This window comes from Hyperoodon ampullatus, assembly GCF_949752795.1.
Source record: "Hyperoodon ampullatus genome assembly, chromosome: 2".
Taxonomy (NCBI): domain Eukaryota; kingdom Metazoa; phylum Chordata; class Mammalia; order Artiodactyla; family Ziphiidae; genus Hyperoodon; species Hyperoodon ampullatus.
Window position 1 is genome coordinate 110,464,927 of NC_136915.1, and position 67,409 is coordinate 110,532,335.

Consider the following 67,409-nt stretch of genomic DNA (forward strand, 5'->3'; position numbering starts at 1 on the left):
TATTTATGGCCATCCTGCTACAGCATGTAGGATCTTAGTTCCCCAAACAGGATTCGAACACGTGCCCCCTGCATTGGAAGGGCAGAGTCTTAACCACTGGACCGCTAGGGAAGCCCATCTGCAGTTTTTTGAGAAAAAAACCCTAAACCTATAGCTCATCAGAAACAAAATAAACCTCTCCAACCTACTGCTTTTAGGAAATGTTGCTTTGCAAATTTTGGTAATAAAATCAATAAAATCCTTAGTTCACTTAGTACACTTTTTACGATAGAAGATTGGGATTTAGCTCTTTACTCCACATGCAACACTCATCCCCTCTTCCAGTAGTAGACAATGATTTTTGGATAAATTGGTATTTACTGTTTGTATAATTATGACTATGTAAACTCTGTTCACTATTAAATTTGACTCCTATGCACAGTTTTGTTTTTCCCAGAATTTATAATTGCCTTGGGCTCTTTTGTTTCTTTGTTTCATTTTCATTCCCTCTGTTAGAAGTGTAAACCTCTCAAATTGGTCAAACAAAGTAGGTAGCCTGATGACCTCATGTGATGGCCTTCTGTTCCAATCTGGCTGGTTGCATGAGGCCTGCTGCAAAGTTGTCCTGGCTCTTCCCTACACCGTCATCCAGGGAATCCCTTTGTTTCTCTTCTGTGTGGATCCTCTGTCTCCTAGATAGCATGTTCTGATTTTCCCTGGTTTCATGCTCTGTGTTAGTGGAATTCATCATCCACTAGCTTCCTGAGGAAGGGAGCCCAGAAAGCAAATTTCCTGTCTTTGCATGCCTGAAAACATTTTGGTGGAGTATACAATTTTAGATTAAAAATAATGTTTGTTTAGAATTTTGAGGGCATTGTCCCATTGTTTTCTAGTTTTTAGGAATATTATTAAATCCAATGCCATTCTGAATATGCAACTGAGTATCTTTTGTATACAACCTGATTTTCTCTCTGGAAGACTTTAGAAGTTGATCTTAATATTTACTCTAAAATTCCATGATGAAAAACGCTTGGGTATTTGATTTTTTAAAATTTTTGTTTCTTTGTTTGTTTTTTTTTGCGGTACACGGGCCTCTCACTGTTGTGGCCTCTCTATTGCAGAGCACAGGCTTCGGACGCGCAGGCTCAGTGGCCATGACTCACGGGCCCAGCCGCTCCGTGGCATGTGGGATCTTCCCGGACTGGGGCACGAACCCATGTCCCCTGCATCGGCAGGCGGACTCTCAACCACTGTGCCACCAGGGAAACCCTGTTTCTTTGGTTTTTTAAATTTAATGTGCTAGGCATTTAATGGGCCCTTTCAATCTGGAAACTCATGTCCTTCAGTGCAGGAAATTGTTATTGAATTATTTCTTTAATAATTTTCCCACTGACTATTTCTTCTCTCTTTCTAAAACTCCTTTTACTCAGATATTCTGTCTCCTAGACTGAACCTCTTATTTTCTTACATTTATTTCATATTTTCTATTTCTTTGTATTTTTATTCTACTCTCCAGGATATTTCTTCAACTTTATCTTAGAATCTTTTTTATTAAATTACTAACTTCTACTTCCATTCTTTTTCCTTTTTTTTCCTTCGTTTTTTGCACCCACGCTGCGCAGCTTGTGGGAATCTTACCCGATCAGGGATCGAACTCAGCCCACGGCAGTGAAAGTGCCACATCTTAACCCCTGGACCGCCAGGGAATTCCGTCCACTTCCATATTTTTACTTTTATTTAATTAATTAATTTATTTATTTATTTATTTTTGGCTGGATGGACATATGGGATCTTAGTTCCCTGACCAGGTATCGAACCCATGCCCCCTGCAGTGGAAGGGTGGAGTGTTAACCACTGGACTGCCAGGGAAGTTCCTCACTTCTTATTTTTAATTTCCAAGAAGTCTTTATTATTTTCTTTTTTAAAAAAATTTTATTGGAGTATAGTTGATTTACAGCATTGTGTTAGTTTCAGGTGTACAACAAAGTGAATCAGTTATACAAAAGATATAGAACAGGGACTTCCCTGGTGGTGCAGTGGTTAAGAATCCGCCCGCCAATGAAGGGGACACAGGTTTGATCCCTGGTTCCGGAAGATCCCATATGTCGCGGAGCAACTAAGCCTGTGCACTACAACTACTGAGCCCACGTGCCACAACTACTGAAGCCCCTGTGCCTAGAGCCTGTACTCCACAACAAGAGAAGCCACTGCAGTGAGAAGCCCACGCACCACAACGAAGAGTAGCTCCCGCTCGCCGCAACTAGAGAAAGCCCGTGCACGGCAACGAAGACCAAAAGCAGCCAAAAAAATAAATAAATAAATAAATAAAATAAATAAAATAAAATGCCATCAGCTAGTGAGAAATGGCAACTACTCCATACCATCAGCCAACCCCAGGCCTTGGGTCCGCTTGCCTCAGTTTCTCTTCCTTTAAAAAAAAAAAAATTGGAACACTTCACGAATTTACGTGTCATCCTTGTGCAGGGGCCATGCTAATCTTCTCTGTACCGTTCCAACTTTAGTATATGTGCTGCCAAAGCAAGCACAAGTCTTTATTATTTTCTGAATGTTCCTTTTAAAAATAGCATCCTGGGCTTCCCTGGTGGCGCAGTGGTTGGGAGTCCGCCTGCCGATGCAGGGAACGCGGGTTCGTGCCCCGGTCCGGGAAGATCCCACATGCCGCGGAGTGGCTGGGCCCGTGAGCCATGGCCGCTGAGCCTGTGCGTCCGGAGCCTGTGCTCCGCAACGGGAGAGGCCACAACAGTGAGAGGCCCGCATACCGAAAAAAAAAAAAAAAATAGCATCCTTTCTTTTATCATGGGTGCAATATTTTCTCTTGATTTCTGAAGATATTAATTGCAGTTTTTTGGACATTTTCTTCTGGTCCCTTCATTACCCTCCAGGTTCCTTTTCTTTTGGCTTCTGACTTTTATGTTTGAGGCTGCCTTCAACTCTCTGGCGAGCCTTGGCTGTCTGTTCCAACTTAAGCGTGAGGTCCAAAAGAGCTGACTGGAAGCCCTGTGGAGGTGCCAGGGATGGTCAGCGGGGGGTGACTCACTGTGTGGTGGGTGAAGGAGAGATCAGTCTTCTAGTTCCTGTAAACTTTGTCTCCTGGGCCAATCATTATCCCCAAAAAGGAATTTTCAGTCCCCCTGCCCCTGCTTCCAGAGGACAAAGAACTTTTAATCTTTAAAGTCTTTACAAGTTCTAAGACTCCAATTATTTTATTCCTGTTTGGTTTTCCACTCCCTACCTCATGAGTAGAATGGAAAATATTCAAACTTAAGGATTTAAAACTTTACACATATGACTTTCCATTTTTCAAAATTATATCTCTCATCTTCTCCTTTATGTTTTTAAATTTCCTTACTCTCATTTTGATGTGGTTTCTGGATGAAGCAGAGATAAATGTGTGTGCTCAATCCACCATGTTTAACCAGAAGTTCCTACCTCCTTAAGTCTTAATTACCTTTTTTCTCTAACTCATGACGTGGTTGTAAAAATTAAAGTTGGTTGTGCATGCGTAACATGATGTTCAAAGAGATTTTTCTTGTTGTCTTAGAGTTTGAGCTGAGTCCTCAAGGAGGGAAGAGCATGTAGGTACTCCACATTGTAGAGAAAGACTTTACTGGACAGACAAAAGAGAACAACTCCTCTAACAATGATGGTCCCTTATCATCATCTTCAGCCTCTATAAATGAGAATATTGACAAGGGAATGGAGAGTTACAGAGATAGGGTTTTTGGTCTGTTCTGTAATTCATTGTTATTTCCCCTTCCTCATTCTTAGATAGGTGAACAGAGGCTACAGACCAAGTAAGGAGAGTACCAAGAGATTGCAGGTGTTTGCAGGAAACTCAGTCCTTGGCTGGATGATTCTTGTGTAATGGAATTATTGTCCTAGTGCTGCTACAGAGCTCAAGCAAAGCACTGTGAGAGAGTTTTGGAGAAACTGACATGAGTTTACTGGCATTTGGGAGATGCATATGAACATAGAGATGAGTATATGCGGATAGTTTGGTGAATGGGGCATATTAGAGATTGACTGGAGCCTGGCCCTGGAACATCAGTGCTCAAGAGTAGCCTGTACTTCCAGCACCTGGCATGGGAAGGATGTGGGAGTTTCTCATGGGCCAAGAGGACATCATGGAAAATACCTGGGCTTTAACCATCTAGATGGGACCCTGTCCAAGAGAGAACCCTGCTGCAGGGCAAGAAGACTCTAATGGCAAGGTACTGTGGGCTAGAAGCTCGGGGTAGTGTGCAAGATGTCAGTTGGAGATGCACTGCAGGGAAGTCCCTTGTAGGCTTTTTAATGATGGCCATTCTCTTCCCTGGTGGCGCAGTGGTTGAGAATCCGCCTGCTCATATAGGGGACATGGGTTCGAGCCCTGGTCCGGGAAGATCCCACATGCCATGGAGCAACTAAGCCTGTGTGCCACAACTACTGAGACTGCGCTCTAGAGCCTGCAAGCCACAACTACTGAGCCTAAGTGCCACAATTACTGAAGCCTGCATGCCTAGAGCCTGTGCTCCGCAACAAGAGAAGCCACCACAATGAGAAGCCCATGCACCGCAACAAGAGTAGCCCCCCGCTCGCTGCCCGCGCGCAGCAACAAATACCCAACGCAGCCAAAAATAAATAAATAAATAACGATGGCCATTCTTACCGGTGTGAGGTAGTACCTCATTGTAGCTCTGATTTGCATTTATCTAATAATTAGTGACGTTGAGCATCATTTCATGTGCCTACTGGCCATCTGTATGTCTTCTTTGGAGAAATGTTTATTAAGATCTTCTGCCCATTTTTCGATTGGGTTGTTTGTTTTATTTATTTATTTTATTTTTGGCTGCATTTGGTCTTCGTTGCTTTCTCTAGCTGCCTCGAGCAGGGGCTACTCTTCGTTGTGGTGCGTGGGCTTCTCATTGTGGTGGCTTCTCTTTTTGCAGAGCATGGGCTTCAGGCACTCAGGCCCCAGTAGTTGTGGCACACGGGCCTAGTTGCTCTGGGGCATGTGGGATCCTCCTGGACCAGGGCTTGAACCCATGTCCCCTGTTTTGGCAGGCGGATTCCCAACCACTGTGCCACCAGTGAAGCCCCGGTTATTTGTTTTTTTGTTGTTGAGTTATATAAGCTGTTTGTATATTTTGGAGATTAAGCCCTTGTTCGTCTCATCATTTGCAAATACTCTCTCCCATTCTGTACGTTGTCTTTTTTTTTTTTTTTTTAATGGTTTCCTTTGCTGTGCAAAAGCTTGTAAGTTTGATTAGGTCCCAACAAATAATTGTTATTTTAATCCACTAAATTTTGAGGTGGCAATAAATAACCAGAACAACAGTGTATATCAAATCTGGGGGTCAAGGACCACCTGCCCCAACACAGGAGTAAGTTCCTTGGTTGGTCTATCTGGCTTCCCCTGGTTCTGCCCCCTGGGAAAATCCTCACTGTTTCCCATGATCCCTTGCTCTGTCCTGAGGGAGGTTGTTTCTTGTCCATCATCCCTCATGGCCCATCTGAACAGGCGCCTGTGGGTGACACCCTCTTTAAGGGCTACACAGCTTTGGCAGCACCTCTAGAGGGAGCCACTTCTGTGTAGGAGGTTCAGGATGTTTTAGCTTACAGCCATAGCTGTTGCAGGCCAGATAGGGGTTTTGTGTGTGTGTTTTTTGTTTTGTTTTGTTTTTCTTTTTTTTTTTTTTGCGGTACGTGGGCCTCTGACTGTTGTGGCCTCTCCCGTTGCGGAGCACAGGCTCCGGACGCGCAGGCCCAGTGGCCATGGTTCACGGGCCCAGCTGCTCCGCGGCATGTGGGATCCTCCCAGACCGGGGCACGAACCCGTGTCCCCTGCATCGGCAGGCGGGCTCTCAACCACTGCGCCACCAGGGAAGCCCTGTGTGTGTGTTTTTGTTAACATAGCTTCCTAAAATAACTAGTAAGCTTCCAGTCAATTCTTAAGCATGAATTACTATGGCCAAAGATCTTACACATCATATTAGGCCTAAAAACTCATATTCTGCATGTTGGTTTCTGTGCCCTGACCATCTTCCCTAATTACTCCCCAGGGTTTGAAGGGGAAGATAACATTGTTAATCTGGTCTTTACTGGGAGTCTTGCACTGGGTAGGCACAGACCTCTTAACCAAAGGTGCTTGAGAAAGGGTTGGGTCCACGGTGTTAGATCCTGGCAGGGTGACTTATGGCAGCTACCATTCTGAACTGCTTCCATTTGAACCTGTGTCCCCTGCAATGGCAGGCGGATTCTTAACCACTGTGCCACCAGGGAAGCCCTTCTTAATGGCTTTCTAAGATACAATGAGCAACCATTTGACCAAGTGGTTTGCAAATACTGAGGGTTGCCAGCTTTCCAGGCTGCAAAAGAGTGGATCCTCCCTACACACTGGCCCAACAAACTTCCCCTAAGCTAATGCCACATTCTAGATACTGTTAAGGCACTACCCCACTTCTAGTGCCAACTATGTATCAACTTGGATTGCATTTATGTCTGTTACAGAGACTGGAAATAGAGACTTAAACTAGATGGAAGTTAGTTTTTCCTGACAGGTGATAAAGTCTGGGTGTAGACAGCTCAGGGCTGACGTAGCGTCCCCAGGATTCATCAGGTTCTCAGACTCACTGTAACTGTCTCTCTACAATCCTTAGCCTGTGGCTTCCATCCTCAGTGTGCCTCCAAATCACAAGATCCTTCAATCATCGCTCTAGACAGGAAACAGAAAGAGGGGAGATGAGAAAAAAGGACTAAAGAATTAAAGAGAGTATATGCCAGATGTCTGACCTTCCTTCAAGGAGTTTTCTGAAAGATCCAGCTAGCAAACACTACTCACATCTTTTTTATGTTTACATACATAGTTAGAATGTAGTCACATGGTCACAATTAGCTGCAAGAGGTGGTATATGTAATTTTTTTTTTTTTTTTTTTTTTTTTTTGTGGTACGCAGGCCTCTCACTGTTGTGGCCTCTCCCATTGCGGAGCACAGGCTCCGGACGCACAGGCCCAGCGGCCATGGCTCACGGGCCCAGCCGCTCCGCGTCATGTGGGATCTTGCCGGACCGGGGCACGAATCCATGTCCCCTGCATCGGCAGGCGGACTCTCAACCACTGCGCCACCAGGGAAGCCCGGTATATGTAATATTTAAGCGGGTTATGCTGCCACCCAAGATAACAGGGGCATGAGTAAACTTTTGGGATTGATGGGTATGTTTATTATCTTGATGGTGGTGATGGGTTTATGGATGTATACTAAATCAAAACTTATCATATTGTACATTTTAAATACATGCAGCTTGTAATCAAGACAGTATGGTACTGGCACAGAAACAGAAAGATAGATCAATGGAACAGGATAGAAAGCCCAGAGATAAACCCACGGACATATGGTCACCTTATCTTTGATAAAGGAGGCAGGAATGTACAGTGGAGAAAGGACAGTCTCTTCAATAAGTGGTGTTGGGAAAACTGGACAGGGACATGTAAAAGTATGAGATTCGATCACTCCCTAACACCATACACAAAAATAAGCTCAAAATGGATTAAAGACCTAAATGTAAGGCCAGACACTATCAAACTCTTAGAGGAAAACATAGGCAGAACACTCTATGACATAAATCACAGCAAGATCCTTTTTGACCCACCTCCTAGAGAAATGGAAATAAAGACAAAAATAAACACATGGGACCTAATGAAACTTAAAAGCTTTTGCACAGCAAAGGAAACCATAAACAAGACCAAAAGACAACCCTCAGAATGGGAGAAAATATTTGCAAATGAAGCAACTGACAAAGGATTAATCTCCAAAATTTATAAGCAGCTCATGCAGCTCAATAACAAAAAAACAAACAACCCAATCCAAAAATGGGCAGAAGACCTAAATAGACATTTCTCCACAGAAGATATACAGACTGCCAACAAACACATGAAAGGATGCTCAACATCTTTACTAATTAGAGAAATGCAAATCAAAACTACAATGAGGTATCATCTCACACCAGTCAGAATGGCCATCATCAAAAAATCTAGAAACAATAAATGCTGGAGAGGGTGTGGAAAAAAGGGAACACTCTTGCACTGCTGGTGGGAATGTGAATTGGTACAGCCACTATGGAGAACGGTATGGAGGTTCCTTAAAAAACTACAAATAGAACTACCATATGACCCTGCAATCCCACTACTGGGCATATACCCTGAGAAAACCATAATTCAAAAAGAGACATGTACCAAAATGTTCATAGCAGCCCTATTTACAATAGCCCGGAGATGGAAACAACCTAAGTATCCATCATCGGATGAATGGGTAAAGAAGATGTGGCACATACATACAATGGAATATTACTCAGCCATAAAAAGAAATGAAATTGAACTATTTGTAATGAGGTGGATGGACCTAGAGTCTGTCATACAGAGTGAAGTAAGTCAGAAAGAGAAAGACAAATACTGTATGCTGACACATATATATGGAATTTAAGAAAAAAAAAGGTCATGAAGAACATAGGGGTAAGACAGGAATAAAGACACAGACCTACTAGAGAATGGACTTGAGGATATGGGGAGGGGGAAGGGTAAGCTGTGACAAAGTGAAAGAGCGGCATGGACATATATACACTACCAAACGTAAGGTAGATAGCTAGTGGGAAGCAGCCGCATAGCACAGGGAGATCAGCTCGGTGCTTTGTGACCGCCTGGAGGGGTGCGATAGGGAGGGTGGGAGGGAGACGCAAAAGGGAGGGGATATGGGAACATATGTATACATATAACTGATTAAATTTGTGATAAAGCAAAAAATAAAAATAAAAAAAAAAAAATAAAAAAAAAAAAAATAAATAAATAAATACATGCAGCTTATTGTATATCAGTTATACCTCAATAAATCTGTTAAAAATGTTGTATGTGTACAAGAAAAGAATATGTGCTCCCAGTTATTGGCTCCAGGGTTTTAGATAAGTTCAATATGCCAAACCTTTGACTGTGTTGTTCAAATCTCCTATATCCTTACTGAAAAACACTTTTTTTCTTGATCCATCAATTAACTGAGGGAAATATGTTAAAATTTCCCACAATTGTAGTGGATTTGTCAGTGTCTCCTGGGAGTTCTGACAGTTTTCCTTTATAGAAATATAGGTTTATAATTATGATTTCATGGTGAATTAAAACTTATATCAATGTGGCAGGTCTCTTTATCTCTAGTTCATACTTTTAGTCATAAATTTTATTTTATCTAATATTAATATATCTACACAAGGTTTTTTTTGTTTGTTTAGTATTTGCCTGGCACATATATGTTTTCTGTTCTTTTACTTTTAACCTTTTTTCTTATGTTTTAGTTATATCTCTTGTAATCGACATATAGCTGGATATTAATTTTTATTTAGTCTAAGAAACTATGTATTTTGACTGGAGAATTTACTCCATTTATATTGATTGTGAGTATGTTATCACTGGATTCATTTCTACAAAAAAAATTTGGTGCTTTTAATCTGTCCAGATTTTTCTCTAATTTATTTTTCTCCTTTCTTGTTTTCTTTTGGACTATTTAAGAGTTTTCACCCCTTATTCTTTTTTTTCTTCTTACATGTTTGGAAATTACACACTCTGGTTCCATTAATATTTAAATAAAAAATTTTAACATGAATATTTAACAATCAAAGTTAATTAAGGGAATTCCTTGTCTGTCCAGTGGTTAGGATTCCGTGCTTCCACTGCAGGGTACACAGGTTCAACCTCTGGTCAGGGAACTAAGATCTGCATGCAGCACTGTGTGGAAAAAAAAAAATCAATTAATATATCAAAACAAAAACATTAGAATAACTTTAATCAATTCCTTCCAACCGATATGCCGTTATGCTCAAGATTTTAGTTCTATCTTTTCCTATTTTAGTTTTGTTTTTGTTTTTAGTTATACATGCACATAATTTGGAGTTAAACAGTTATAATACCTGTAGACAACACCTCCTGGCCCACACTCCCCATTTCCTCCTACCTAGAAGCAACCACCTTCAAATCTTGTACCTGCTATTTTATTAATTATCTCTTTTCATGTCTCTATATAACATACAGTGACTACTTGATTTTTTACTTAATAGTATTATGTACTGATTTCTAAAATGGAAGATAAGGACTCAGCTGTTTCAATCCTCCTCCTCCCTCCCCCATTTTTCCCGCATAATTATGTAACAATTTTGGTTAAAGGACTATTCATAATTTACATTATTTTGACTATGCAAATGTTATTCATAGATGAGTCAATATGATACTTTCTCTTCCTTGAAATGCATTTTGTTCTCTAGCTATTACTAATTGACCCCAAACTCTTCTCCAAGTGCCTGGATCTCCTCTGAAAGCATCAGTCAATCTTACTTTCTCCTGTGATCCCCCTTCAGTCTCATTCTGGGGATTCTTTGCTGGAGCCTCTCTGGCCTCTTTGCCCTTTCCCCTGTGACCTCGCCTGTGATCTCATCCTGGGGATTCTCCTGGCTTCTTCTCTGTGTTGCATCCTATTTCCCATATTCCACTGGACTTCCTTCTTGGTTTACTCTTGCTTTGGTGGACCAAAGCCTCCAGTTTTCTTTGAGAGAGTTGTTCTAGCCCAACCAGCCAATGGCCAGGATGGGCTTATTGGCCTGTGGCAGTGAGGGAGATCACAGACCAAGCGAAATGTGAGGATCTCGCGAAACAGTGGAAAAGATATGTGTGCTGCAGGATTGGGGGCAAGGGTGAAGCTTAGGTGAAATTTAAATGAAGCAGAGTTCTTAGAGGTTCAAAGTAAATAGGGATCTGTGTAAAGAGGTTAATATCAGGTCTGGACTATGAAGTAAACATTGATGTAGAATACTGTGTCCAGAAATCCCTTGTCTAAAGCTCTGCACCTGGGCTGTAAATCAAGGCTGCTTCTTTGTCTCAATGTAACTTGGATCCTTCAGGCAAAAGAAGAATGATTCATTCTTACTGATATCCTTTCAAAGAGCAATGTTTCTTATAGTTTATGATTTTAGAGAACAAAGTTTTTCAGTGAGTAAGAAAGCTGTAGTCACAGAAAGGGGTCGTTATGAATTTTACTGCTACATAGCTTGGGGGAAATAGTGTTTCTTGTTAACTTTACTGGCTTTCCTGTGTCTATTATCCCAGCTCGATGAATGGCAGGCCAGAATTGCACTGTCTCAGTCACAGGTACGTTTTACTTTTTCAGGGTGTGTGGGAGACAATATTTTTGAGCCTTTTTGGGGAGCTGTTAGCGGTAAGGTTCTCTGTAGGATGATCTGGCCAGGTTTTTTCCTGGGGGAACCCCCAGTGTAAGTATCATTAGATCAGATTCTCCAAAGCAAACCTATTCCAGTCTCCTACGTGGAGACTATAGTTCTGATTGCTAGTGTTCTGGGTACTGAGCTGGGGGAAAGGGCAGAATATCAGAATATCAGAATCCTCAGAGTATAGGATGTAAATGTTCTTTCAGTCCTCCTGTTTTTAGAATAATATTCCTGCCCTCTCTGGAGCATAAACTTCCAGGTTTCTGCTATGGTGGAGAAGGAGCAGTCAGATTGCTGTGTGGACCAGGGATATACCCTTCCTTAAACAGATTTTCAAATAATTCTCCTGTTTTTCATCCCACATTTACCATCCCCTTCATAGGTATCTGGCGTTGCTGATTCCTGTTAATCATGGGGGTTCTGCATCTGCAGTGTAATCAGCTTGTTTGTCAGCTTTGCCCACTGACTTATAATTCAGTTTTCTTTGATCTGTCTAGTCAGTCACACACATTCATCTGCTTTTTTAGCATCTGATATTACACTGCTGTTGTCTTTTCCATTCTCTTTGTCTTTGGGAGCTTATGTCTTTTAAAAAATCTCTTTATTGTCATTTCAGTAGATTTCAGAAAGGAACAAAAATAAATGAGTGTATACAATGTACCCTCTATACCCCCAAAATCTGTCTTGTTTTTAAACCACGTAAATCAGATATTATCACTATTGTCATATATAAGCAGTGTTGATTTAGCTTTACTCATGAGCTTACTAATTTTTTTTTCTCACAAATTCTTACTTCACAGATCTTCTTTCTGGGATAATTTTTATTCTTCCTGGAGAAAATCCTGTAAATTTCTTATTGTGAAGATATGTTGGTAGTAAACTCTCTGTTTTTGTTGATGTAAAATGTCTGTATTTCACCCTCATACATGCCAAGGAGTTTGGACTTTATCATGCAGGCAATTGAAGAGAGTGAAGCGTTTTAAGCATTTGAATATGATTAGCTTTGTTTGATAGAAAAAAATTTCATTTGGGATGGGGCAAGAATGAGGAATCTGTTGCAAACAACCAGGCTAGATATGATGGTGGCTGGAATAAGGGTTGTGATCGTGGGCTTGGGGGGTGGATATGAGAGATATTAAGGAGGTGGAATGGACAAGCCTTGGTCATCACAGGGGATAAGGAAGAGGGATGCGTAAAAGACAACTCTCAGGTTTCTGTGTGCGGGTTAATGGTGGTAAGTTTCCCTGAGATGCAAGTCCAGGAACAAGAGGATGTTTGGTATAAAGCAGTGAATTTGGTTCTCACTGTGGGGCCTTGGAAGTGTCTGTGGTATTTCCAGTGGCGCTCCGGAACTCAGGTGGAAGATCTAAGTGAGTGATGCAGAGTTGTTAGGCCAAGGTGATAAATGTTTGTGGATGAGGTCACATAGGGAGAGGGTGTGGATTGGAGAGGGAGTGTTAGAGTTGAGGGTGTGAGGACTTCTAGTTTCTGAAGAGTAAGCCTACCTGAATGAGAGTGTTGTCTAGTGGGCTGAAGGGACTTTTGGTTGGACTCTGTACACGCACATATGGTAGTTTCAGTGCCTCGGTTTTCCCTTAGGTAGCAACAATTTAAAATAAACCACAGGAGCTTCCCTGGTGGCGCAGTGGTTAAGAATCCACCTGCCGGGCTTCCCTGGTGGCGCAGTGGTTGAGAGTCCGCCTGCCGATTCAGGGGACACGGGTTCATGCCCCGGTCTGGGAGGATCCCACATGCCGTGGAGCGGCTGGGCCCGTGAGCCATGGCCGCTGAGCCTGCGCGTCCGGAGCCTGTGCTCCACAACGGGAGAAGCCACAACAGTGAGAGGCCCGCGTACTGCAAAAAAAAAAAAAAAAAAAGAATCCACCTGCCAATGCAGGGGACACGGGTTCAAGCCCTGGTCTGGGAAGATCCCACATGCTGCAGAGCAACTAAGCCCGTGTGCCACAACTACTGAGCCTGCGCTCTCGAGCCCATGTGCCACAACTACTGAAGCCTGTGAACCTAGAGCTTGTGCTCTGCAACAAGAGAAGCCACTGCAGTGAGAAGCCCGCACACTGCAACGAAGACTAGCCCCCACTCGCTGCAACTAGAGAAAACTCACATGCAGCAACGAAGACCCAACGCAGCCAAAAATAAATAAATAAAATAAATAAATAAAATAAATAAATAAAATAAACCACAGGAAATCTTTTCCCTTCTTTGTTACCACAGTCCCATCTACCTTTAACAAGGCAGCTGCTGGGGAAATAAATAAGATAAATTTAAGCTCCAGGCAATAATATATGCCACCAACAGCACTGAGGATAAACAACTGTGAGGGCTTGATTGGTCAGGGTTCAGTACCATAAACAACATCCAGTCTAGATATTTTAAGGAGAGAGGAATTTATTGAATTACATGTTTACAAGGTTGTTAGAAGGGCTGTACGAGAGGGGCTCTACTCTGGACTTCCATTAATAATTCTCAGAACATGGTAGAACCAGTCTGCCTGGTAGGCTGATCTTTGCCACAATCAGAAAGCTGGGAGGCTATCAGGAGGTTACTGGAACTATCCAGTTCAAGAACACAATACTGGGAGTTCCTTGGTGGTCCAGTGGTTAGGACTTTGCACTTCCACTGCAGGGGGCACGGGTTCAATCCCTGGTTGGGAAACTAAGATCCCGCAAGCTGCACAGCATGGCCCCACAACCCCCCCCCCCCAAAACACCATTTATTTAAAAAGAAAAAGAACACAATACTGCTCCATTGCAATTCAGTGGGGGAGAGGTTGGTCTTTTCAATAAGTGGTGAATATGCACTTGGGGGAAAAATGAACTTTGATCCTTAACCTCACACCATATACAAACATTAATTCACAATACGTCACGCAGGGAGATCAACTCAATGCTTTGTGATGACCTAGAGGGGTGGGAAAGGGAAGGTAGGAGGGAGGCTTAAGAGGGAGGGGATATGGGGATATATGTATACATATAACTGATTCACTTTGTTGTACACCAGAAACGAATACAACATTGCAAAACAATTATACTCCAATAAAAACCAAAAATGTGATAACAAAAAATAAAACCCAAAAAACCAAAAAAGCAATAATAGGTCATAAACCTAAATGTGAAAAGTAAAACAAATAAGGCTTCTGGGGAAAAAAAAGTTTCTTGACCTTAACCAGGACATGAAAAACACTAACCTTAAGAGAAAGGTTGATAAATTGAGCTTTATTAAAATTAAAAATTTCTGGGAATTCCCTGGCAGTGGTTAGGACTCTGTGCTTTCACTGCAGCGGACGTGGGGTCCATCCCTGGTTGGGAAGCTAAGATCTCCCATGCCTGCCAGGCATGGCCCAAAATGACAACAATAACAAGAACAAAATTAAGAACTTCTTGGATGAACTTGGAAAACATTCTGCTAAGTGAAAGAAGCCAGACATAAAAGGTCATATATTGTAAGATTCCATTTGTATGAAATATCTAGATAGTTAAATCTATAGAAACAGAACAGAGGATGATGCTTGCCAAGGGCTGGGAGGCTGGGTAATGGGAACAACTGCTTAATGGGTATGGCGTGTCCTTCTGGGGTGATGAAAATGTTTTGGAACTAGATAGATGTGGTGGTTACACAACAATACGAATATGCTAAATGTTACTCAGTTGTGCACTTTAAAATGTTAATTTTATATTATGTGAGTTTCACCACACCAAAAAAATTAAGAATTTATGTTCACCAAAAAACACCATTAAGAAAGCAGAAAGGCAAGCCACAGACTGGAAGAAAATATCTGGAATTAACATTCTTAACAAAGGACTTGTGTCAAGAATATATAAAAAACTACAAATCAATAAGCAAAACAAGATAAAACAAAAACAAACAAAAAAATGGACTTCCCTGGCTTTGTCCGGGGAAGTGGTTAAGACTCTGAGCTTCCACTGCAGGGGGGCACAGGGTCAATCTCTGGTTGGGGAACTAAGGTCTCGCATGCCTGCAAGGTGAGGCCAAACAACAACAACAGAACAACAAAAAATCCTGGACAAAGCACTTTATAAAAGAGATGATACAAATGGCCAGTAAGAGTTATGAAAAGGTGCTTAACATCATTTTTCATCAGGGTAATACAAATGAAAACCACAATGAAATACCACAACATACACACCCAAATACCTAAAACTAAAAGGATTGACAATGCCAAGTGTTGGTGAAGATACTGTAGGACAACTGGAACACTCATAAATTGCTGGTGGGAGTATAAACTGGAATACTTAGGAAAGCTGGTACTACTTAGTCAAAGGAGACATAACATATCTAGACTCACTATACTTGAGTATATACTCAGGAAAAATTAGTGCACCTGTCCATCAAAATAGAGATACAAAAATGTTCATAGTAGTTTTTACTTTTTGTTGTTGTTGGTTTTGACCGCGCCACGCGGCTTGTGGGATCTTATTTTCCCGACCAGGGATAGAAGCTGCACCCCCTGCGGTGGAAGCACAGAGCCTTAAGCACTGGACCACCGGGGAAGTCCCCATAGTAGTTTTATAGCCAAAAACTGGATACAATCAACAGTAGAATGGATAAATTGTGGTTTATTCATAAAATGAAATAATACATAGCAATAAAAAGAGAAAAAAACTAATACTCTAACATGACTAGACCTCACAAACAAAATGTTGAAAGAAGCTAGATAGATACACAAAAATTATATATTACAATTTCTTTTATAAGAAGTTCAAGAACAGGCAAAACAAGTCAATGGTGGTAGAAGCAGAATAGTAGTAACTATTGTGTGGGAAAAGCTAAGAAGGAAGCTTTGCGGAGCCAGGAATGCGTGCACACACACGATTATACCACCCCCCCCGCCACTCCTTGTTGCAGCCATCTACTGCCCTCACCCTACTCTGTCACTCTCTCCTACACAACTCCTGTTATAATTCTTGATTTCAATATCCTTGTAAATGAGGCTTCTAACCCCCTGGCTGCTCGGTCTCCCAGTTCATTCCTCTCTCCTGAATGCCTATTTCCTACCTTCTCTCTCCTCAAATCTCTAGTTCCTTCACCATCCTCATGAGCTCTTAGGGGATGATCTTGTTTCTTTAGCTGTGACAATACCAGCTGTGACAATACTGAGAGACCTTCCACAGCTTCCTCACCATGTCCACTTACTCTGCCTTCTGTCCTTTATTAACGGGTGAACTATCCACGTTCCTCTATTTGTGAACTAGACCCCACCCTTCACCTTTTTAAGCACTTGGCTCCAGGAAATTTTCTGTCTCTTTACTGCAATGTCAGTTTTTCCTCTCTACAGGATATTTTCTACCAGTGTACTAACATACTGAGATTTCTTCATCTCAGTATGAAGTAGTCCTTTCCTGTCTTTCTCCTACAGTTACCACCCCATTTCTCACCTTCCCTCCTTTGAAAAAACTGTCTATAGTCATTGTCTCCTTTTTAAAAAAAATTTTTTGCAACCCCGACTCCATTCTTTTGAACCCACTACAGGCAAGTCTTTGTTGCCCTCAATCCACCTCATCTGTTCTTATCATGATCACCCATGACCTCCATTTGGCTTAATTCATTGGTCAGTTCTCAGGCTTCACCTTATTTGATCTTCTAGTGGCATCTGACAGGTCATTATTCTTTCCTCTTCCTTGAAACATTCTTTATTTGACTTCAAGGACACAACCCTCTCCTGGTTCCCTCCTTCCTCTTTGATCTTTCTCAGTCTTCTTTACTGATTCTGTTCACCTCCCTGACCTTTAAACTTTAGAGTTCCCCATGGCTCAGTCCTTGGACTTTTTCTCTACATTCCCTTGGTAATCTCATCCACTCTGACCCAGATTTTATTTTATTTTTTTATTAAAGTATGGTTGATTTACAATGTTGTGTTAGTTTCTGGTGTACAGCAAAGTGCTTCAGTTATATACATATATAGTATTTATATTATATATATATTCTTTTTCATATTCTTTTCCATTATGGTTTACTACAGGATACTGAATAAGTTTCCCTGTGCTATACAGTAAATTCTTGTTGTTTATCTACTTTGTATATAATAGTTTGTATCTTCTAATCCCAAACTCCAGATTTATCCCTCCCCCACTCCCTTTCCCCTTTGGTAACCATAACTTTGTTTTCTATGTCTGTGAGTCTGTTTCTGTTTTGTAAATAAGTTCATTTCTGTCATATTTTAGATTCCATATATAAGTGATATCATATGGTATTTGTCTTTCTCTTTTTGGCACTTCACTTAGTATGATAATCTCTAGGCCCATCCGTGTTGCTGCAAATGGCATTATTTCATTTTATATATATATATATATATATATATATATATGTATACACCACATCTTCGTTTTTTTAATATCACATCTTCTTTATCCATTTATCTCTTGATGGACATTTAGGTTGCTTCCATGTCTTGGCTATTTTAAATAGTGCTGCTATGAACCCTGGAGTGCATGTATCTTTTCAAATTATAGTTTTGTCTGGATATATGTATGGAAGTGAGATTGCTGGATCATATGGCAACTCTATTTTTAGATTTTTGAGGAACCTCCATACTGTTTTCCATAGTGGCTGCACCAATTTACATTCTGACCAACAGTGTAGGAGGGTTCCCTTTTTTTTGCACCCTCTCCATTTGTTATTTGTAAACATTTTTTAAAAATTTATTTATTGATTTAGGTTGTGCCAGGTCTTAGTCGTGAATCGCCAGCTCCTTAGTTGCAGCACATGGGCTCCTTCGTTGTGGCAGGCAGGCTCCTTAGTTGTGGCATGTGGGCTCCTTAGTTGTGGCATGTGAATTCTTAGTTGCGACATGCATGTGGGATCTAGTTCCCTGACCAGGGATCGAACCCGGGCCCGCTGCATTGGGAGCGTGGAATCTTATCCACTGTGCCACCAGGGAAGTCCCTGTAGACTTTTTAATGATAGCTATTCTGACCAGTGTGAGGTGGTACCTCATTATAGCTTTGATTTGCATTTCTGTAATTAGCAATGCATCTTTTCAAGTGCCTGTTGGCCGTCTTTATGTTTTCTTTGGAGAAATGGCTATTTAGGTCTTCCGTCCATTTTTTGGATTGGGTTGTTTGTTTTTTTGTTATTGAGTTGTATGAGCTATTTGTATATTTTAGAAATTAAACCCTTGTCAGTTGCATCATTTGCAAATATTTACTCCCAGTCTGTAGGTTGTCTTTTCATTTTGTTTATGGTTTCGTTTGCTGTGCAAAAGCTTATAAGTTTGATTAGGTCCCATTTGTTTATTTTTGCTTTTATTTCTACTGCCTTAGGAGACTGACCTAAGAAAACATTGGTAAGATTTATGACAGAGAATGTTTTGCCTCTGTTCTCTTCTAGGATTTTTATGGTGTCATGTCTTATATTTAAGTCTTTAAGCCATTTTGAGTTCATTTTTGTGTATGGTGTGAGGGTGTGTTCTAACTTCATTGATTTACATGCAGCTGTCCTGCTTTCCCAACACCACTTGTTGAAGAGAAGTTGTATACTCTTGCCTCCTTTGTGGAAGATTAATCAACCGTAGGTATGTGGGTTTATTGCTGGGCTCTCTATTCGGTTCCATTGATATATATGTCTGTTTTTGTGCCAATACCATGCTGTTTTGACTACTGTAACTTTGTACTATTGTCTGAAATCTGGGAGGGTTATGCCTCCAGCTCTTTTCTTTTTCCTCAGGATTGCTTTGGCAATTCTGGATCTTTTATGTTTCCATATACATTTTAGGGTTGTTTGCTCTAGTTCTGTGAAAAATGTTATGCTTAATTTGATAGGGATTGCATTAAATCTGTAGATTGCTTTGGGTAGTATGGCCATTTTAACAATATTAATTATTCCAATCAAGAGCATGGGATATCTTTCCATTTCTCTGAATCATCTTCAGTTTCCTTTATTAATGTTTTGTGGTTCTCAGCATATAAGTCTTTCACCTCCTTGGTCACGTTTATTCTTAAGTATTTTATTTTTACTTTTTTGATGTGACTTTAAAAGGGATTTTTTTTTTTTTTACTTTCTGATATTTCACTGCTAGTGTAAAGACCCAGATTTTAAATACTTTATAAAAGCTGATGACACTCAAATTTATATCTCTCAAGTATATATATATATACTTGAGATTAAATATAAATATATATATATATATATATATATATATATATATATATATATATATATATATATGTTGAGCTGCTGAACTTACCCCAGAACCTGCTTCTCCTGCAGTCTTCCCAGCTGAGGAAATGGTAACATCATTCTTCTACTTCCTCAGGCCCCAAATTTTTGAGTTTCTTTTTCTTGTACCCCACATCCTACCCTTTTAAAAGGTAAGTGAGGAGACTTCCCTGGTGGCGCAGTGGTTAGGAATCCGCCTGCCAATGAAGGGGACATGGGTTCCATCCCTGGTCCAGGAAGATCCCACATGCCATGGAGCAACTAAGCCCGTGCGACACAACTACTGAGCCTGCGCTCTGGAGCCCGCGAGCCGCAACTACTGAGCCTTCGTGCCACAACTGCTGAGCCCACATGCCTAGAGCCCTTGCTCTGCAACAGGAGAGGCCACTGCAATGAGAAGCCCACGCACCGCACCGCAATGAAGCGTAGCCCGCGCTCGCCACAACTAGAGAGAGCCCGTGCAAAGCAACGAAGACCCAACACAGCCATAAATAAATAAATAAATAAATAAATTTATTTATTTATTTATTTATTTATTAAAAATAAAAGGTCAGTCCACCATGTCATTTGTCACCTTCCCATCTTACTTTGAGAGAAAGCCAAAGTCCTTCCATTAACCCCCAAAGCATCCCATGATCTGATCCACTCCCCTTACCTCTCTGGAAAATGCTCCCACCTCAAAACCTTGTAGTTGTTCCCTCTTCCTGGTATGTTCTTGTTCCAGATACCTGCATGGCTCATTCACAACTTTTCAGCCTTTACTTAAATGCCACCTTCTCAGAAAGGCCTTCACTGTCTACCCTATCTAAAATTGCACCCCTCCTCACATGTCTTGTCCTCCTTCCCTGCTTTGCTTTTTCACATTAAAAAAAAATTAATAGGCTTTATTTCTTAGAGCAGTTTTAGGTTATAGAAAAGTTGAGCAGAAATTACAGAGAGTTTCCATATGCTTCCTTTCCCCTAGTTTCTCCTGTTATTAACATCTTGTATTAGTGGTACATTTGTTACAATTAATGAATCAATATTGGTACATTATTAACTAAAGTCCATATCTTACGCTAGGGCTTTTGACAAATGTATAATGTCATGTAACAACTATTAGTGTCATAAAGAATAGTTTTTTTTAATTAATAATTTATTTTTGGCTGCCTTGGGTTTTTGCTGCTGCGCGCTTTCTCTAGTTATGAGCGGGGGCTACTCTTCATTGCGGTGCGCGGGCTTCTCATTGCAGTGGTTTCTCTTGTTGTGGACCATGGGCTCTAGGTGCACGGGCCCAGTAGTTGTGGCACATGGGCTTAGTTACTCCGTGGCATGTGGGATCTTCCTGGACCAGGGATGGAACCCGTGTACCCTGCATGGGCAGGTGGATTCTTAACCACTGCACCACCAGGGAAGTCCCAAGAATAGTTTTACTACACTAAAAATCCCCTATACTCCATCCATTCATCCCTCCCTCCATCCAAAACCTTAGCAACTACTGATCTGTTTATCGTTTCCATAGTTTTGCATTTTCCAGAATGTCACATAGTTGGAATCATACAGTATATAGCCCTTTCAGATTAGTTTCTTTCACTTAGCAATGTGCATTTAAAGTTCTTCCATGTGTTTTCATGGCTTGATAGCCCAGCTTTATTTTTCTCCTGGGCAATTTCTTACATGGTTCTGTATATTTTTCACTTATCATATTTATTGTCTTGTCCACAGGAATGTATGTATCACAGGGACAGGGATTCTTGTCTGTTCTGTTCACTGCTGTATCCCCAGTGCCCACAACAGTGTCTTATAGACGGTGCTCAAGAAGTATTAGTTGAACTAAAATATTTCTTAAATACAATTAGTGTATCTAATTGAAGAACAAACCTATCCAGAACCCTCCTGGCAAGGGAATATGTGAAAAAGTGTTTAGCTGTCTGCACTCCTAAGAATTTCAACTTCACTGCCTTCGACCTTGGGCAAGAGACCTAACCGAACCTGTCTGTGCCAGTTTCCTGATCAGTAAAATGGAGCTAATAATAGCACTTCCCTCACAGGGTTTTGGTAACGATTAAATGAGTTACTATACATAAATTCTCATAATAGTTCCCACACATAGTGCGTGTATATGAGTAGTAATTATGGCTCCATACAGGAAGACTCAGAGAAGGAGATGAGAATGGAATGCCGGTTGGCTACATCCAGTATGCGATTCTAGTTAGTTGTTCAGAGGTGGACGAGGCGCCGTGAGCTGGGGCAATTGCAGGCAACCTTGAGAAAGACGGCGCCGGAATGGGGGGCACTAATCCCATTTGCCCATCGCTTTACAAAGCGCTTTTACATTCTAAACGCTTGAAATCCTCACAATCATGTCTGGTGGGCATTATGATCCCAATTTTATCCATGAAAAAACTGGTTCGGGGAGGTTGAACGACTTGCCCGATGGAACCATGTGATAAGTGGTGGCCCCAATATTCCCATCCAGAGGTTCTGATTCACACCTCAATACAGTCGCTATTACCCACGCAAACTCTCGGGGCGCGCCAGAGTGTCTGGGGTCCAGGGGTCCTGGACAGGGTAACAGAACCACCTTAATAACAACATCCAGGTTGTCAGCGGCTGTGGGCAAGGCAGGATGTGCAGGCTCACCGGCCGGCTAGGGTGTGCGAGAGCTGGCACGCTGGACTTGCAGACGAATTCTGCAAGCGCTTGCGGATTAGAGAGTATCAAGGTAACTCAATTTCCTAGCATCTCCTCCCCTTCCCCGCCTCCAGGGGGCGGGGCAACAAAGCGCGGGAAAACCGGCCTCGACTCCACCCTCTACCCCCGTGCTGGGGGCGGGGAAAGGAGAACTCTTAAATGGGTAATGGACACGGGGCGGGTTTCCCCCTCCCCCATCCCCGTGCTTAGGAAGCATTCCACAATGCCGCTTTAAGACCCCGTTGGAAATGGCCCAGGCCACGCCAGCACGCTAACGTCACCTCTCCCCTACTTCCGGTCTGCAAGCCCGTCCCAGGCTTCAGGTGCCGGTGCCTTCCACACTCCAAATCCCGCCCCCGCTACAAGCCCTCCTGCAGAGGGAGGAGCAGTAGGTGACGCCATCGCCCAGGAGCTAGCCCGTGCGAGGACCCCATCCATTCAGATTATATGACGATTTAGACAGTGGGAAAACCGCAAGGAAATGGTCAACCAGATGACGTGATGCTTTCGGTGACGTCCCATTCTATGACTTCTGCACGGCATGACTGACATTGGGGTTTAGCTTGAGAAAACACCGCAAACGGATCACACATCCGGGCTCCACTCGGGGCCAACGCGGTTCTCCTTAACCTGCCTTGCAACAAATAGAAGCGGAGAGTTCTCTAAATTTGCATAAGTGAACTGCAGGCTTCAGGGATCGCGGCCAATAGAGAGTGAGGGGGCGGAGACACACCTGGGATAGTCACCTCCTCCTGTAGGAAAGCAGGGAATCAGACTGGCTTCTTTTTAAACGACAGTGGCGGAGGCCAATCATTTTTGAGATGCACAGATGGGGCAGTGGGCCCCGGCGCAACCAATGGGAAGAAGCATCTCCAGAAGGACTAGGCTTCTTGCCCAATGAGGCTGGGAAGCCTGTGCGGAGCTGTTTCCGAGCGGCGGTACTTAAGACCAACCCAGTACGGAGCTGGGCGGGGCGCAGTACTGAACGACGGGGGTCTTGACCAATGGCGAGTGCGAAAGCGGGCAGCCCAGACCTGGAACGCGAAGGGAGCTGAGGGAGGGGGAGGCTGAACGGGAGAGAAGCAGGAAGTAGCGGCGGTCGTGGGGAGGGCGGCGGCGGCGGCGGCAGCGACCGGAGCAGGGAAGAGACCACCGGGTCTCGGCCCGCACTGGGAGCGGAACAAGTAAGCGTGCCTGGGGTAAATACCCGCCTTTGGCCCCGCCCCCTGGGGGGGCGGGTAAATACCCCCGCCCCTCCCCCACTTAGTCAACTACCCCCTCTCCGTGCCGCCCCCCGGGATGGCTTCTACTGGGGCCCCGACGTCGCCTCCATTCCTTGGGGCCCGTGGGCGAAACTCCTAGCCTGTTGAAAGCACAGCCCCTAGCAGGGTAAACGTGGAGGGGGGGTCGGGGTCTCCAACTCCTGGCGCCCCCAGCCCGAGAGGCGTCCGAAGCGCGGCCCGGGGACTGGAAGCTGCGGGATGTCGCGACCTAAAATGGTGTCCGTGTCCGGGGGTGGGGGCGGGGGAACTGGGCCAGGCCGGAGCGGAGCGTGCACCCCGACTGGGCACGGGTCAACGTCCGGGCCCGGACGGGACCCAGGCTTGTGCCCCAGGCCGCGGCGTGCCTTCCGATTCCTCCCCAGTCTCGAGAGAGCCTCGGGAGCCCTCGTGGGGAGGAGGCTGCGCTGCGCAGGGAGGGAGGGGAGGAGGTCGGAGTTGGGACGGACCCCGGCTGGAGAGCTGCGAGTCTGGCAAAAACTGTCCCCTCCCCACTACTCTCTTTCCACGCCTCCCCTGCTCCGGTGTAGTCTTGGGCCGGGAGGTGCTGCGCGGCAGCTCCCCGAGGGCCTGGCCTGGCCAAGGCCCGTCCTTCCCTTAGCACGCTGGTGAGAGCTAGAAAAGCGCGGCGCGCCTCAGTTTCCCCTCTGGCTTCTCCCATGTACACCCCGCCCCCTTTTCGTAACCCTGGACATGCTCCCCGCGCCGGTCCTCGGCAGATGGCAGGGGCTTAATTCCGGCCGCTGCCCAGCTTGGCGGCAGTCTAATCGCCCCCGGCCGCCGGCCCCTTGCCCTGCTCTGCACAGCAGGCCCCGGGCCAGGGAAGGGGACGCGGAGCCCCCACCCGACCCAGGCCAGTTCACCCTCTTCCTGTTCAGCCCTTTCCTTTGGCTTTTGGGGAAGAACAGAGGGAAGGAGGGGGGCTGGAGCCCAAGAGACAGGGCGCAGCAGCCGCAGAAAGGCCTGAGCCGTGGGGCGGGGAAGCCTCTTCGGCCTTGAGCTCCGCTGCTTGATCTACTGTCTGCTCCTGGCTCTCCGATGACCTCTAAGTCACTTGGACGCCAAAGGGGGAGTTGCTTGTGGGAGGCAAGTTTGCAGATGTTTTCTCATAGTCCCCACTGATCTGTGCTCCACCAGCCCACTTTTCTGAGGGCCTGAGCGGAAGGTAGCTCTGGTCTCTTGGGGTCGGGAGGGAGCCGGCCAGGGGAGGGCCCTAGCGATCCAGCTGGGCAGAGGCAAGGGGCGGAGGGCTTTGTTTAAACCCAGATCCTGTAAATTAAGTAGACGGGGATGAGAGGAGCACTCCCCTTTCGTTCTTCCTCTAGTTGGTACCCTCTCCCTCCACCCCCATCTTGGTCCCAGCAATGCCAGCTGCCACCTGCTGGGACTATCTCCAGTTACAGTCTAAAGGCTGGAAAGAGGTGAGAGAATTGGCCCTGGGAAATGGCTTGCCTTGTGGGCAGGGAATGTGGAGGGAAAGAGACTTTTTCAGTTGCTTCTTCCTAGGTATAGAAACACTTGTGGGGAGAAATGGGTAGGGAACACACCTGGGTCCCCCACAAGCTCTAGGCTGGCCTTCTTGTTGGTTTAGTGCCACATAAGTCTTGTGGGACCTTTTTTTTTTTTTTTTTTTTTTTGTACTGGGACAGATGGGGGTTGGGTGAGACTTCCTGGGCCACTGTTGCCAAGGGAAAATGAAAAGGGTGAGGAGTGTGAGTTGGGGATAAACTGGGGTGAGGAGCTCAGAGCAGAAATGACAGGGGTGAGGGGCCTGGCTTTTCCCCGTTGAGGCAGCTGTGCTGGATAAGCTCATACCCTGGAGTTTTAGCCCTGAGAGCAAGATGGGGAAGGAGGGAAGGAGGAGGGGTTGGCTAGGAGAGGGCCAGGCACTCTTGGGAAGGTAGGTGAGCGAGCAGCAGGTGTTTGTGACAGGAGAGGCCTAGGCTGGGGCCCTTGTGACCAGACTGCTGTTATGGTTTTCCCGTTTCTTCTCTTTGTCTCTTTCTGTTCCTGTGTCTTATTCTTTCCATCTTGGTCTCTTGGGTAACTTCCCTGAGCCCACTTCTCCTTGTTAACCAAGCTAGATCTCCAGGTGCCAGTAATGATCCCAAGTGGCCCAGACTTGAGCTTACATGACCCCTGACTCTTGTCTCTGACCCCAGCCCTAGATTTCCGGTGCTTATTCCCTCCCAGCTCCTTTTCGGCCTGGCATATCCTTGTTGCCCTAGCTGTGATAATAAATCATATTCTGGGTTCTGGCTCTCATGTTTATGATTCATATCATGCTCAGAACAACCCTATGATATATAGATTACTTGTCCCCTCTTTCAGACAGCAAAAGTAAGGCGGTGGAGTAACTTGCTTATACAGCAGGCCATTGATAAGGCTGGAACTAGAATCAATTCTTACATCTTGTCTTAAGTCACATGCCCCTTTGTACACATGGCCTTTCAGATCTCTGTGGACCCCCAGAAGATCCATGAAGAATATGAATGGATCCCATGCTGCCATGAATGAGCCCTTAAACCTAGAGCATCATGTACATCCTCCTCCTTAATAGTAGTATTGATTAATTGATTCTGTGCTGGGCACAGGAGGGGTTGAAGTGGTTTCAACTAAGATGCTCACTGAACTCCCTCCGTGTCTACTCCCTTATCTCTTATCTGTATTTTTTTTTTAAGATTTACTTATTATTTATTTTATTTATTTTTGGCTGCGTCAGGTCTTAGTTGCGGCATGCGGAATCTTCGTTGAGGCATGTAGTATCTTTCGTTGCGGTGTGTGGGCTTCTCTCTAGTTGTGTCACGCAGGCTCCAGGGTGCGTGGGCTCTGTAGTTGTGGTGCGCGGGTTCCAGAAAACGTGGGCTCTGCAGTTTGCGGCCTGCAGGCTCTCTAGTTGAGGTGTACAAGCTCAGTATTTGTGGCGCGCGGGCTTAGTTGCCCCCACAGCATGTGAGATCTTAGTTCCCTGATCAGGGATCAAACCTGCGTCCCCTGCGTTGGAAGGTGGATTCTTTACCACTGGACCACCAGGGAAGTCCCTTTTATCTGTATTTCTGAGAAGTCTCTTTTCCTTTGCTTTCTCTGGATTTTGGTGTCCTCCCTGGAATGTGCATACTACATTCCTTTCAATTTTAGGGTTTGGCAAAACAGGTGCCTCCACCAGCTCTCTAGGATTTGCACTATGGTGGAGGTGTACCCAAGTCAGAGTGTGCGTGGGTTCTGAGAGCGGATGAATTTGGAGATCTTGAGGGAGGAGGTCCAGCGTTCCTGCTTCCAGAGGTCTCAGTTTCTCTCTCTTCTTCCTGTTTTCCTCAGGTCTGGGACCTGTTGCCATGGGGGACATGAAGACCCCTGATTTTGATGACCTCCTTGCTGCCTTTGACATCCCCGACATTGATGCAAATGAAGCCATACACTCTGGGCCAGAAGAAAATGAGGGGCCAGGAGGCCCAGGGAAGCCAGAACCCAGTGTAGGAGGTGAATCTGGAGAAGCAACAGCAGCTGCTGCCGGGGATGGCCCTGGCTTGCCCGCCCAGGCCTCTGACCATGGCCTGCCACCGCCAGACGTCTCAGCAGTCAGCGTCATTGTCAAGAACACTGTGTGTCCTGAGCAGTCAGAGTCCCTGGGTGGGAGTTCAGGAGGGGAAGGGGCCCGGGCTGGGGGAGTGACTAAGGAAGGGTCTATGGGACCTCGTCTGATGCAAAATGGTTTTGGGGGCCCTGAGCCATCCCTTCCAGGAACCCCACACTCTCCAGCTCCTCCCAGTGGGGGTACCTGGAAAGAAAAATCCATGGAAGGGAAAGCTCCCCTGGACCTCTTTGCTCATTTTGGGCCTGAGCCAGGGGAGCATCCCGATCCCCTTCCTCCCTCTGCGCCCTCCCCACCTCGGGAAGGGGCCATGACCCCACCTCCTTTCTCCTCTCCCTTTGAGCTGGCCCGGGAGAATGGCCCAGCCCTGCTGCCCCCTGGTTCTCCCCCACTGCTGGGGGCCTTGAAGCAGGAAAGCTGCAGCCCTCTTCATCCCCAGAGCCTACCAGGCTCAGGCTCAGGCTCTAGCCCTGAGGCCACGGGCGTCCCTGCCAGTGTCTCCCCTTCCCGGGTTGCAGGGGTGTCCTTCTTCAAGAAGTCTCCAGGGCACCAGAGCCCTCTTGCCTCCCCTAAAGTGCCCAGCTGTCAGCCCCTAAAGGAAGAAGAGGATGAGGGACCAGTGGACAAGACTCCCCCAGGAAGTCCCCAGAGTCCCTCTAGTGGAGCCGAGGCTGCAGATGAGGACAGCAATGACTCCCCTGCCTCCTCCACCTCCTCTAGGCCCCTCAAGGTACGGATTAAGACCATTAAAACATCCTGCGGGAATATCACAAGGACTGTAACCCGGGTCCCCTCAGACCCTGATCCCCCTGCCCCCTTGCCTGAAGGGGGCTTCCTGGCAGAGGCTAGCCTCCTGAAGCTGTCCCCTGCAACCCCGACCCCTGAGGGTCCAAAGGTGGTGAGTGTCCAGCTGGGTGATGGCACGAGGCTAAAGGGCACCGTGCTGCCCGTGGCCACCATCCAGAACGCAAGCACTGCCATGCTGATGGCAGCCAGTGTGGCCCGCAAAGCCGTGGTTCTGCCTGGAGGCACTGCCCCCAGCCCTAAGACGATGGCTAAGAATGTGCTGGGTCTGGTGCCCCAAGCGCTGCCCAAGGCTGAGGGGAGGGCAGGGCTGGGGGCCGGGGGGCAGAAGGTGAACGGTGCCTCGGTGGTGATGGTGCAGCCCTCTAAGCCGGCCACCGGGCCGGGGGCAGGGGGTGGCACGGTGATCTCACGGACCCAGTCCAGCCTGGTGGAGGCCTTCAACAAGATCCTCAACAGCAAGAACCTGCTGCCTGCCTACCGGCCAAACCTGAGTCCACCGGCTGAGGCCGGGCTGGCCCTGCCTCCCACGGGCTACCGCTGCCTCGAGTGTGGGGACGCCTTCTCGTTGGAGAAGAGCCTGGCACGACACTATGACCGCCGGAGCATGCGCATCGAGGTCACCTGCAACCACTGCGCCCGCCGCCTAGTCTTCTTCAACAAGTGCAGCCTGCTGCTGCATGCCCGTGAGCACAAGGACAAGGGGCTCGTCATGCAGTGCTCGCACCTGGTCATGAGGCCGGTGGCCCTGGACCAGATGGTGGGGCAGCCGGACATCACTCCCCTGCTGGCTGTCCCACCTGCCCTCGGACCTCCAGCCTTGCCTGCCTTGGGCAAGGGTGACGGGGCCGTCACCTCCTCCGCCGTTACCGCAGTTGCCGCTGAGGCCCCTGTGCTGCCACTCTCAGCGGAGCCGCCTGCCGCCCCTGCCACCTCTGCTTACACCTGCTTCCGCTGCCTGGAGTGCAAGGAGCAGTGCCGGGACAAGGCCGGCATGGCTGCCCACTTCCAGCAGCTCGGGCCCCCCGCTCCTGGCGCCACCAGCAACGTGAGTTACTTTTCCCAGCCCCTCCCTGGGACAGGGACAGCCAGATGCCACGGGGACAGGATCTAGGAAGGTGTGGGGACTCGGTTAGGAGAAGGAATGGGGGACAGGCCACTCCTCACAGACTCACCTGGTTTCAACCCCCTTGACAGGTGTGCCCAACCTGCCCCATGATGCTCCCCAATCGCTGCAGCTTCAGCGCCCACCAGCGCATGCATAAGAACCGACCTCCCCACGTCTGCCCTGAGTGTGGGGGCAACTTTCTGCAAGCCAATTTTCAGACCCACCTCCGGGAGGCCTGTCTGCATTTCTCTCGCCGCGTAGGATACAGGTGCCTCCCACCTCTCCTCCCCATAGTCCCTCAGCACTTTTCCTCCTGTACTTGGTGGTCTCGTGGCTCCTGGGACCAGCCTTTCAGATGGCCTCTCACGGAGGCGAGCCCCGTCTCTCCTGTTGAATCACTCGGCCCCGGTGTGTTAGCAAATGCAGCCAGAGCGCTCTCTGCCTTCCCCTCGTTCCCCACGGAGAGGCAGCGGGCGGGGCCCCCTCCGGAGCATCAGCTCTGCCTCTCTGCCCCTCGGGCTTCCCTTGGGGAGCCGGGTGCTGCAGCTCCCTCCGTCCTCCACGTGCCCGTGTTCCCCCGCTGATGAACTCCTTAGAGTCCACCCAGTCCCCGAGAATGAGTGTGGGGTTGGAGGTGGCTGTGGAGATGCCCGCAGCTCACCACGGCGCCTCCTACTTACTCCCCAAGGTGCCCCAGCTGTGCAGTGGTGTTTGGGGGTGTGAACTCCATCAAGTCCCACATCCAGACGTCACACTGCGAGGTTTTCCACAAGTGCCCCATCTGCCCCATGGCCTTCAAGTCTGCACCCAGCGCCCACGCCCACCTCTACACCCAGCATCCTAGCTTCCACACGCAGCAGGCCAAGTGAGACCCGGGGAGGGAGCGTGAGGAGGGGCGGGTGTAGGGGGCTGGGCCTCGACGGGGCAGGATGTCTGCACTGTCTTCTCCACCCGCCCAGGATGATCTACAAGTGCGCCATGTGTGACACAGTCTTCACTCACAAACCCCTCCTCTCCTCGCACTTCGACCAGCACTTGCTGCCCCAGCGTGTCAGCGTCTTTAAGTGCCCATCTTGTCCTCTGCTTTTTGCCCAGAAAAGGACCATGCTGGAACATCTCAAGGTACAGGGGTCAAGGGATGGAGGCCGGGTGCTCAGCTGTGTTGACCGGGGACCCCTCCGGAAGTGGGAGCAGGGGAGGAGCCAGGACTCTGGCAAAGCCAGGCCCTCCCCCACACCGGCCATCCCCCCTTGTCTCCCTCTCACAGAACACCCATCAGTCCGGGCGCTCGGGGGAGGAGACTCCTGGGAAAGGGGCCGGGGGTGCCCTTCTGACCCCCAAGACTGAGCCTGAGGAGCTGGCTGTGTCTCGGGGAGGAGCAGCTGCCCCTACCGAGGAGTCTTCTTCATCCTCAGAAGAGGAAGAACTGCCCAGCTCCCCTGAGCCTCCTCGCCCAACCAAACGGCCCCGGCGAGAACTGGGGAGCAAAGGCGTCAAGGGCGGGGGTGGGGGCCCTGGAGGCTGGACCTGTGGCCTTTGTCACTCCTGGTTCCCTGAGCGTGATGAGTATGTGGGTCACATGAAGAAGGAGCATGGCAAGGTGAGTGGGGTGCCCCCGGGGAGCAAGGTGAGCTATAGGGGCAGCATTGGGATTGACCTGTGTGGCAGTGGGGATGGGGTGCTGCATGGAGCCTGGCTGAGACCCCCAACCCCTGCTCTCCTAGTCAGTGAAGAAGTTTCCCTGCCGCCTGTGTGAGCGCTCCTTCTGCTCTGCCCCCAGCCTGAGGCGCCACGTCAGGGTCAATCATGAGGGTATCAAGCGAGTTTACCCATGCAGGTAACCCTTACCCCCTGGCCCCCTTCCTCTTTTCTGTCCAGCAGGGTGCCCCCAACCCTGGTTCCCCAAAGTACCTTCCCACCTGCCTCTTAGGTCTGAGTGGACTGATGGTTGAGGCCTCCTTCTGCTCAAGCCACGAGCCTTGGTCTTTGGGCTGTGCCGCTGGAGCCCACCCCACCCGCTCTCCCCTTTAGGTATTGCACAGAGGGAAAACGCACCTTCAGCAGCCGCCTGATCCTGGAGAAACACGTCCAGGTGCGGCACGGCTTGCCGCTCGGGGCCCAGTCCCCTGGCCGGGGGAGCGCCCTGGCTCGGGGCCCTGGTGCCAGAGCCCAGGTAGGCGGAGGCCCACCCTGCTGCATGAGGGCTGTGGGAGCGGGAGCCTGCGCGGTTATAGCCGAGGCCTCAGGAAGCTGGGCAGGGGTGCCAGGGACGGTGGGGGTTGGTGACAAGGAGGCCCAGTTTCTTTACTCTCTTCTCCAGGGGCCGGGACGGAAACGCCGTCAGTCCTCTGACTCTTGCAGTGAGGAGCCTGACAGCACGACACCTCCAGCCAAGTCCCCCAGGGGTGGCCCCGGGGCGGGAGGCCACGGCCCCCTGCGCTACCGGAGCAGCAGCTCAGTGGAGCAGAGCCTCATGGCGGGGTTGAGAGTGGAGGGCGGTACCCAGCAGTGCCTCGACTGCGGCCTGTGCTTCGCCTCCCCTGGCTCCCTGAGCCGGCACCGTTTCATCAGCCACAAGAAGAAACGGGGTGTGGGGAGTGCCAGTGCCCTGGGCCTGGGGGATGCGGAGGAAGAAGCCCCCCCTCCTTCCAGGTCTGACCCAGAGGGGGGAGATTCACCCTTGCCAGCTTCTGGAGGCCCACTGACATGTAAGGTCTGTGGCAAGAGCTGCGACAGCCCTCTCAACCTCAAGACCCATTTCCGCACACACGGCATGGCGTTCATCAGGGCTCGGCAAGGGGGCAGTGGGGACAACTAGGGCCCAGGCCTGGACTCACTAGCCCCCTCCCTCTTCCTTGGGAGCCTGGGTCACTGCTGCTGCCTGGTCCCTGGGCTGGGGAGTTCCATTAGAATTCATGTTTTGTTCAACTCCTCTCCCGCTAACCCCCAAGGACAAGCTTTCGAGAATGGTAGTTATTTGAGGTTCCTGCCTTGGGTTTGGCCCTTGGGTCCTAGTAGAGTGGGTCCTCCATTCCTTCTTTCTGAGCCCAACACTAATTATTTTCTTGCTGCAGCCCCCCATGTGGGACGGGGGGGTGGGAGGACGGGAAGGCCCAATGCTGGGGTGGTCAGGGGCACGCTCCTCAACCCCTGTGGGCACAGATGGCAGCCCTGGCCTTGCCCTAGTGCCCCCCCTCAGACTCCCTGGCACTCAAGCCCTCCACCCCTGCAGTGCCTTTCACTTATCTTTTTTTTTTTCCCAGAAATCCGGGGTTGGGGGTGGGGGTTGGTGGAGACGAGTCCTGTCAAGGGGGTCCCAGGGAGAGGAGGGGACAGGCTCTCAGGAATCCTTTATTCTTGTAGTAATAATAATACTAACAGTGGGGGAAATGGGAAGGAGAAAACCAGACCATTAAAACTGCTCGTGGTTTAATCCCCATTCAAGCTCCTCTTTTTATGTGACTTAGACAATGTGGACGTGTCTGGGAGGGGGCGAGTGACAAAGCTGGGAAGGCCCTTCTTCAGGGAAGAGGTGGTATTGGCCGAGACAGGCAGGGAAAAAGCAATCTTCCTCCACCTCGTTCTGTGTGGTGCCTTTTGTATCCTGGACACTGAGGCATCTGTTCACTCCCTACCCCTGAAAAAAAAATACAACTCAGAAATGACACAGATGGCTAACTAAGGACTTTATTTCAAACAAAAATTAAAAATAAAAAATTGAGAGCTATTTCCCTGGGTGTGGGGAAGGGATAAGGGTAAGGAATTCCCCACGGCTAGGCCAATACCCTCAGACCGGAGGGGCTGTGATCATTCCCTTCCTCACTCCTGGGATGGGGAACCTCAGCAAGTGCAGGACCCTATGCCAAAGCCCACCTACCAAGGGGAACTCGGGCCAGGGGGCAGTCCCTGGGAGGTGACAGAGTCGGGCAGCAGCATGGCCAAAGGCCAACCACAGGATCAAGTCCTTAGTACCAAGAACCTACTCTTTTCTCCTTCCTGGGACCCAGGACACATTTAAGAGGATGGCCTGCGGAAAGAACCTCTCGAATCCTAGTGAGGAGAAGAAAGGCCCCAGTGTCCCTCACATTTATCACTTCTGTTCTCTGGAGGGCAGTGAGCCCTGGAGTCTGCCAGGTGGTAATACTGACACAGCTGGTGGGGGCCGGTAGGGAAGCCCCAGCAAGTCTGGACCCCACAGCTGGTTCTCCCAACCCCCCTGGCAAGCTCTACAGTTACCACATGATCCTCTGTATTTCTTGCCTTCCATTTCCCTTGGTGGATGCCTGGGTGGGTGGGGCTTCCTGGTTTAGGGTTTCTCTGACAAGGGCCTTCCCAGGGAGGGTCCCCTGAATCCCCCACTGCTCCGGGGCCTGAGAAGGAGGATGTCACATGATGCCGTTGGTGAGGTACTGGAAGCCATCGTAGAGTTTGGTGGTGATCGACCGCATGCTGCCGTCCACCATCTGCTCCACCAGCAGCTGGAGCTGCTCCTCAGTCATGCTCATGTGGAACCTCTCCTTGAGGTTGCGGATGGTACTGGAGCCATGGAAGCAAGGAAGCTGAGAACCTGGGGGGCAGCAGCAAGCAAACGGTCACAGATGGAAAGGAGGGAGCGGCAAGGTAACAGCCGCCACAGCCAGTGCAGAGCCGGGCTATCTAAGGTGCCCCTTCCCTCCCACCTCAGAGAGATCCCTGACAGTGTGGATGCAGTTCTGCTTGGGCACAGAAGGGAGAATTGGCAGGAGGCCCTTCTTGAGCCCTTTATCCCACAATCCTAAGCCCCTCTAGGTGAGGGCACGAGGGCAGAGGGCCAACACATCTCCCCCAGTAAGGACAGAGGGAGCAGCCTTAGGACCCAGAGGGAGGGCTGGGAAGCGTCTAGGGAATGGGCCCTGAACTGGGCACTCATCTGCTTGCAGGCCTCTGCCTATGCTACGTCTGACACTCACAGATGACCTGGGCCACCGTCATCACGGGGCCAGACAGGGATGCTCCTGAGCAACAGCGACAGCCTGTGGGGTGGGGGCAGGGATGGGGAGGAGACTGGCAGCTCAGACCGGGTGGACACCACAGCCTTGAGGGAGTGGGGACGAGGGCCCAGGGATCCTGGACAAAAGACTGTAGATGGCAAGGCCGTAAGGAAACAGCAGTGAAAGTAGATAAAGATGAGAGAGGAACCCATCTCGGCTCAGAGCAGAAGGGCTGAGTGTCAGGACAGGGAAGGGGTCTGAGGAGAGGGCAATCAGAGGTCAAAGGCCAATGACTGCAAACACCTGAGTTGGTGAAGAGCCGAGCGATGGAAGTTAAACGAGGGGTGGGGAGATGAGAAGGGACCAGGAGGCTGGAGATGGGACTGTTCTTTCTCTGAGTGCACCTAGGAGGTAGTTTTCTGCTGCCTCGCCCTCCCACCCCCAGGACTAGCTCTGTCAGGAATCAGGAGGAATGTGCGGAAGGAGAAACAGGGCACCGGATCAGAGCTGGAAACCCTCTGGGAGGCCCCACCCCCAGTCTTGAGGTGTAGTAATCAACTTTCTGGAGGTTCCATGCCCCAGGGCCCCAACGTAAGTGGGAATCCCAGGGCACTATGGGTACCGCCCTATCGCCAAACGCCTGGCTTCTCCCCAGCCCCACCTTGCTGCATGATCTCCACAATCTGCACCACTTTATCCATGTGTTTCCGAGCAGCAATCAGCCCCTGCAGCATCAGCATCTTGTAGTAGTTGAACATGTCGCCATCCAGGCCGCCCATCACCTGGGAGGAGAGGAGAGAGCTGTGTGTGCAAAGGGGCTCAGTGTCAGAACTTCCTCCCTTGGGCAAACGTGCCAAATTCCGTTACTTCCCCAACTCTTATCAGGCAGGAAGCCTCCCAGGACATCCAACCTCACCCTGACTTATTGCCATTTCTGTTCTGTTTGTCCCCATTTGGGGGGAGCCCATCAGCTCCCCATCCCACGACAGAAAGAACACAGTGAGGCACCTCTCCTTCCTGACTCACGTCTACAAACTCTGTGGTCAGCTTAAAGGCTGATGTCTCAAAGCCCAGGTTTCGGGGTGAGCTGGACAGGATGAAGCCAAAGTCGATGTGGATGATGTGGCCTTCTGCGTCCAACAGGATATTCCCATTGTGTCTGAGGAGCGGGCAGAGCAGAGGAAGAGGCAGTAGTAAGTCCCACTGAGGTGGGAGCTTCAAGCTGCAACACACTGGCCACATGACACCAGGCAAGGGCCCTGCCACGTTTCCTGCTGCCTATAACTCTGGGTCCAACCTCCTAGAACCCAAAGCTAGCAGTGAGAAGAAAGGAAATCAGAAAAGTAAACTGCTAACAAAGCCTGTGGGGTCTCACTTGCTATCATTAACAGCTTAATAAAATAGGTTAAGATTATCCAAATTTCCCGGTAATTGTGATTCTAAGCACCCAAGCCAATCCCAATCTAGCAGAGAACTGGCAAGCTAGGAAAGAAGGCCTCTGCGCGCCAACCAGCTGTTACAGAGGCCAAGCACTTGGCTTAGGGGGAGGCCTCCAGTCACAACCTAATTACCTGTGTTCTGTTTGTAATTCCTATCGGCCCATTGCAGATCAGAAGCCCCACCCCACCGGAAGGGAGCAGAGATCCCAGGCTGAGTGGAGTTTAAATGTGAAATAGTCTGGGGCTTCGAGGAGTCAGTTTTAACTATCTGGTAAAAACACTTATGTAAAAAAATTCTCAGGAGGCAATTCCTACAGGCTAGCTGCTGGAAGAACAGTTAAAGGGAGATAAATCCTAGGTCTCTGTGATTCCCACATGAATGGCCAGTCGAAAGAGGAACAATTAACATGCAAAGCATGCGAGGCCTGGCCCATAACGGACCTCCTCAGTGTCAACAGAGGCTTTGTTAGGCTAAGAGCTCACGGTCTGAGGCCACCTTCTCTGGGGTTGGTCTGACTGGCCAAAAGACAGGGGACAGAGGGAGAACCCAGTCCCACCCGAGTCCTTCCCCCTCTGGGAAAGCATGACAAGTTTAGCAACACACACAATCTTGAAAGCCAGAAAGTTCTAGATGTCCTAGTCCAGCCTCTCATTTTACAGGTGAGAGGTGAGGAAACAGAGGCCATGAGAGGAAAACTGACTGACTTCTCCAAGGTCCCAGGCCAGTGAGAGGCAGTTTCGCTCTCTCCTTAAGTGCTGGAGTTGGCTCCGGCCACAAAGCTACGGGGAACTCATTCTGAAGCAGTTAAGGAGACCTTCAACTGCTTCCCGCTTGGGGCCCCCTTCACTGCTGCCACTTCTCTCCAGTGGATGAGTCCATTCATGACTTGACTATATCCACTCTTTTTTGAGTTATGAAAGGTTAACCAGCTGCCTGCCCCCCGCTCCCCCTTTTAAAGGATGGACTCCCATCTTCCAAATATATTAGTCTCCTAAGGAAAAGCCCAGAGGCCTGACTAGCACCTGCTTCCCTGCCTCCACTTACTCAACCCAGGGGTTCAGGCTCCAGGCTCTCTGGGCCCTGGGTTCCAAATGCTGACTCTTTAGGGATAGTCTAAAGCTTGCAACCAGATTCCTTATAAATAATGACATTTCCCCTCAGTCCTCAAATGCAAAGCCTCTGCTGGCTTTATCTGTAAGGCTGGCAGGGTGGAAGGAGCCACAGGTTCTGAAAGTTCCCTGACCCTTATTTCCCTCCTGAGGAAACACCTGTCTGACAGCATTTTCATCTGGTTTCAATATAAGAATGTCAGGCCAAACAGGCCTGTGAAAAGATGCTCAACATTGCTAATTATTAGAGAAATGCAAGTCAAAACCAAAATGAGGTAACACCTCATACCAGTCAGAATGGCCATCATCAAAAAGTCTACAAATAATAAATGCTGGAGAGGGTGTGGAGAAAAGGGAATGTAAATTGGTGGAGCCACTATGGAAAACAGTATGGAGGTTCCTTAAAAAACTAAAATTAGGACTTCCCTGGTGGCACAGTGGTTAAGAATCCGCCTGCCAAAGCAGGGGACACGGGTTCAATCCCTGGTCCAGGAAGATCCCACATGCCGTGGAGCAACTAAGCCCGTGTGCCACAACTACTGACCCTGCATGCCACAACTACCGAGCCTGTGTGCCACAACTACTGAAGTCCGCACACCCTAGAGCCCGTGTTCCACAACAAAGAGAAGCCACCGCGATGAGAAGCCCACGCACCGCAACGAAGAGTAGCCCCCACTCGCAGCAACTAGAGAAAGCCCACGCTCAGCAACGAAGGCCCAACGCAGCCAAAAATAAATTAATTTAAAAAAAAGATACATGCACCTCAATGTTCACTGCAGCATTATTTACAATAGCCAAGGCAAGGAAGCAACCTAAATGTCCATCAACAGATCAATGGATAAATAAGATGTGGTGTCTATGTGTGTATGTACACACACACACACACACACACACACACACACACACACACACGTAATGGAATATTACTCAGCCACAAAAAAGAATGAAATAATGCCATCTGCAGCAACAGGGATGGACCTAGAGATCATCATACTAAATGAAGTAAGTCAGAAAGACAAATATTATGTGGTATCACTTCTATGTGGAATCTAAAAAACTAATACAAATGAACTTATTCACAGAACAGAAACAGACTCATAGACACAGAAAACAAACTTATGATTACCAAAGGGGAAGGGGGCAATAAATTAGGAGTATGAGATTAACAGATACACACTACCATACATAAAATAAACAAGGGCTTTCCTGGTGGCGCAGTGGTTAAGAATCTGCCTGCCAATGCAGGGGATACGTGTTCGAGCCCTGGTCTGGGAAGATCCCACATGCCACAGAAGCAACTAAGCCCATGCGCCACAACTACTGAGCCTGCACTCTAGAGCCTGCCTGCCACAACTACTGAGCCCGGGTGCCAGAACTACTGAAGCCCATGCACCTAGAGCCCATGCTCTGCAACAAGAGAAGCCACCACATTGAGAAGCCCACACACCTAGAGCCCGTGCCCTGCAACAAGAGAAGCCACCACATTGAGAAGCCCACACACCAAAGTGAAGAGTAGCCCCTGCTCGCTACAACTAAAAGAAAGCCCGCAGGCAGCAATGAGGACCCAATGCAGCCAAATAAAATAAATTAATTAAAAAAAATAAAATAAAATAAACAACAAGGATTTACTGTATAGCACAAGGAAGTGTAGTCAATATCTTGTATAAAACTATAATGGAAAAGAATCTGAAAAAGAATGTGTGTGTGCATGTGTGTGTGTGTATACCTGAATCACTTTGCTATACACCTGAAACTAACACAATATTGCAAATCGACTATACTTCAATTAAAAAAAAAAAAAGAATGTTAGGCCATCATAGGCACTTAATAGATGCTAGATTTCTGATAAGTGGCCCTGTTTAGCTGATCTTAATGTGCTGCCGTAACACTGGAAGCACAGGCCACTGAATGAGTGCTTTCCCAGGACAGCTGCCCTATGCCCTTGGAGAGGCACAACTCATAGGAGCATTCTAGGTATTGACCCTGAGTCACTGTCTGGAGACAGTCTTAAAAAGCAGAGCCTCAAGGGTGTAATTATCTTTGTATGGTATGTTGTTCATCTACATGCGAAGTTGAGCTTCATAAAGGTCACATGATATCGAGAGAAATGACAGCTCTGGGCAAAACAACAGATACTTAAGAGTTTTGGAAATCATATGTTGGAACGAGGAGGAGCGTGTAGGGCTGGGAGTTTCAACTCTGTGTCCACTGTGTGTCTCACAACCATCTGCGCCTTTCTGCTGTCAGTCACCACCACTGCCCTCAGGCCAGGCCTCACTACCTTTAGCTTCACTGCAAAGGCCCACTTACATCCAACATCACCCACGGTGCCAAAGGGCGCATTCACTCAACACAGACTGGATCACGGCACTCCCTCTGCCTGCAGAATAAAACTCCTCAGCCTCATAATGAAGGCCCCACTAATCTGGCCTCAACTTATCTGACATCACTGCTACTACTGTGCCATGCAGTGTGGCCCAAGCTTTAATCACCTCGAGCAGTTTCCTCTGCCTGGGACATCCTTCCCCCACAGCTTTCTCTGTCCTCATTCTCATTCGTCCTTCAAGACCCTGCTTGCTCAAACCCTTGCTCCTCCCATGAATCCTTCACTTCTTTGGCCTTTACCCTGATACTTGTCAGTCTGCCTCCTAGCCTTAATGGCACATGAACGTGTCTGTCTCTGCTTAAAATACGTTGTTTCACCTTTACATTTTGGCAATGGAAGGTCGTGATGAATAAATGAAGGGCCAGAGGGAACCCTGAAGGAAAGGTTAGGACGAGGGACAGGAATTCACCTACCTGTCTTTGACTTGCAGCAGGTAGCAGACCAAGCAGTAGCCAGCACAACTCTGCACAAAATTGCGCTGAGCACTGAGGAATGCCTCAGTAGTGTAACTGCCATGCTCCTGCAGGAAGTAATCGAGCAAGGAGAGCTGTGACTGTTTCTTCACCTGGTGGATAGACACAGCATTGACCACTGGTTCAATCATGCCACTGTCGGCCGAAATCACAAGAATCTTGTATGGCTTGATCCACAGGGGTACTCGCTCCTGTTCCCAAATGGACTGTGAGGAAACACAGAGGCATTGTGACTCTCTCTAAATGGGGGGAGGAGGCTAAAATCCTCTCTGTCCCCAACCTTGGACAGTTCCCATCCTTAGTGGCCTTGAATTCTAGGCCACCAAGTGAGTAAAACCCCCTGATCCCACTGAGAACCAGGAAGTTTTGAAAGGAAGTCCAGGGTCTGACAAGACACAGGGTGGCATGTGAGAAAAGGTATCTCATAGAGAGATATCCAAAAAAGGGAGGGAGAAGAGGAAACCTTGCTGTCACCTCCCAAGCTGGGTGAGTGGGAGCTATTAACCCAAGTTGAAAGAACAGGGAAAAAGACCAAAAAGGATTTAGGGTCAGAGAAAAGTTTCTCCAGAAAATGAAAATATTTATATAAAGAACTGATTAAACAGGTGAAGTTGCTTGTAGGCAACTAACCTGGGGGTCAGGGATTGACATCTCAGCCCACTGCAACCCACTTGCTGCAAATCAGCTGGGAGTTCCGATCAGTGATCAGAACAGGTGCCAGTCACAAAAGGGCCACAAGAGGTCGCTGTGGAGCCGCTCCCGGGGCTGTACTTCCTGGTAGGAGCACCAGCTTAGCTTAACATAAATCCAACTTAGACCTGGGCAGGAAGATGGTCCCCAGCAGAGCTCCCTGCAGAAGGACCTGCGTGATCACCTCAGGTGGGCTGCAGATGGGCTGAGTTCCCCTTCTTTCTCCCTCCCTTCTCTTACCTGCAGTTGCTTCAACACCTGGAAGGCCAGCAGCTCCTGCCGAAGGTCATCCCCACACTTGACAATGACTGACAGGAGCCGCCAGTTGGGGAGATGGCCATAGGGGGAGCCCTCTCTAATGCGCCTGTGAAGAGAAGCAAAAAGGTATCAAAGGGTGATGCCAGGTTGAGGACAGAGACACGGCTTCTATCAAAAATCCAAATCAAACTCCTCACAAGGTAAGGACTCAGACCTCCGCCTGGGGGCCTGATGGATTTTGCCGGCGGGTGGTGAGCTGAGTGACAGTATGGATGGTGGACCCCACCCAACTCACCGCACTTTCTCCTGCCAGGGCTCTTTGAGAGCAACTGCAGAAGGGTCTTCTGGGTCTCGTTTGAAGGCTGTGGGGGTGTGAGCCAGCTGCTCCGAAAGGCGCCGTCTAGCAGGAAGAAACTATATCATTTGCTTGGAGGAGTTACCCCAGATCCTCATGTCCCTGTCTATGCCAGCATTTCCTGCACTGATTCCTTGATTCTGGGCACACAGAGATAGAAACCTGGGCTGAGAAAGACTCACGGAAGGAAACACACCACTGATATCTTTTTGCTAATCTGGTGGTTTGTAATCATGTTCAATGCAGATTACCAGGCCCTGCCCATTCTCCTACCAAGATTCTGCATTCAGAACAGGTGTGGCTCCTGCATCTGCATTTCCAACAAGATCTCCTCCCGCTCCCTGGATTCTGACACGTGTGTCCTCAGACCCACTCTGGGAAATGCTGTTGTAATTCCTCCCTCTGGTGCTTTCATTCCTTTGGAGTCCTTTTAAAATTTAACTTCTTTCTGTAGTAGTCCACTAATTTCTCAACCCACACCTTCAATGCCTCAAGTTTGGTGGCCTCAGGACAAGGACAGAGTAAGGAGAGAGAAGAGGGAAAGACACAGGCTGACAGAGAGGAAGCGGACAGAGAGAAAGGCAGTGCCTAAGAGAGGGATGAATGACGGGCAACATGGTCTGGCCATACCGGATGTCGCCTGCTGCAATGAACACAGGCTCCTTGCTCTCCTGGCTGGTGATGCTGTCCACGGAGAACTGGGAGATGTTGTCACAGCTGTTGGTGTGCACTTCAGGGAGCTGGGGAGAGCAGGGCACTGCAGGTCAGAAGCGCTGAGCACAGGGCTTGCCTCTTTCACCTCCTCCTCAGATCACCCTGCGTGCTGCCATGTCCACGACACGATCAGCGCTCCCTTCCAAACCCTGCTCCAAAAAGCCTCCCCTGGTTACGCACCATCCTGACCACTTGGACCCCAAACTGCCTAGCCACCCCCCCAACAGATCCTCTAGCAGTGTTTTTCAATGTGTCAACTACCTGCATCAGAATTACCTGGAATGCTGCTAAAACGTAGATCCCAAACCTCACCATCAATCTGAATTAGAATTACTGGGAATAGGATCTGGAAGTCTGAATTTCTAACAAGTTCTCCAGAAGACTTCTAACACACTCAAGTTTGCAAACCACTGCCATGACCATCACAGAAAGCTGAACTTTCAGCCTTATATTGAGAGCTCCCCAAGGCCAGGGATGCATTCTCCCTTAGGGTCCAGAAAAGACCCTCTCCAGGCTAGGTTCCTCTGAGCAATTTCTTCAACTTAAGTCATTCAGTCTTATCTCCCCATCTCTCTCTAACTATATTCTACCAGACCCCATGGTCCATATCAAGTCCCTTCTTTACTCTTTCCTTTGTACAAGTGCATTTCTCCTTAACCCCATTGATCACTTACTGCACATTGCCTTGTTGTGTATCTTATACACAGATTTTTTTCTTAAATGTCTGCATCCAGTCTCCCCATTTGGACTGTAAGCTCAAGTACAGAGTCTGCCTTTTCACAAAGTGAAATCTGGTTGTGCTACAGCTCTAATAAAATCCTGCTCTGGATCCCTACAACCCCAGAACAAAATCCAAGTTTCTTTCCACAGCTTACAGGATACTTCTTACAATCTGGCCCATGACGGCCTCTCCAGCCTCATTCTTCACCACCTCCTCATCTCACGACCACACATCACAGCCACACAAAATTTCTTTCTATTCTTAAAATGGGCCAAGCTCTCTCATGTCTTCCAGTCTTTGCACTTGCTGTCTCCTCTGCCTGGAATACTCTGTACAGCTAATTCCTACCTACCTTCAGGCCTCAGCTGAGATATTATTTCCTCCAGGAAATCTTTTGGGGCATGTCCAACCCCAAGTCTGGAATAAGTGCTACCTCCACCCTCAGGTGCTCCCATGACACCCCATCCTCTCCAGCACAACCTGGATCACACCTCACTACACCTACCTGCTGACTGGCCTCATTCTCTCTCCTATTAGGTCATAAGCCCCTTGCAGGCAGGGGCCAAGCCTTGTTTAGTAGCACACAGCACTCAGGGCTGGCACAAAGGCCCTCCATAAACATTCCTTGAATGAATGAATGTATGACTGATTCTTCTCTGCGTTCCTAAGACAACTTTATATCGTAGGTGTTCAATATATATTTTGATTAAATTTTTCACACTCCCCTGGGCTTAGAAGTTCCTTCTTACAGTAAGCCCAAATTCTTCTTGCAGGAAAACGAGCTCCACTTGAATCTGTTCCAGACCAGAGCTGTTCAGAGCTGTCCCCTCTCACACCTGTCACTACCTACGGCACTCATTTGGGTACTTGCTTCAGCCTGCCTCAGGGTGTGTTGGGTTGTCTCAAATACATTGAAAGTTCCAGAATAGGTGCTGTGCCCTTGGAGCTCCCTCACCTCCACCTGCAGCTCGCCTATGTCATCCACCGACCAGGCCTCATCATCGTTGTCATAGTTGGGCACAGTGCTGAAACTGCCTGCCCGCTGCTCGTGGGTGATGCCACATTCGGGCAGGTTCTCTACAGACCGGGTGCTACGAATTCGGTTCTCTGGGATCCGGGCGGGGACGTTGGTGGTGTCGAAGTTTTCACATTCGAGGACTTCCACGTAGATCAGGTAGGGAGCCTGCAGGTAAGTGAGAACAGTATTTGCAACTTACCTCCACCACTGTTCCCCCCAACCCTCAACTCTGCTAACACGGTTCTTCCTGCTGCCCACTCCTGCTCCAACCTGAATCCATCGGTCCCCTGACACCAGGAATGCCATATTTAGGGCAGGAACTTATCTTATGGGTGCTGCTACTTTGTGAGCTCCAATTCTTAACGTCTTTCAGTTCTCTCCTTAATTAAAAACATACCTGAGGTGTTTCCCTCTTCAGCCATGGCTAAAATACTAGTGTCTTCCCCTGAAGTAGTGCTTCTTAAATGTTGGTTTGCATGAGAACCACCTGGGGTGCATGTTGAAAACTGACTTACTTGGGGCCCAACCCAAATCTAGTAACTCAGTCTGGGGCTGGAGCCCAGGAATCTGCATTTTTAAAAAGGCATCCACCTTCCCCAGGTGGTTCTACTACAAGAGGTGTCCCCCAAACTGAACAGGACACAGTCTTGTAAAGCAGTGGTCCACACGCTATTCTGCTTATGTACTTCCTAAAAGTATTTTGAAAAATCATGTATCCCCTCAGTTTTAAGTTGACAGCTAAAAGTTTTCATGGGAAGTTAGTTGCCAAAGTATATACTTTCTGGTGTCATGCAAATATTGATATTTTAAAATAAAACTGTTACATCACTGTCTAAAAAAAAAAAAAAGAATTTGGCTGAGAGAGTACGCAGGTCTTTAAAATGTTTCAGCTCAGCTTCAAAATGTATAGATGATGCACCCGGGCAAAACCATTCCAAACCATCAATTACCACCCATTCAGAGAGGCCTGAATGCCTCTGTGGGCTTGTCCTAAAAACAGACAAAACGAGTGGGAAAAAGTTGGGCACCGTTCCAAGCAGGATTCTAATCTTCAATGCATCTTCTGGGAAAAAAATCTGAACCATTAGTGCTCATTTCAACCAGCAGACTAATTTAGCTAATTCTCTCCTTCTCCCTGCCCACTGTGATCAGAAAAGGTCTTAGAAACAAAGATTTCTCTACTCTCATTGTTGCTGTACCTGGAAAGCCTAAGAGTTATAGAAGGGCTGGAGAAGAGCTACCAAAAGGACTGTGAGGAGGGGAGAAGAGCGGCTCGCTCCTGAGACATGGCAAGAGGCAAGCTGAAAAGATCAGGCCTCTTTGATCCAGAAAAACAAAGCCCAAGAAGGGGGACAGGAGGGCCCTCGGAATCACAACAGTACTCAGGTGAAGTCAAGGCTGACACGTGCACGTGAGCTACGGAGGGAGTCTAGGATGCTGGTGGGGCACCCCTGGGCACATACACACACCCTGGACAACGACAGGAGTAGTCAGATGAGGGGTATGGTTTGGGCCAGAGCCCACCTACCTTGTCCTTAGAGTTGAGGACAACAGCCTGAGTGTGGGGCACGCGGACCACGTGGTGGTCAAAACCAGCAGTGGGCAGCCAGACTCGGGCAGGGAGCTTATGGTTGAGCAGGGAGAGCTCTGAGATCAGCCGCTGTGTTTTCTGTTCCTTGGTGGGGAGCGTGGCCAGCCGCTTGCCAATCGCCATCAGGGACTTGATGAATTCTCGCTCGGGAGCCAGTCTGACGGGCTACAGGGGGTTGGGGTGAAGCAGAAGATGGTGAAGAAACCATAGAAAGAAGTGGCCCAGTCACTCCTGGCCATGCAGGGCAGGAGTCTCAGTGTCTCTAGAACTCCAGGGAAGGAGCTACCTTTAGGCCCTTGTAGGAGATCCCGCCCACCCCTGTCAACTTGAATTGGGAACAGGTGGAAAAGCCAGCACAGTCCTTCTCCACAGGCTATTTCTTGAGGGTAAGGGGGGGATGTGTGAATCCAGGTCACCAGGTGCACCCCTCTTCTCTTGGACTTGAGTTTCTGAGGAACTGTCCCAAGGCTTCCAGATGGGTGGGGGGATGACATCCAGAGAGGTTAGCCAGGGACCCAGAGAGAAATGCTGCTTACACCTGAAGTGCTTCACCCATCTCAAGAATGAGGCTGTCCCTCTCCCCACCTGGATGCTTGGGCTGGGTGTCCGCCAGGGCCCACAAGGCTAAGGAGGGGAACGGCGAGTCAGTATCTCCCCTTTCAAAGGAGGACTCAATCTATACGTGACTTTTGTTGCTTTCCACGGCATCCCCCTGTCCACCCCACAATCTCTCACAAAGGGTCAATGCACATGCAGGGGATGAGGGAAGGATGAGCTGACTTTGCACTAATGAGGGAACAATCAGTGGGAAAAGAAAAAGCAGATGGAGGGAGGTAGGGGTGGGCAGGTGGGTGGAGAAAACAACAGCTCCTTTCAGCCCCTGATGATGGCCCTGAAGACCTGTCTTTTTCAGTGAATCCTCCTTGGATCCTCTTCCCCTACCTCTCAGGGACTAGGCTCCCCATATTAGCTCCCTCCTGTGAGCTTGGCTGCTCACGCTGGGCACTTCATTCTCAGAAAGGGCAAAGTCAGTCTGGGGAGTAAGGCGGGGGTGGGGAAAAAGATGGACTCAGCTAGACAGGAAGAAGGGCTCTTTTCCCAGCCTAAGTCCTTCTACCGTAAGGGGCATTTTATCAGGATAGCCACCCCGTTCCATCTCTCCTCACCTAGATAAGAACAGTATCTCTTCCTCTTATAGAAACAGTAGTATTTCACTCAGCAGGCTTCTCTCCCTCTCTGTGTGTCTTGCTTAGTTTCCTGAGTGAGAATTTCTACCCTCACTCCCTCACACTGCAAAAAAGAACTTTTGAAAGCTGGGCAGTACCATGCCCACCTCTGCATGTGTACAGAGCCAGAGTTCAAAGGGACAGCTCATCCCTCAGCCTCTACCCCACAGGGGGCTGGCTCAGGTCCCCATACAATAATGAAAAACAGGGAGTCTGAATCAGTCAGGAATGCTTTGGGAGGCACGGTTGAACAGAGATAAAGACAGTAAGACAATAGAACTAGACCTCTGTGGTCCCTGGAAATATCCCAGTGGCTTAATAGAGAAAGAGAAAGAAAGGAAAAGGAAATTTGGAGACTCACTCCTTTGTTCATCCTTATCCCCTAATCCATCCACTCAGGTGGCAAACGGTCATGGTCCCAAGGACCCTCCACCCCAAACAATGCATAATTATCTCAGATTAGAAACAACAGAATTCCTTCCCATCCTCAATTCAGCATTTGGGTCGGGGGCCCCTAAGTTACGTCAGCATGTTGGAAATATGACCCCAGGCCTCGAGAGAGAGGCACTGCCACATGGGAGGAGATAGGAATCATGACTGAAAGGGGATCAGCACAGAACAAACTGATTGTGTAGACAAATCAAAAATAAAGTGTAATAAAATCATCCAAACTCCCAGAGGGTCCAGCATTTCCTCTCACGTCTCTGCCCAGCAACAAGGTCCGAGACCCTGTGGGACCAGAGGGTCAGGGGTTAGTTCAGAGGGAACAAGAAAGGAGAATGAGGATTAAGGAACATCGTGGGCAGTGAGCTGGGAAAGGGAAGAACTCAGACCTGGAAGAAATGTGGTTGAAGTTAAAAAGAAAGCTGGCTGTGGGGAGGCAAAACGTTCCTTCAGGCCAAATCCTGTTTGCTTTTCGGGTCAGCTCACCCAGCACAGGGCCTAGCATTTGGAAGACACTGAATAAGTATTTGATGGTCTGATGGCAGAAGCCGTGGGGAAAGGGTTCTGGGTGGGAGAAACAGGATCCTCAGGGTTTCCTGCCAAGCAGTTTTTGGCTCCAATCCAGGGATAAATTCTACCTCTCTCCCAGCTGTTTGCTCTAGAGACCCAGGAGCTGGGGGCTGAGTTGCACTGCATCCCAGCTGTCTCTGGGAGAAGGATCAGCTGAGCCCCACTCAGCCTGGGCTCAGAGCACTGGCAATAAGCAGCAGGGGGCTCCTCCAGGTCTGGGAGGCCTGGGAGGGAGGAGCTGATGTCCCAGGAAGAAGAGGCACCTTTTAACTCCAGCCTTGGCCTGGGGACTCAGAAGACCTGGGGACGGAGAGGAAATGCGGCCATGGGGGGAGCCTGCCACCCAGTCCCAGCCTGGCCCCACTTACGGAACTGAATGAAATATCAATACTCTCGGTGCTGGAGGAGAGCTCCTGGGAAAGGGCCAAAGGGCAAAGGGGAGAAGGAGGGGGCGGAGAGGGAAGGGAGAGAGACAAAGGCAGAGAATTTAGCTCCAACTTGGATCATAACTGCTTCTCTTGTGTAGCTCTACCTTTCTGCTTTAATGAAAGAAAGTCAACCCACAAATGCCACTTGCCCAGAATCTTGACACTTGTGGAAGATGCTAGTGCAAACCTTGAGGTCAGAAGGGTTGAAGAGACAACTGTCCTCTGCTTTCCACTCTCCTCCCTTCTATTCTTGCCTGCACAAGACTTCCTTCTGGGACAAATTCTAAAGCTGGATCCCTCAGGGAGGTAACCGTGCTGCCAAGCTTCCCTGCTTTCTCTTCATCCACTCACATGCTCTCAACCAACCCCTTCTCCATGGAGACCACCATCGAGAGACTTAACAAGCTTCATGGCCCCCACGCTGGAAATCCCATGTTCCTCCAGCTTCTTGGAAGCGTCAAGGAGGAAGCAGAAGAGCTCAACTTGCAGTGCCAGGTGCCTCTCCTCTCTAATCAGCCTCATTATCACCCTGGGAAACCTAATCCCAACCTTCAATCATGTGACAAGGGATACCATGGACCCATGAGCATGAAACTTCTGGGCTGGATGCTGCTGGGAGTTAAGGATGAATGACTTTCTTACCTACCAAACTTCTGTAGGCTTCCTATCAGGGTATTTCACATGATACTCAATAAATTACAATTTTTTTGACGTAAGTTGGGGAGCCAGGTACCAGCTGAATCCATCTGAGAAAGCTGAGCAGCAGCAGCTGTCCTAGTCCCAGCCCAGGGGATTTAGCTAAACCTCACCCCATTCCTATGTCTTACTGGTGTCTGTAAGAAAAACAGGGGAAAGGGCCGGTACTGAAGCTCATTCAGCGGCTCTGCTGCAGCTCGTGCACAGGCCCATCCTGGGTTCTGTCCACCAGGGTCTCCCAGAGCAGGAAGAAGGGGCAATATGTGTGCACAAATGTGCAGCAAGGGAGGGGCCTGGACTTGAGAGACAAAGTCCCGGGAACTCCCAGGGCAGGAGGGCAGTGGTCACTGAGCTACTCTGCAATCCGCGTTTGAAGCAACTACTTAATTCAATTCCACGGTTTAAGTTCTATTCTAGCTGAAGGTCCTCTAGTCAGGTCTTTCTTTGAAGAACCTAGGGAGAGGGGCACTTTGAGGGAGAAGTGAAGCTGAACACTCTCCCAAGGCAACAACTGCTTTGGGCAGGGGTGGGAGGGAGAATTGAGGCAGCGAGGATGCTAGAGGCTATGGTGACTTACTGGTTCAATTTTTACTCATGAGCTGGGTGGGGAAGGAACAGCAGGCAGGATATTGGTTCCATGAGCCACGCTCCAGCTGACTCTCCTACAGACAGGGCTGTCCTGACTCATTAACAGCTTTGGGGGAAGGGAGGTATATCATGACCTGCTCCTCTCTCCTACTCTGTAGGCTTGAGTCACTCAAACTGAGTCAGCTCCAAGGAGAAAAGCTTGAGGCCAAGAAGCTGACGTCACACTCTATTAGGCTGAAAGGCCTGCTGCGGCTTACAGTGTGATATGCAGCACATTTCTCTGTACAAAGGTTATAGCCCTGAGAAGACAAAGCTGATCTACAAGTGTCATTATGTGCAGTGTGGGGCTAGCAGCTAAATTACTGCCCCCTGCACCCCCAACCCTATGCCAGAATATTTACCATTTGGTTACAACTGCAAAACTGCCTGAACAGAGTTCCCTGACAAGGCTGATAGAAACTGCTTTGAAGGAGTGGGCTTGGAAGGGTGGAGAATGGTGGGAGATGGAAGGAATCAGCGCTAGAGCCCTCTGAATGTAGGGGAGAGTGTAAAGGATTCCTCATTAAAAGAAAACAACCTCTGTGAGATCTGGGCAGAGAAGAACTCTGTAGGGATACTCCAGGCAGGAAGAGACTTGTATGAGCACCTGGGCCTTTTCTTTGAGGCCTCTCTTCACCCTCCTGAGCTTCCCTACTGGTGGCAGGAGGGTAGCATTAAACTCCGAACCCACAGGAAAGTGAGAGATGGGGAGCGGTGTGTCTCTCCTTCTGGAATCTCTGCTCAGACCTGAGATAATTATGTTTTGTTTTAGGAAGCTGTATACTTCCTCCTCATATGCAGGAATCAACATTTCAAGAGTCACAAGCTCCACCAAGAAACTGTTAGAACTAATAAATTCATTAAATTTTCAGGATACAAAATCAAGAGCCACAAAGTAAACAATTTCCTAGTTAATGCGATCTCCATACAACCTTGTAAGTTCCTGAGTGAAGGACAGCATTTTACCCTTCATCCTCCACTGCCTCTAGTGCAGGGCTCCACACAGTATACAAGCTCAAGAGCTATATGTTGAGTGAATAAATGTTGCATGATGGGGAGAAGGAGTATTAGAAAGAAAGAAAAACAATTCCCTTGGTATTTGGGAGACAAAGGCCTTGAAAGATGTATTCTCAAAATGCCAAAGGGGTTTGGAGAGACCTCTGTGCTGAAGACTCCAATGCTCAGACTCCTGGTGACTCTCACTCTCACATTTCCTGAGGAGCCACAGTGGATTCAGGTGTCTCTTTCTGCCAGCATCAGATAACTTGGAAGTGCCTGGGGACGTGGTATCTCCTTCCTTTCCTGGATCTATTGACCCAAGATAAAGGAGCCAGGTTGGGAAGAATGGCAGCTGGAGAAGCCAACCTAGAGGATTTAAGCACTCACAGAATACCTGTGTTTCAGCATCACCCCAAATCCCATCCTAGGCAGGAGTCAGATGCAAGGAAAAGGGACTGAGGACCAACACAGAGTAAGAAAAGCCAGAGGCCTGTTTTTCTGGTCCTAAGATGAGAACTACAAAATGCCTGCAGAGAAAAGCCAAGAGGCACCAAGGGATTCACTTGCAGCTGCTCCCACTCATACTGATACAGGCTCCCTCTGATACCCCAAGAGGAGGAGCTCCCAAACACTTCACGACCTTAGTCCCACCGGCTCTGGATGATTCTTCTTGCAACAGCCTCCCTTCATGACCCTAGGCTGCCCTGCCAAGCTCAACCAGAAATGAAAATGGTCTATTCTGGTTCTGAGAACACTTGGGCTCTGCCTGTGCATGGATGTGGAAACCTTCATGGCTAAGGCTTAGGCTGTTCTTCCCCATATGGACTCTGACAGCTGAGGCCTGGTCTGATATGCACTGGTTCAGAGACCTGGGGCAAATCATCTAACCGCTCTAAGCTGTTTCCTCAATGGTAAAATAATACCTGTCTCTTAGGGTTGTTGTGAGGATTAAATGTAAAGTATTTGACATGATGCTTGGCACGTAGTAAGTGCTCAATAAATGTTAGTTCCTTTAGCTTCACTATTATTCTCACAATAAAATACCGAATTTCCAGAGAGACCAGGCTCTGTAGTCTCCCCTGCTCTTGCCTTTTCCCTTCCCTCGTCACTCTGACCTCTCTCTAGTTGAAAGAAGTCCCATTGTATCAAAAACGTGAGTGGGTTATGTGCCCCAGAGAGGCAGATGCCAGCACAACTATATGCATTTTCCAACAACGCAAATTCCTCGTTCTTTTCTCCCTTCTTTTCTCGGCTAGGCTGGCAGCCAGGATGGGAGCGTGGCTGGTGGTGAGTCAGGGGTGGGGTGGGGACGGGGGCACCATTGTCTGGCTGGGACATCAGGTCACTGATACTACTGGTTGTCCACCGAGCAACTTCCCCTGCTGTCTGTCCAGATATGGAATGAAAGGTGGGTATAACCTACTGATGTGCTTATCTCATCCCTGCTCTATATCCTAAATGGGATACCCTGACTGCTGCTTTCTCTTCTTTAGGTTTCAGATCCTTGACTAGACACTGGGTATGCCCAAGATTTACTCTATTACCAGGACTGCTTCCCTCTTCCTTTTGTGCTTCTCCCAAATGATATGGGAAAAAAACAAGCAAGACATCCTTTCTCCCAAGGAAAGGCGGGCGGGAGGGCATTCTGCAGATGCCTCAATGATAGGGAATGAACCTTACCCTTATGTCAACAAACAGCAGGATCTTCAGGGAGTGGGGGAGAGGGATTATGAGGAGTGGCTAGGAGGATGAAGCTGAGGTTCCACTTAACATCGCCCCTCCCGCAGCACACACAAAATTCACACACAGGGTCCCTTCTCCTCCCCCATGGTTGCTGCTCTGAGAGGTCCTGGTAGATATCCCAGGTTTCAAGTCAGGCTGGGGAGGGTCTCTGCCACAGTTCTCAGTAAGAGAATGGAAGTGCAGTTTAGGAAAAACACATTGGACAGGGTCAGGAGTATCAGCCTTGCTGTTAGCTATATGACCTGAGGAAAGTCACTTTATCTCTCTGGGTCTCCAAGTTCTTCCTTTGTAAAATGAGGCAGCTGGAATACATGAATTCTAAAGTCTTTTTCCATTCTAACATTCCATGCTTTTATCGATGAAATGAAACAGAGGGACGGAGAGAAAAGGACAGAGTAACCCTATGTCAGACATCCTGTCTCCATGCCACCTTGCTTACCCCTGTCCCTCCCGGGAATTTTACCTCATCCTCATTCTCCACTTTAGGATTGCTGGCTGTTCGTTTCAGGTTGCTGCTGAGACTTATGCTGGCGGTGGCATCTGACTTAGAGCGCTGGTGAGTCCTTTTAGAGGGAGACAGCCCTGTGTCAGGGGCTGGGCTCAAGGAGGGCAGCTCCCTCTTTCGGTGAGCTGGCTTCAGCTCATCTGAGAGGATCAGCTTCCGTAGCTTGGTCCCGCGGGAGTGTCGTTGAGTGGAAATGTGCATGTCTGAAGAGTAGGCCCCCAGCAACAGGGCACACTGGAGAGAAAAGTTAATGCTCTGGCGGCAACGGTGGACGATATAGGGCTTGATGGCATCACCCACGTCCTCATCCATGTGAATGTACATGTTAAGCAACTGGGGCAAATAGAAGTCCACATCCTCATTACGAAAGCAGAAGAGCCGGTTGCCGATGTACGCTTGCACTCCGGGCTCCTTGGAGTTATACAGGTATGAAATGGCCATGGAGATGTCAAATAGTTTCGACTCAAACAGCCTCAGCAGCCAAGACTGTTTGGCTGAGTTGTTCTGCCGCCGCCTTCTTGCTCCCTTGGCTGTGCCCGAGGCCACCGTGGCCCCCATCTCATCTTCCTCCTCCCTTATCTGGGAGGGTGGATCGTCCAGGCAACGGATCTCACTGTCCACACCATCCCCATTGACCAACTCCAGTGGGCTGCCTCTGCTAGAGATGGCCACACCTCCATGCAAAAGCTTGACTTTCTCCAGCACCTCCTGGCAGGCCTTCTGGGCCACCTCAGGGTCTATCACTGATAGTTCCCCGACCCCCTCCGTGATGACGCTTAGCAAGGAGCCCCCATTGTTCCCTGATGGGCCAGGAGTGGGCTCAGAAGTTGGCTTCAGCAGGGCAGGCTCCACTACCGTGTCTCCCATGGCCACAGCCAGACTTCGAGCTTCCAGGCTACGGAAGGAAGGAGGGAGGGAGAAAGGAACAGAAAGGGAGACACGTACACACTGGTTAGTGGTGCCATCCTCAGGTCTTCCCTTCGTCATGAAACCTTCCCTAGCACCTCCCTTCTTTATGTCTTCCTGGACTCATTCAAAATCAGATGAAAAGACCTCTCCTCCCAGGAAGCTTTCCCTGACTACCTCCCTCCACTTCTGATTGCTACATTATTCTTCATTCCTTCTGCACTTAGTTACTCAGCTTAGCCTCTATTCTTAACTTGTATTTGCAGAATGCTGCTTTATATGTGTTTTGTTCATATAGGTTTACAAATTCTTCAGGTAGACTGGGAAGCAATTCTGGTTTTAATTCCCTTGTCCCCAACTCTTCAAATGCTTTTCTATCTCCATATCTCCCTTTAAATGCCTGCCAATAACCTTTTCCTTTTCCTCTTTGAACTGTATTTTCTTACTCATATAACACTCCATACACTGGTCCTGAACATCTCACCTTTATTTAGTGTTAAAATCTTGATGTATTTTTCTAGTTACAGATACTTTCTTACCTTCCCTTTAGACTCAAAGTTCCCAAGAAATAAGGGCCAGCAAATATCACACCAGGCTTCACTGAGAAGAAAAAGCTCTAAAACAACCATCATCCCTGCTGAAGTGTGCCATTTCTCTGTTCGTCTGACTTCATGACATCATTCTCCCTTTCTCAAGTGCTGTGGCAGCTGAAGGATAGTGGAAAAACTCCTGAACTTGGAGTCAAATAGGCTGAGGTTCAGAATCCTGGCTCTGCCATTATGAGGATGTGTAAACTTATACAAACCATATATCTTCTGAGTTTCAGTTTCCTCAACTGCAAAATGGGAAAAACATATCTACTTCTTATTGTTGCTGTGTAGAATAAATAACTTTATGTGTGTAAAAGGATCTAACACAGTCCCTGGCACACAGTAGTACTTAACAAATGCTAGTTGAATCCTAATCACCTAAAAGGTTAGTAAACGATGCGTGTGCACACACACATGTTGTTTATAAGGGAAGTGAACTGCAGTTAGTGCTCGTTACTTGAGACTCTTCCAAAACAATTATCCCAACACTACTTTCCCCATTCTCATACACACACTCCAAGAACTGGAGGGGCTGTGAGAAGGCAAACAGATATCAGGCTGGAACTCATGTGTCTAGAATGTCCAAAGAACAGGGAGGGGCAGGAATCACATAACCAAGAATCCCTCTCTGGAGGGACTCTCAGAAGGAACGTCAGTGAGAGAACACTGTTGATAAAAGCCATTGCCTTTCTAGAATGATTCTTCAGAGCCTCACCAAATCCAAATCAGGAGAATCAGTGCAGAACAGGAGGAAATTTCAAAGCAAGGACTGGGAGAGGCACACTGTTAATGTCAGACCAACCCAGCTCTGGAGTCTGGCTGTAGTCAGCAATGGACTCAGAGGCCTCTTCACAAAAATACAAATAGAGTGCATCTAAGACACACTCAAGAGCATGAGCAAGAGGAAGGCAGAAGCAACTGTGGAGCTGGAATGCAGGTAATTTCCAACTGACAGTGACATCAGCTTTGACACTAGTGAACCTGGGTGCATATACTTTGGGTAAGTGGAAGGAGGCTCAAAATACAGATTCTCTAGTCACTCTGCAAAGCCCCGGTTTCCACTGCCACTCTTTCAGTGCCTCTTCTTGCACCTCTGAAACGTTAAGACTCAAGGTTACCTTCATTTGCCCAACATTATATAGTACAGCTCCCTGACTCCCAGCAGTCAACCAGTAAAGTTTTGCAGGAAGACAGATGGGGAACTCAAGTTCTCAGAAAGCATCAAAAATGGCTGCTTTGGTTTATCTTTCTCCCAACTCTGTCAAGCAAGAAGTTCATTCCCAAATTTAGTTTCTCTGATGCAGTTTTGAGCTTGGGATCAGCAAAAAGGTGGCAACTCTTTCACTATGCTCTCTCCCAAATTAGGCAGTGCCCTCTGAGCAGCAGAACCAGCATGGCTGCCCGTGCAGATCTGTCTCTACTCGCAACTATGGGTTGCACAGGAATAATAAGAAGGAAGCTTTAGTCATTCCCTGCCGCACCTTTGTAGGACACTCTGTACCAGAGGGTCACTCAAATTCAACTGGGAACACTACCTTTTAGGTCTGCTTAGAAACTCACACAACAGCCTCAATCACTTTATACAGCCAACTCTTTTTTCTCAATCTCTCTCTGCTTGGCACATTTTTCTCTTTCCCTCTACTCCAGAGACTTCCAAGTCACCAAAAGCTCCTAAAAATCCACTTTTCAAAACTTGCAAGGGAAATGAAGTTCAGACATTCTCCACAAACACATCTCAGACTTCACTAGGAAACACAGAAGATTTGGAAATGGTCACAATTGGGATTATTACTGGCACCAGGAAGGAAGGAAAGGAGACCATCACTTCTTTTATTCCAGGGCTCAGTTAGAAGTCCCACATCACAGTGTTCAGGGGACTTCCCGCTGAATAGAACAGGTCCCCAATTTGGCAGCCTCTACTCTCCAGGGAACAGACAATGTCAAGAGAAGGAGGAAAACCAAACTCCTCTCCGGTATAGGCAGCTCTGCCACTAGAAACTACCAAACTGGAGCTAGGCCTCCCTCCTGGCCTTTCTGAGCCTCAGGAACTGCCTGCATCTGAAGCAAGTCATGGGGAAAAGGAGGAGTTGAAGGAAATTTAGGTTGTTTTGGCAATTTAGGCAATAAGAAATAAGAAATGGATTCTCCCAAACCTAAATCCAGAGATGGTCTTCAACATCAATTCATTCATTTTCAAATGCAAAGAAAACATAGCTTTGATAAGTAACTATTCTAAAGAGAGTGAAAGGACTAGAAAGCGAAAAAGGAAGAAACAGTTTCTGTATTCACCACCCTTCTCCTTATAAGTCAGAGAACAAGAAAAACACGAGAAGGAAATCCAAACCTTTAGGATCAGATGACTTCTATGGCTCTCAAGGACATTCAGACAACTGAGGCTCCACATTTCACGCTGGGAGCCTAAACTGGCCTTCCAGGGAGACTGGAAGGGAACTGAAGAGGCCGACCCGCCCCAGACTAGCAGCTGGCCTCTAGGAAAGGGGTGTGTGTGTGGGGGGGTGGGGAGCATGTTGAAAACCGACTGGCTCCACACGTTATGTCTGGGCAATGCAGGGAATCTTCAGCTGAGCATCAGAGGGTTGTTCAGGGCAAAGCAGAGAACAGCAGCAGTGAAAGAGGACAGAGAGGGTACATATGCACGTGTTCTGTGACTGAGCATTTAAGTAAATGTCTGCAGAAGACTCTGGTGGGGAGGGAATGCTATCACTTAACATGGCTTCCCGCCTCTCATCACCTCAAAAGATTTTAGGCAAACAACCCTCCATGGCCTCCGTTAAAGGACTTGGTGGATTGTTCTCTGGTAGGACAGGATATAAAGAGCCCCAAATTAATTTCCTCACTCAGTTAATCACCATTCCCTCCTTAAAATCTTTTTCCATGAACTAGATAAATACAATTGCTTCAGATCAATCCTCACGTTTTTATATGTTTCTGTGTTTTCAGAGAATGACCCTTAAGAGATCATCTAATTTAGTGTTCTGCCTCCAAGCGGATACGTGAGCTCGATTTTCTTCCACTTCCTTTTAAAAGATCCCTTTGGAAAAAAAAAAAAAAAAAAAGACCCCTTTGAGATGGATCATGTAAATTGGAAAAAAGAGCAGTGGAGCCAATATCTTCATCCTACAAGGTAGATAGTTAAGAGAGGTTATTAAAAGTTAAGGGAAAGATCAGAAGATTCAAATATGTTATTTAAAGTTACACAGGGGACTTCCCTGGTGGTGCAGTGGTTAAGAATCCGCCTGCCAATGCAGGGGCACGGGTTCGAGCCCTGGTCCGGGAAGATCCCACATGCTGCGGAGCAACTATGCCTGTGCGCCACAACTACTGAGCCTGCACTCTAGAGCCCATGAACCACAACTACTTACTGAGCCTAAGTGCCACAACTACTGAAGCTCGCACGCCTAGAGCCCATGCTCCGCAACAAGAGAAGCCACCGTGATGAGAAGCCTGCGCACCGCAAGAAGAGTAACCCCCGCTCACTGCAACTAGAGAAAGCCTGAGCGCAGCAACGAAGACCCAACGCAGCCAAAAAAAAAAAAAAAAGTTACACAGGCTTCCAGTAGAAATAAAAATGACAATATATAAGCAAGAGGTGTGAATCTTCTAAAGTGCAATCTTCTTTTGTAACAATTAATAAACCAAGAAACAAAGGCACAAGCATTTTATCTAAGGCTATGGCAATAACTGTCAGAGAGAAACACTGAAATAATTAAGATGTTAACTCTAGGAGTAGGGATGAAGGGAAAGGGAGTATAGATTTTCATCATAAACTCTTTAAGTACAATTGGATTTGTTCAAATGCATGTATGCCTTTAGTAGTAATTTTTAAAAGAAGTTGCTCTTCTAAAGAGACTCCTAATCATCCTAAGCTGCCTGTTCTGTGGTTGAGAATTTCCTCCTCATGTCTCAAGGTTTAACTCAAACCTTTCTTTAAGGAGGTCTGAGCTCATCTTTCCCCCTTAACCTTAACGGTAAAAATGGAGATTGAGTACAACCTTCTCCTTGTAGAAACAAAGAGTCGAGCAGTCAAACAGGCTCAAGCCCTACAAGGAACCAGGTAAACACTTACCCAAGGCCCCAAGGCAGGGTGGCATCAGGGGAGAGGGCATTCTCAAGCTACCAACAGGAGGGTAGGGAGAGCAGTGGTCTCTGGGTAGTTAAGTCAATATTGAATCAGGCTGAGAATTCTGTTCAGGGCTATAGAGCTGGTATAAGCAGATTCTAGCCAGACAGCCCAAGCCAGCTCTGGGAGCCCCTGCTGTAACAGACAGATGGGAAAGAAAGCAACCTGTACACTCACCTCTCTCTGAATTGTTCCTTCCTGCTGCAAGCTCCAAATGCACTTGAACTAGGCCCTCTCTTGTCTCATGCCAGTTACTGAGAGGTCCCTCTCAAACTTCTTCCCCAAATCAAAGAATCTCAATTTGCTGCTTTAGATGGCATTCACCAAACATGTTCTTGTGCAGTGTGGACCCAGCTCTGAGAAGGAAGCAGGGAAACTAAGGGAAATATGACTTCTCTTTAGGGGTGCTTCCAAGGAGTGAAGCTGCTCCTAAAAAGGGGAATTATGAGATTGGACACTGGCTAACGAGGAGGGAGACAAAGGGAGAAGTGGGATGAGGCAGCACGATTACTTTCAAACAGGCGTAGAGTAGGAAGATGAATGGAACTTCATATGCTCTCTTCGCTATCGCAGGCCAAGAGACATGGCATACAAGGAAGCAACTAGTTTCCTAAGGCCTAACTCGCTCCAAGGTTTCTTTTCCAGCCAGTTTCTTCAAAGGACTTTCCCACAAACATACTTTCCATCTACAGAATCTGGAGTTATGGCTCAAGTACAAGAGGAACAGCAAAGGTGGTCAGCAACTTACAGCAGTGGGGGAAAAAAGCAAGGCAGATGAAAGAAGATGGCCTGGAGCTTGTCTTTCAAACTGATTTACTCCCATGGTTTTAAGACTAGAAAGGCCCAACAGAGAGACCAGAATGAAAGAAAATTCTCAGAACAACTAAATCACTACTCATAAATACCTTGTGTCTGAGGAACCCAGAATGTTTTGTAAACAGATAATTAAGTCTCATTTTTTCCCCCAACCCACATCCTGCTATAAGCCTATTACTGCACTGATGCCTATAGAGTGGGCCATTTTCCCAACAAAAGTCACTCTAAAGGTCAAGTGAGGAAGTCACATGCTGAACTCAGGAGTCCTGATTCTGAATATACAAGCTCTTTCCATTGTCTCATGTTCCTTTTCCCAGTTACCCCCTGACCAACCCCACTCCAGGCCTAAACTCTTAAGGAATCAACCAAAACCATTCTAGTGAAGCCACAGACAGTAAACTGATTCCTCTTAGGAGTGGGAGGAGACTCTATTCTATGATCCCTTTAAGACAAGCCTAAAATTAAATAATCCAAAACAAAACTTCTCACAACCTCATTCAGTTCCCATGCAGGACTGTTCGTTCTCCAACAAAGTGTAATCTGATAGGAACTTCTTTTAAACTTGCTCCATCCTTCAGAAACACCCTTCTGTCCAGAGAAAAGCCTGAGACAGCTGAGGCTCCCCCTCCTCCCAACACATTTTCTTCTTAGCTCAAGGTTTAGCTGATCCCGAAATAAGTGGTATGTAAAGGTAGAGTATGACAGAGAACACGTAAAGACCATAGGGAAAACAGAACCAAGTGTCACAAGGCTCAGCAAAACCCTTGAAACCCGAGGGAGGTGTCGAAGTTGGAAATCCTGAATGGGAAGGGGCACTGTCAGATCTCTCTTCTACAGGAACAAATCTCCAGAGGTTGGGGGAATTGAGGAAGGGTAGAGGGAAGTTAAAGAAAGTTACAGGAATCATAAAGCACTCCAGAGAAGAAGGGTAAGGCGTAAGGTCAAAGGAGAATGTAAGTAGTACTTTGGGAATGATGGTGAGAGCCTAGATCCCTTCAGGAGAAGGGAATAGACAATTCTTGGAAGCCAGGAGCTGGGTGGGTGGGTGGCAGTGAGGTAACGGAATCAGAAGCAGCAGAGGAAGAGAGGGCCACAATCTTTAGATCAGGGAAAAGGGAACCCAGTGCTGGGGTGGCATAGAGACATCGGAGGAAAGGGACAAAATAGGAAAAGGGGTAAAGGCGGAGGCCATGGGAAAGATCCGGGGCTGGAGCACAGACAACGAGGAAAGACAAACAAGGATGGACATTATAAAAGGCGTCGTGCTGTGGAAAGGGTTGACGACTTAAAATAATTCGGGACGGAGGCAACAGGGATAAGAGTGAGGGAGGGGGGAATCCCCGGGCAGAGGGAGGAGCTAAACAGAAGAGGAAGCCAAAAAGCAGAGGAGGCCCCCAGGCTTGGGAAGAAAGGGTGGAGAAGGAACCCAGGGTGCAGCTGCCACCGGGAGGGCAGTTTTGTAGTCAAACCCAGGTGTGGGGGCGGGGGACGCTGTGCGGGACAGGGTGGGAGAGGGACCCCTTCACACACAGGGCAGGGGGCACTCACGGGGTAGGAGGAGCTCACCTCCGGGGGACCCCGGCGGAGGGGGTGCGGGCGGTCGGGGTCGGGCTGCCGACACCGCCGCCTCAGCAGCAGCAGCGGCTCCCGGGTTCCATTGGCCGCCTGCGCTTCCCTGACAGCGGCCGCGGCGGCTGCACCAGGCCCCGGCTGCCGGGGCTGCCCTCGGCGCCGCCTGAGGGGGCCTTCGCGCTGCCTCACTTTCGACCGGGCCTCACAACTTTCTCTTCCTCCCTCGCACAACCAAGACCAAAAAAAAAAAAAAAAAATCCCTAGCCGATCTCGATTTTCTTCTGAGTTCAGGCCCTTCTTCGTGGGCTATGCTTTCTTGCTTCTCCGACGCTCAGGACCCTACCGATCCCATAGTAATCTAGGGAGTCGGGTGAGCTGCCTGGAACATGCCTGCTCAGAAATAGAGAAGGGGGCGGGGAAGAGATATTTGGCAGCTGGGGAGGGAGGAGAAGACGGGGGGAGGAGCTTACGGGTGGGAGGAGGGGCCAATCTTTGGGAGGCGGACCTAAGAGGCAGCGTTTGCGAGGCTAAGGAAGCCGAAAGGGAAGTAAAATTTGCTGGATAAGGGGAAGGGGCTCCCGGGCTAGAGCAGAGAGCGGCAGTGTGGCAGGCGGGCGTGGGTGCCCTGTTAGAGGAGTGCAGACTTATCGTGTACTTCAGAAAGCACAGGAACATGCAAATTATATGTAAATGAGCCCGTTCGGCTTAGCAACCGAGTTACCGTAATTGCAATCAATGGCTTTCCCCCTCCGTTATTCCACACGACTTCCTTAGTAAATCAGGTCAGGGGATGGACGCTGGGGATCCAGCTGGACAGCAGAAAGACAAAGGGCAGGCGGGGAAGATAGTCACCTTCACTATCCTTTTCCTACTCATCTTTAAGGACGATGCCAAGATTACACCTCTTATCGCTTGGGGGGAATGGCGCGGTCCAACCGCGTCAGTCTTTCGCCGTTAACGGCGCCACTCGAGGCGGCGGTTCTGCCTCCGAGGTCACCAGCTGCCTGGGCAGCCTTTGGCCTCCAGCCTCCGGACCTCGATCCAGCCAGGGAGGGGCTGGACAGGGCCAGGTCGGAAGAGGTGAGTGAAATGACAAAAGCTTGGAGGGCATAATCACTCCTTCCAAACGAAACAAAACCATATAAAACTAAACAAATAAAAAATACGCCCCACAAATGGACTTCTGGTGTTGGTTTTGTGTATTTATCAGATAGCTTTATTGACTAGGAACGCTTTACGTCAGAACCTCTGTCCCAACCCTCATAGGGCCTTACTTAATATTCTACACTGGGGCTAGTTGTTTGAGCCCAGATCCTGGATGCCACCTTCCCTGCCACTTAAAGGCTGTTTGATTTGGAATGACTGATTTAACCTCTGTGAACCTCCGTTTCTGTGTCTGCAAAGTGGATCCAAGAATATTAACACTTTACAGGATTTTGTGAGGATTAAAAGAGAGTACAGGTTACTACTATACGTAGTACTATATTACTATTATTGGGACAATAATATAGGATAGATGACAAAAGGAAAGAGGGTCACTACTTCAGTGTTCGGGAGGCAGAATAAAGATTAATAGCTTGAAAATACCTATGTAAAACGTGCAGTATGTACAAAAGTAGAACAAATGGGGTACCTGATTGCTGAAGGAACATATTGTTAATTAATACAAAAGGCCACTCTGTATATGATGAATGAATGAATGAAAGGTTTCTCAGAAATACTGTGAGCCAGCTCAAAGAAGAGTTGCTAGAAATGATCCAGCCAAAGAAAAAAGAGGAGAGCATCCTGAAGGGAATTTGCTCATATCATGGGAGGGCAAGTTGATAAGCTAGGTTAAATCAGGAGTACAGTAATGAAAGATGAACAGAGAAAGAGGCCAAGAGTGCCAAAGATAGTTTAAATTTGTCACCGCTCGTTTGGAGTGGGGAATCACCAGTCCATCTGTCAGGCCTAGCAGCTCTTGGCCAGCTCCCAGTCAGCTGTCTGGCAAGTATGGAGAGGTGATGACCCTGGTTTACCCTAGAGTTTAAAATGTCACATATCCGGGCTTCCCTAGTGGCGCAGTGGTTGGGAGTCCGCCTGCTGATGCAGGGGACACGGGTTCGTGCCCCGGTCCGGGAAGGTCCCACATGCCACGGAGCGGCTAGGTCCGTGAGCCATGGCTGCTGAGCCTGAGCGTCTGGAGCCTGTGCTCCGCAACGGGAGAGGCCACAACAGTGAGAGGCCCACGTACTGCAAAAAAAAAAAAAAAAAAAAGTCACACATCTATCCCATCAAGGGATAGGGATCCCAAGGGCTGTAAGATGGCTTTTTGAAACATTGTAAAAAGAGATGTGACAAGCTTACTTTTTATAGTAGGAAGTTTTTTATTTTCCAGTAACATCTCTGTTCAAACTAAGTAGGAACTTTTTGTAGCTACAGCAGTTATAAGTCCTTTATTAACTGAGACCCACTCCCACCCCATACACACACACACACACAGTATTATTAGGTACAAGATTTTGTTTCAAGTTATCTGTGTTCATAGCTCTAAGGGTTCTTATGTGTAAATTTCTGTGCATCTCTTTATGACTTTGTCTTTCTGCCTTCTTTTGGAATTTTCTTTGTTTCCCTCTATTTCTGGGTCTCCAACCTCCTCTAGTCTGAGCTCCTCAAGGCAGGAAAGGATTTATCTTTGTATCCTAGCTGTATCCTTAGTTTCTACCACAGGAAAAAATGTTTATATTTGTTGATACAGCAACAGATTGAATGCAGAAGCAGATACGAGAATCCAGTCAAGCATTAGATTTCCAAAAATGCACAACAGGGCCAATTGTCTGATTGTTTGTTGTCGTAGTTGTTCTGGAAAAATAGTTATCTTTCTTAAACGAATTAATAAAATAAGAATATTTACAAACAAATGTTTTGACTAAATTATTCCCCTCCCTTCCTGTTTGCTTTTCTTTTCTCCTGTCTCCTTAATTGTCAGATTATAAAACTGAATGCTGTTCTGTTTCCCATATTTAATTTAAAAGCATAACATTTATAATATTCTCTAAAATTCCTCACCACACTGAAACGATTTTTTAGATTCTCTTTTGATAGAAAAAAACACCACTTACCTCTATCTTAGGTCCCAGGGAGCTGGTACAGGTATACAACCATGTATGGTTGTACATGGATGACTCATGTACATGGTGACTCTATAGGAACCCCATACTGTCCTGTATGCACGTGAAGCCTCTTACTTTGGTGGGAAAGCATGTACGCATGTGGCACCTTGGGGTGTGAGGGCAGGAAAGTACCAACAGGGTCAAGTAATGTCATTTATTTATTTAAATGTCATCAAACTGGGGAAAGAAGTTGGCTTCTTCATCAAAAGTTGGTAAAACTAGAGGACCCAGGTCATAATACAGCTCCAGTTATATTTTAAACACCCCTATGGTTAAAGAAATAATAAAGAGTAATTTTTCTCCTGAACCATAGATATTATGGGCTTTTTTTCAGAGAAAAGAAAAAGAAGCTACTAGCAGTTATTGCTTGTGGGCTCCTACTGTGTATGAATACAAACATTACCTCATTTATTCCTTACTACAACCCTGTGAAAGAGATTTTATTTTATGGAGACTGAGCTTCAGAATGGTTAAGTCATCGTTTTTTGAAATTGTTTTACTTCAACCCACAGTAAGAAATAGATTTTATAATCAGGACCACTGAAGAGCACATAGACATGTCTTCACTGAAATAAAGGTTTCATGAAACAATACTTACCCTTACTACAGTCAATGCATGCTGATATTTTCTATTCTATTTTATTTCACTCTTTAAAAACACTGTTTTGCATCCTGCTAAATCAGTTTCACAACCCACTAATGAGTTGCGATCTATTTTTGATTCCAGTTTGAAAAAATTGGACTAAGTGTTCAGAATCATTTGGAAACTGGTAAAGCTAAGATTTGAACTGAATTCATGCTCTTTCCAGTAAGCAAATGCCTCTTCATGAACATTTCTTAAGAAATACTGCATTTTTTATATATATATATATATATATATATGTTAAGATTAGCTTTACCTCATAGGATGCAGCCAGCAGGATGATCCTAGACAAAGGACTTAGGCCTACTGATGAACCACAACATGAGACAAAACACTTAGACAAATATATAATGACATTAATTCCATTTAGCATGTGGTATTTGCTTTGATTTTATTAAGAAAATTGTTACCCACAAAAATAAACAATAAATTCATTTATTTGAGGCCATAGACTAAACATATTGAGTTTGACTTGGTTTAATAGCAAAAGATTATTTCAAATTTTAGTAAATTATAAATTACCTCTAACAATTTACGATACGGCTAAAATGAAAAAAGACAACAATGGGAGTGGGGAATAGGGTATTGAGGAGAGAATAGGGAATGGTAGAGAGGAAGCAGTAGGCAGTCCCCAAAACCTTAGTTTAGCCCTTCATCTAATAAACTGAAGATTGCCTGAACTACAGAAGATTTACTTGTTTCATGTTAGATTTTTAAAATAAGGTAAAGATTTAAAATAGGCTACTTAAAAGCCCCCTAATATTCATGTAAATCTTAAAATCATCCAGCGGTCTTGACTCCCAAAGTGAATGGATACATCCTCAAACCCAATCATGGTGAGGGCAATATTTCCTTGGATGCTTCTATCTATTCTAGCACCAGTGGTTTATTTTTCCATATGCCTATGATCTCTAACATGTCAGCAGCCTGGTCCAGTCCCTCATTTCCACCCAGGTGGATAATGGCAACAGCTGCCTGGCTGGTTCTATTTGACTTCAGTTCCTCCATCCTCTAATGCAAACTTCATACCTTTCATTCATTCATTCATTCAATCAACGGGTAACTTTCAACCATTCATTCAATGGTTGTGTGTTCTTCTTCCAGTTTATTTCTCACTCTTGTTCACACACATCCCTTCTGCCAGGTCTCTTTACTGGGTTGTACTGCCATGTCTTTGCTCACGTCCCTTATCCCCAAACCCGTGCTTTTCCTGGAATGCCCTCCCCTTTTTTACCTATTTAAGCTCTACTTACCTTAAAGGCTTAACTCAAGCCTACCTTTTCCATGAAGCCTTCCCAAATTACTCAATCTCTTTGAATTTACACCTCTTATGCAGCAGAATGAGTATCATGATTTAGTTCGTTTTACCATATGTCTTGTTGTTCTGTCCTTGCTTTATGAATTAGACTTGTCCTACCCACCTTTACTAGGAAGTCATTTCTGATCTATATGCTATTCCTCTGGGCTCCCATAGCTCTCTGTGCTTACTGCTAACGTAACTCACACTGTGCTATGATCACTATTGACTTGAAGACAGTGCCTAAGTCAACTAGCTTCCAACAAGTGCCTAGGTCTTAAAAAACAAGAAGGGAAATGTCAAAACCACAATAATGGACTCCTACTTCTGGCAGCATGGAGAAGAAAAAGGGCTTTCCCATTAGAATACAACTGGATCCTGGATAAATTACAGCAAACATAATGTTTAGCACATCGCTGGCCTCATCAGAAAGTAGAAGAGATCACTAGAGGAAGGAAAAATAACATTGAGCTGAAACCTTATGAAGGATGAGTAACGTGCAGTAGGAGAAGCTGGCTTGCCCTGGGGACAAATGCCAGTATCATTACTGTGAACAGAGGCTAAGCCCTGGGCCTGGCCAAAGCAGGGGAGAAAACCTGGGACTCCTGAATTAAATCGGGACCCTTTTTTTTTTAAAGATAGATTTTATTTATTTTTGGCTGCATTGGGTATCCGTTGCTGCGTGTGGGCTTTCTCTAGTTGCGGCGAGTGGGGGCTACTCTTCGTTGTGGTGTGCAGGCTTCTTATCGCGGTGGCTTCTCTTGTTGCGGAGCTCAGGCTCTAGGCGTGCGGGTTTCAGTAGCTGTGGCACGCGGGCTCAGTAGTTGTGGCTGGCGGGCTTAGTTGTTCCGCAGCATGTGGGATCTTCCCGGACCAGGGCTCGAACCCGTGTCCCCTGCATTGGCAGGCAAATTCTTAACCACTGCACCACGAGGGAAGCCCAAATCAGGACTCTTGAAGGGGCTAACACAGTCCCAGGTAAGGAGCACCCTTTGTCTCCTGGCAGAAACAAATGCATATCCTCTCTGGAGGAAAGTACACTCAGTTTAGGCCTACTGGATTTCCGTAGGTTAAGGAATCTTAATCTAAGATTAAGAGCTCAAAATAGGAGCTCAAAATACTAAAATACAAAATATACAAGGAAATAAGCTGCCATGGGCAGGAGTCAGCAGAAAACAAAACAACAGATTTAGACATCCAAGATAAGTTACAGAATATAAAATAACACTCCCAGGGCCTCCCTGGTGGCGCAGTGGTTGAGAGTCCGCCTGCCGATGCAGGGGATACGGGTTCGTGCCCCGGTGTGGGAGGATCCCATATGCCGCGGAGCGGCTGGGCCCGTGAGCCATGGCTGCTGAGCCTGCGCATCCGGAGCCTGTGCTCCGCAACGGGAAAGGCCACAACAGTGAGAGACCCGCATACCACAAAAAAAAAAAAAAAAAAAAAAAAAAAAAAAAAAAATAACACTCCCAACAAACTTCAAAGAATTGGTATCATAGAGACCACATTTTCTAAGCACAAATGATTAAACTGAAAATCAGTATCAAAAAGATAAAAATTTAAATATCCAGATTTTGGAAATTTATAAAACTTTTCTAAATCATGAATCAAAAAAGTTATAAAGGTAATTTAAACATTCTTAGAACTAAGTAATAATTTAAACACTTTAAACAGAAAAATTTGGAGAATATAGGGAAGTGGGTCTTTTAAAACTTACAATAGAAAAAAGACAGCTTGAAAATTAATTAGATAAAAATTAAGATTAAAATTAAGATGTTATAAAAGAACCTAAAATCTAAAGAAAGCAGAAGGAAATACTATAGATAAGATCCATAATTAATGAAGTGGAAAACAAATATATAAGGCAGAGGATCAACAAAGCCCAAAGTGGCAGCTAAAATCAGACAAGTAAAATAAATTTCTGGTGTAGTTGGTCAAGGGGAGAAAAAAGAAGGCGCAAGTAAACAGAAGAAATTAAAAGGAGGACACAACTACCCAGGGAGCAGAAGCAAAAAGGAACATGGAATAAATTTCATTTTAAAAAAATGACATAAAATGCACAAAATTCTAGAAAAACATTTTACCTAAATTGACTCAAGAAGAAATAGAAAGCCCAAATAGCCTATAATTATTAAAGAAATTAAATCAATAGTTAAAATATTTCCCACAAAGAAATGCCAGGTTCAGCGGGATTAGCAAGTAAGTTTTATCAAAATTTCAAGGGACAGTTCATTTCAATCTGATGTAAACCCTTTTAGAGAATGAGACAAGAGGGAACAGTCTCCAACTCAGAGGGTGTACAGACCAAAGGAACCATCTTAGAAATCTTACTAAAAACAAAGGCACTGGGACTTCCCTGGTGGCACAGTGGTTAAGAATCTGCCTGCCAATGCAGGGGACACAGGCTTGACCCCTGGTCCAGGAAGATCCCACTTGCCATGGAAC

The 67,409-nt window shown here is 47.3% G+C and overlaps 2 protein-coding genes across 3 annotated transcripts; one reads left to right on the forward strand and one right to left on the reverse strand.

The window, feature by feature from the left end:
* Positions 1 to 26,715: 26,715 nt before the first annotated feature.
* Positions 26,716 to 32,433, forward strand: ZNF687 (zinc finger protein 687; the record flags this gene model as incomplete). Its single annotated transcript, XM_079696554.1, has 8 exons — positions 26,716 to 28,824; positions 28,974 to 29,152; positions 29,573 to 29,749; positions 29,844 to 30,006; positions 30,152 to 30,484; positions 30,609 to 30,721; positions 30,916 to 31,057; positions 31,205 to 32,433. The coding sequence occupies 8 exons, from the start codon at positions 26,716 to 26,718 to the stop codon at positions 31,700 to 31,702; spliced, it is 3,714 nt and encodes a 1,237-aa protein (XP_079552680.1). The 3' UTR covers positions 31,703 to 32,433.
* Positions 32,434 to 32,553: 120 nt separating this feature from the next.
* PI4KB (phosphatidylinositol 4-kinase beta) lies at positions 32,554 to 57,711 on the reverse strand. 2 transcript variants are annotated; one of them, XM_079696556.1, is made up of 13 exons: positions 57,662 to 57,711; positions 51,806 to 52,742; positions 47,218 to 47,262; positions 44,547 to 44,774; positions 42,956 to 43,183; positions 41,196 to 41,305; positions 40,506 to 40,610; positions 40,193 to 40,316; positions 39,203 to 39,468; positions 34,881 to 35,013; positions 34,516 to 34,636; positions 33,834 to 33,896; positions 32,554 to 33,451 (listed from the first exon to the last, which is right to left on the reverse strand). In XM_079696556.1, exons 2-13 carry the CDS (start codon positions 52,712 to 52,714, stop codon positions 33,270 to 33,272), a joined length of 2,514 nt encoding a protein of 837 aa, XP_079552682.1. In that variant the 5' UTR covers positions 52,715 to 52,742; positions 57,662 to 57,711; the 3' UTR covers positions 32,554 to 33,269. The 2 variants fall into 2 exon arrangements, with proteins under 2 accessions (XP_079552682.1, XP_079552681.1); XM_079696555.1 differs by lacking the exons at positions 33,834 to 33,896; positions 57,662 to 57,711 and having other exon boundaries at positions 51,806 to 52,729.
* Positions 57,712 to 67,409: the final 9,698 nt, after the last annotated feature.

What these genes read in the sequence shown, in the direction of transcription:
- PI4KB (XM_079696556.1), bottom strand. Translation starts at nt 52,714, where the DNA reads ATGGGAGACACGGTAGTGGAGCCTGCCCTGCTGAAGCCAACTTCTGAG. An exon ending in TTGATATTTCATTCAGTTCC is followed by an intron (nt 44,775 to 47,217) that starts GTAAGTGGGGCC and finishes AACCCCCTGTAG; the next exon opens with CCCGTCAGACTGGCTCCCGA. An exon ending in CCCTGGCAGGAGAAAGTGCG is followed by an intron (nt 40,317 to 40,505) that starts GTGAGTTGGGTG and finishes TTCTCTTCACAG; the next exon opens with GCGCATTAGAGAGGGCTCCC.